The sequence below is a fragment of the Scleropages formosus genome, chromosome 17, assembly GCF_900964775.1.
Source record: "Scleropages formosus chromosome 17, fSclFor1.1, whole genome shotgun sequence".
Taxonomy (NCBI): Eukaryota; Metazoa; Chordata; class Actinopteri; order Osteoglossiformes; family Osteoglossidae; genus Scleropages; species Scleropages formosus.
The window spans coordinates 10,270,945-10,334,906 of NC_041822.1; the positions used below are offsets into that span (position 1 = coordinate 10,270,945).

The 63,962-nt window shown below is 40.2% G+C and overlaps 2 protein-coding genes and 1 non-coding gene across 5 annotated transcripts; all 3 read left to right on the plus strand.

Moving 5' to 3' along the window:
* Window positions 1–11,014: 11,014 nt before the first annotated feature.
* trnav-uac (transfer RNA valine (anticodon UAC)) lies at window positions 11,015–11,087 on the plus strand. Its single transcript has one exon. It is a non-coding gene; the product is annotated as a tRNA-Val (tRNA).
* Window positions 11,088–11,357: 270 nt separating this feature from the next.
* On the plus strand, window positions 11,358–29,887 carry qsox2 (quiescin Q6 sulfhydryl oxidase 2). The gene is made up of 12 exons (XM_018759484.2): window positions 11,358–11,675; window positions 17,414–17,514; window positions 17,763–17,811; window positions 18,493–18,598; window positions 18,762–18,852; window positions 19,012–19,157; window positions 20,351–20,491; window positions 23,134–23,263; window positions 24,312–24,434; window positions 24,762–24,912; window positions 25,813–26,001; window positions 28,906–29,887. Exons 1-12 carry the CDS (start codon window positions 11,405–11,407, stop codon window positions 29,409–29,411), a joined length of 2,004 nt encoding a protein of 667 aa, XP_018615000.1. The 5' UTR covers window positions 11,358–11,404; the 3' UTR covers window positions 29,412–29,887.
* A 4,364-nt stretch (window positions 29,888–34,251) lies between these two features.
* LOC108938506 (LIM/homeobox protein Lhx3-like) lies at window positions 34,252–45,522 on the plus strand. 3 transcript variants are annotated; one of them, XM_018759088.2, is made up of 7 exons: window positions 34,252–34,503; window positions 35,291–35,298; window positions 39,432–39,603; window positions 40,902–41,104; window positions 43,050–43,201; window positions 44,633–44,804; window positions 45,098–45,522. In XM_018759088.2, the coding sequence occupies exons 1-7, from the start codon at window positions 34,436–34,438 to the stop codon at window positions 45,520–45,522; spliced, it is 1,200 nt and encodes a 399-aa protein (XP_018614604.2). In that variant the 5' UTR covers window positions 34,252–34,435. The 3 variants fall into 3 exon arrangements, with proteins under 3 accessions (XP_018614604.2, XP_018614603.2, XP_018614605.2); XM_018759087.2 differs by lacking the exon at window positions 35,291–35,298 and having other exon boundaries at window positions 34,252–34,499; XM_018759089.2 differs by lacking the exons at window positions 34,252–34,503; window positions 35,291–35,298 and adding an exon at window positions 38,288–38,304.
* The last annotated feature ends 18,440 nt before the right edge of the window (window positions 45,523–63,962 follow it).

A 63,962-nucleotide genomic window follows, 5' to 3' on the forward strand; every position in this document is an offset into this window, starting at 1 on the left:
GCAGATGTTAAGGGAAAAATCTGGAATAAACAAACCAGAAGACTTTTCATCATGGAAAACCATTGTTTCTGAAGAGACACTCTCAGAGATCCTATCCCCAGTGGATGAGGTTCTATCATATGGTAGTGCTGAACTCCCACCATCTATAGCTGGGGCTACTGGGTCAAACACGAGCAATTATGTCTTTCTGCATCCGCCTCCTGCAAGTGAAATCATAACATGGACAAGCGAGGAAGACTTTCCTCCTCCTCCTGAAGACCTGAATGAATCTCAACCTGACAGAAGTCCAGTTGAAGACCCATCCATCAAAAGCGAGGACTTGCCATCACTCTCTGAGGATTTATGTATTCCAGTAAATAAAGACAAGTCGCATAGACAGGTACAGAGAGGGATGAGTTATGAGAGATTGAGAACAGACTTTCTAATGACAAATTGTCAGATATCCTCTTATGATGTCAATAAAGACAAGGGTTTTCAGGGCAAAAGTTTTGTTTCATTCCGTACACTTTCCAAAACAGATGAGAATGATGAGTTTTCAGATCCTCTGTCTTCGTTCAGGATAGGTGATAGAGTTCTTGTTTGTTGCTCAAAGCCTGGTGTATTGAAATTTAAAGGAACCACCTCCTTTGCATGTGGATATTGGGCAGGTGTGGCACTGGACAGTCCAACTGGAAACCACAATGGAACCTACCAAGGCGTACAATACTTCAAATGTGATAAGAACTATGGAGTTCTAGTCAAAGCGGAAGAAATTTCTCACGTAATTAATGAGGAAGATAGTGATTTGGAAACCAGGGTAGATGATGATCCCTTTTCAGATGAGGAACCACCCAACGGTGCCACACCAGACCAAGAAGGAATTGGAAAAGCCAAGTATTCTGGAAACAGACTAGAAAATGCAAGTCATGAGCCACCTGGAGATGATTGTTCATTTCCCAAAAATGCATGCACAAATGGAAGTTTACTTGAAGAAATGAACAACAATCCACTCCAGTCTGTTACATTTTCTCACGATGAAGTCCTAATCTTGGAGCCATTCTCTCTCTCCTCGTTGACACTATCCAAATCCATTTTTCATGATCACGTTCAGGATTCAACTAATGAAGCTGTTGTCTTCTCAGAAAAATGTTCATTACCTGATCTTGATGAAATTCTCAAACCCAAAAAAGACTGCCACAAAAAAAATGAACAGCCATGGAACACATCTGTACCTTCTAGTCTGTGTCTGAGAAGAAAGGAGGACGCAGAAGACCCCTGTGTTGACAAGAGAGGACGAGATCCTGTTTCACTTAAATTGCACACTGGCTGCATTTTACCAATTAAGACTCCAGTACAACATGATGATCCCATATTTTATATACCGGATGAAACATCAGTAGGATCCATCAGTAAGTGCCATCACGATCTTGATTCTTTTGTGGAAACATTAGCAGGAAATCTAATTAAGGAAGTAATAATGGAAACTGAAATGATTATGAAGAGACATCGAAGGATGAGAAGGTCCCTCCAAGATGAAAGCCATATTCTTGATCTTGTAAGTAATATACAGAAGTAGAAGTAGTAGTAGAAGTATTTCCTTGCTATTTTGAATTGCTCTTTTTTTAAAATTAGGTAATATGGACTAAACAAAAGATATAAACATATTTGATGTTTTAGTATAACTGCAAAAAAAACCTTTAAAAAATAATTTTCACCATTATAATGCTAACGTACAAAAAAGCTCTTAATTAGTAGTGAGTGCAAAAAAAATCACGTGTTGTGCTTTGATAGTTAAAAAAACCTTTCAAAAAGGTCCTAAAAATTCCAACACCAGCCCTTTGTAGATAAATAATAGGTTTAAGTGAACTTGCTCTTAATTCTTGCCCTGTTTTCATATTTTCACTTTGCAGAATTCGAAAAAGAGAGAAGGTAATCATTCCAGAGCAGAACAATTTGGATTCAATGATCAGTGGCACAGTGCTCTCCCTTCTACAGCAAAACTGAAAGTTAAAGTGCAGGCGCATGATCCTAGAATTGTACACCGGCTGGTTGGTGCTGCTGTCGAGACACTTTATGGTTGTCCACTGAGCTGTGCGCTTGATGTCACAGACGCACCCCACTACCTTGTGGATGAAGAAAGTTGCAAAACTTATCAAAAGGTTTGTACAAAGCTCTTTGCAACTGCAGTAATCAGCAATAATAATCAGAAAGACAGCAAAGTGAAAGTTCCTCTGTTTTAGGTCATATTTGATCTTACATCTGACGTCTTTCATGAGATTTTGGGAGACAATCTGGAAACCTCTGGTTTTCCCAAGAAAACAAACCTGCCATCCTCTCCATCAGTGCTTCAGCCAAGCAAAGCTACTTTCACAAACATTAAGGTAAAACAGGACAATTGTTGCATATTTCACTTAATAAGAAAGTTTCATGACAGGACAGAAGTTATGTATTTCTCAGTTTTTCTGTTTCCATAATAATGATATTTCTTTAGTGTCTCTGCTTCAGATCAAAGTTATTTATATCACATCGTTAAATTATCTTCCTAACTTTCCCTGAGAGTTTTCTAAAATTTTTAAAATTAATTTACAAAAATTTGTACCATTACTTATGACTTTGGAACTGTTGACTTTAAGGGCTTTCTGTGTTCTATATGTAATGTACAAGACAATACAGGATAGCATCATTCTCCCCGAATAAATTTAGTTTTCTAACACACCCAAAAGGAGCAACTCTTTAAGATTCCAGAAAACTTCAGAAGAATAATACAAAATTATTCACATCGGTGTCTTGTTTTAGGCCATGGTTCAAACCGAGGTGCGCCGAGTGCTCAACTTGGACAGGAATGACCTACAAATAAGAGAGATGTTACAAAAAATGTGCAAGTATGGCAAGGCACAGCGGGACAAGGTTGACTACATCCTGGTATGTGGTGAACTAAACCCTTCACAATGGGCACAGTTTTCGCAAGTAGGAACTTCAGCCTCCTGAGTTTTTCTCTTGGCTAAGGCACCTTCTCTGGTCACACATTTAATGCTGTACCCATGATCAGAATAGAAATTAGGGTTATGTCATTAGTTAACTGTAACCTTTCCTGCTGCAAAACATATATTCATTGGAGCAAAAATACTGTTAGATTTCTGTGTTGTGCTGTTGATATGATATGAAATTCCTTTTATAACACTCTGTTCTAACCTTTTTCGTGGGGTGTCTTATTATGTCTTTCTATTTTTTCAGTGGTTAAGGAAAAAGACCAAATGAATGCTACTGGTAATGAATTATGTTGTTGTCTGTGTGGATGTTTAGATTCAAGAGCTTCATAAGGAAGAACCTCAGTGGGTGGATTACAGTCATGACCATCTCGTCGTCAAAAGCAGACTCACCGAGGAGATATTTGAAATCCTTCTGCAAGACACCATCTCAGTTCTAAAACATATGAGCATTCCCGATATTAGTCTTCCAGCTTCTCCTTCAATACTTGGACCAATGGAATAAAATTCACCAGAAACAACTGGCATAATCGCTTTTGAAAACACATCCCTTTTCAGATGCACTTATTTTACTGTATGTTATTAGTCCTTTATCAAGTTTTTTCTTACCTAATATCTCTTATGGGAAAGACGGATTAAAAAGTTCACACTGGGATATTGTAATTCACATTTGTTCTTTCTTGATTAAACTGTGGCCTTGCTCTGTGATGTTATCTTAATCAGTTTTAAAGCCTAAATGTAGCCTAGTCTAGCAAATTGCTAATGCCTTGTTTTACAAATGAGTACGTTTTACAAAAAAAGTCCTTTAAAATTCAGGTTGTGTTTTGCACTGTCAATCATATATGATGCACTCCCATTTTGAGGGTAGGATGGTAACTATGTTTTGTAGTTTTTTGTTTCCTTGGTTTTTTTAACTTCCTTAAATGAATATTTTTGTAAAAAATAAATGTCAAAGTTTAATTTTAAACACTTGTACTTACCTACCTGTCACTTGCCACAAATTAGACCTAATAAAGTGTTTTACACTCTTACCAAAACTATCGTTTCTCACAATACTGTATCTCTGACACTCTGACACTCACATCTAAGGTATAACCTGGTCCTGTAGATTCATTCTGCATAATATCCACCAGACCCGCTTCTCTCTCACAAAATACTTTACACAACTTCTGGTCTAGGCCATGGTGATATTCTGCCTGGACTACTGTGATTCCCGCTGGTCTGGTCTTCTGACCCCGATCATCAACTTCTCCAGCTGATACAGAATGCTGCTGAATGAGTCTGACCTGCCAAAAGTGTTCCCATGTATCTCCGCTTCTCATGTCTTTCCATTGGTTTTTTGTAGCTGCCCACACCCCAACTAGATTCTTACGCTCCTCCAGCCGCTTGGTGGTAACATGGGCAAGAAGAGCTCAAAAATCAAAAGCACGGAGGTTCTTGGTTCTGGCTCCAATTCATATACAGCGGAACCTCGGAACTCGATCAATTCGGAACTCTAACAAGTTGTTTGAGAAAAAAATGTCTCGGAACTCGAACCCATGAACCTTCAAGTTTCAGGCTAAAACCTGTCGGACACATGACACATCTTTTTTTTCCTGTAAAACAAAGGGTGCGTATGAGGCGTATGACTCGATATGAGTCAGTCTTGTCTGAAAAGTCGCTGAGTTTATTTCATGTATTTATGGGTTTTACACTTTTTATTTATGGTTTTAGCATCAGGTATGTATGTATATACCGTAAAATCCCTATTTAACGCCCCTGGAGGCATTACATTTTCCAAAAGGGGGGCGTTTATTAGAGGTCATATGATATACGGTAGAGAAATCGATCATCATTTCTCTCCCTAAAAAGTTTATGCAAATACCACAAGCACATTGGCTATTACCCCCTAGCATCCTGAGTGAAAATGTGCTTGAGAATGTTGCCGGGAGTAGTACTGGCCTTGCTGGATGTGAAATTTTGGACTCTGAATCTGACCACTCACATGTGACAGACGCCGGGGAGGCGTCGGATTACGATAGTCCCGTACATTAAACAAGTGGATTATCTTTATCTTTGCTGTTTACAGTGTGTAAATGTGTTAATACAGTTGTCAATCAATGTCAATGTTTTTCATGGAAGTTTGACGTGTTCAGATAGTTATTAATGTGTTTGTGGATTGTTCCATGTTACAGACTACAGAAGAGAATGGGATATAAAACTTGGTACCGGTAAGTTTTTTTTCTCATTCTTTTCTGATTACTCAAAAAAAAATATACCAGGTTTTTTCAAAAATGGGTGGGAGTGTTAATTAGAATGGGGGCATTAAATAGGGATTTTACAGTATATTAATTTATACTCTATATACACACACATTTTCAGAACCGCTTGTCCCATATGGGGTCGCGGGGAACCGGAGCCTACCCGGTAACACAGGGCGTAGGGGGAGGGGACATACCCAGGACGAGATGCCAGTCCGTCGCAAGGCACCCCAAGCAGGATTTGAACCCCAGACGCGTCGGAGAGCAGGACTGTGGTCTAACCCATTGCGCCACTGCACCCCCTACTCTAAATATATATATATTTAAATTTAAAATTTTATATAAATTCCATTCATCCAATTTCAATAACGGCATGTCCTGAGCAGGTCTGTCTTCTGTTGCCAATTACAGGCCCCTTGTCAATGGAAGTCAATGGTTTTATGTATTTTAGACATCTATAGCAGAATCTAAAGCATTTAAAGAAAGCTGCCCTAGAAATATGATGACAGGAAATTTTAAGTTAATGGAAAATGTATTTGAGTTAACCTGTTTGATGGAATAAACAGTGTTCGGCATGTAGTCTTATTTGCTTACATATGATATGTTTTGGTTTGTATTTAAGGAGTCAGAGTCTGCTCCACATATTTTATCACCATTATATCCAGTGTTACTGGCCAAGTCGCATATTCGGTTATTAAAATATGTTTTGGGTCAGCAATTCTGTTGTGAAAAGTAGGGAGTGAAAAAGATTGTTTTTTTATACAGCAGGGCATGGCAAAACCACACTTGATTTGACTGGAATACCCTACTCATTAATTAGAGAACCTGGCTCCACTTAACCTCTTTTCAAAATGTTATCATCCAAGCGGTCGACATTCTTTTTTTGTCAATGTCCTTGTTTGTTTCAAACATTTGTTCAATAAAGATATGGCAATGTAAAATATTTTGTGTGTAGGTTGAAGTATACAGTCTATTATTATGATTTAGATGAAGGTTAGATTACTTTTAAATTACTTTTGGGTGCCGTTGATGCAGAAATATATATAATTCCAAAGGTTCACAAACTGTATATAAAAGCAAAAAAGAAAAGTTTATTCTGGAACATTTGGGTATTGACAAGCATGCCAAAGACTCTGATGAGCTCAAGGAAGCAATTGTTTCTGCTCATCAGCCTGCAAATGGTTGTAAAGTCATTTTTAAATAATTTGGAATCTATCTCGCTACAATGACAAAGATTTACAAATGGAGTACATTCAAGATAGCTACCAATTTGGTCAGAAGTGGGCAGCAAGTTCACACCAACATCGGACTGTAAGGTGCTCAGAGAAATTTCGAAGAACCTAAATGTTAGTTATAGGCTTCATGATAAATTAATGTTGAATTTCATGAAAGAATGAAAAAGTATGGCTTTTATGAAAAGAGTAGCTATGAGAAAACCCAATCTCACCACATAGACCATTGCAGTATGGCTTAGCAAAAATGCTCCTGAGTGAACCACAACCCTTCTGGGACACTGTCCTCTGGACAGATGAAACCAAAGTGAAGCTATTAAGCTGAAATGCAGACTCAAACACTGTATATTACCCCAAGAACCGTGAAGTACAGTGGTGGATATGATATCAAGCTGTCGCATCAAGCTTTTTTCCTTCAAATTGAATGCTTCAAGTATATTGAAGAACATTTATTTAGTGGAAAGGATAATTAGACTTAACCCAAATCCCATGCAGTCATACGTTAACCTGTGAACATGCAAATTTGTCTTTTTTCTTGTCCAACAATACACAGTTTTTTTGGTGACCTGAAAAAAATTTAGGGGCTAATTTATCTGAAACAAAGAGGTGTAGTCTACAGCCGGTTTTCGATAAATGGACTAACATGGACTCCATCATTGGAACGTCATTTCGTAGGACCCAGCACATAACTTTACCCCCCACTGAAGTCTCACCATGTCCCAGTTTCTGCCTCATCTCCTTTAATGTTTTCAAATTACATACTTTTTCTGACAAATCTTGACTACCAAAAGCATCTCTAGTACACACACATCAAGTGAAACTGCTTGTCCTAACCGGGGCTGCGGCAAGCCGGAGCCTAACCCAGCAACGTAGGGTGCAAGGCTGGAGGGGGAGGGGACACACCCAAGACAGGGTATCAGTCCATCGCAGGGCACCCCAAGCAGGATTCAAACCTAAGTTCCACCAGAAAGCAGGCACAGGCCAAACCCACCGCGCCACCATGCCCCTGCATCTCTAGTATCAAAACCAAATTGTACTTGGTAGCTTAAAAATTCAAGTCCCAGATGTGATAACTGTTTGCTTAAGTTTTGATACCTTATGCTCAGTTTATTCAAAATATCTGTCTTCAGTAAGGAAAAATCTGGAGACCTCTGTTTCTGTCAGCCTATGAGAAATATTTTTCCTGAAGAACTGTTTATCTGATAAAAGGGTTAAAATATCATACTACATCACTGTAAGTTCCATATGTGTTGTGAATCCCATCGTTTCTTACTGTTTTGCTGGACCGCTGTTAAGGTACACAATCTAGACGGATCAATCAACAAAGTTTTCACGTAGTGTAGGATTTTAGTCAAAACATCAGTCATTTTTTGTACTTAATGCAGAATGGGTTTTTGTGATATATATATCGACAAAGGTAACTGGTAAATAATTAGATAAATACATTTTCAAGGGAACCTAATAGGGGATTTTAGCATGTTCCAAGCCATTAAGAGGACATATGTTCTCTTGTTGATACACCTCCTAGAGCATGAGTAAAGTCTTACTTAATATGTTTGACACCTGCCATTTATTTTTACAGATGTTTTCCTGGAATTCACACATTGCTTTGATTTCTGCACTTACATATGCCTGTCCCAGCAATGACCTTGAGGTAAGCGCAGGTAAGGAAGAGAATCATGGACATTCACTATCATCGCCCGCACTTCTTTTTGAAACCATGACAAAACTTAACAAAGAAAAGTGAAATATTCACAGAATATTCATATAATTCAAAGAAATTGGCTGGTATATTTTTTTTGTGGCTAAATTTGGATCTTTTCTCTCCTTTTTGTCAAATAGTCATTCCTTCCGTCATTTCTTTCCTACCATCAAGCTCTTGGAACTGAAACATTAAACTTAAAAAAAAAACTGAAAACATACCTCACACCTAACAAACCCACAGTAACTGAGCCTTGATATCTGCATGAAAATTTTTTTGTCAAAAACACTTGACCCTTCCCTTGTACCATCTTAATTTCACCGTGCCTTTCCAGTTAAGACAATAAAAACTTAAAGAGCTAGAGTAGGTCCGGAGATGGCCGCTCTCAACGTCACACCAAATAGTCTGAGATAAGAGAATCTATCCCAAGGAAATACAAATAAAATAGGAATGCAACTAGAGCTATTGTACATGGAACAGCAAAAACTGCCTGTTAACGCTATCCAGGGCTTCATAACACCATGTGAAAGCAAACGAAGTGCAAAGTAGTAAGGCCAGCACATTTTTTGAAAAAGACAGCTTGCAGCATAGTGGTTAGTACTGCTGCCTTTAGACCTAAGGTTCCAAACTGAAATCATGCCTCTAGCAATGGTACCCTTGAGGAACATCTTTACCCCAAATTATGCCAGTAAAAATACTCAGCTGTAAGAATTAGTAAGTAATTGTAGGTGGAGTTACATCAGAAATGAATTTTGGAGAAAAGTTTCAGCTAAGTGAATGAATGTAAATATCATGCTGTCAGTCCCATCTGTCCTTAGTCAAGCTGGATACCTGATTTGAGGTCATAGAGAGAATAAAGTGAAAGAAAATATAGGCCAGCATAGATTTTGCACCTAAAATGGTTGGTTGATTGTTGGTGAAGCTTTAATCCAAGGGCCTCAAACTAATGGCCCATGGGCCAAAACTGGCCCACAAGATGTTGTAATACAGCTCTCATTATGTTGCACAGAGTAAATGCAATCCAGCCCACGAGTAAACTCATTTGCGTGAAACCACACAAAGACTGAAAAACGCACTTTGCTGTGTCTGCTTTGAGTGCCAGTTATTGTTATCATTATTATACGGTAGGTTTAAATAAGCAATCATTTGAGGATCTGAAATGGATTAATCCAATTTTTTTCTTTGTCCCATTTTACTAGTTGATGATGTAGCAGTTAACAGCATCTATTATGTTACTAATGATCTTTCTCAAAGTATTCTTCACCCTTGCTTGTTTGTAATACAGTAGCTTGACTTTGCTTTTAAGATATTGTAATGACCTGTGTTACTGAAAGTTTGAGCGGGAGAAGGCAATAATTGTAATCGGTTGAATTTGGGTGACGTACAGGGATTATAAGGGGGTGATTGCATCTGCCAGAGGAGAAGAAAAAGGAGAAAGCCTGGGGGGTGCTAAGCAGGCTGGCAAGGCTGGCTTGAGGCACAAGTCCTTGGACTGAGAGCATTATTACCCTGTGTGCCAGTGTTCCAATAAACATTTGCGATGAACACTGCCTGTGCGTCCCTCTTCGCCCCATCAGAACCCAGAGTGCTGTGCGCCACAATATCATTCTTGGCTTATGATTTCCATTTGCTAATGATAGTGTTTGATCCAGTCCTAGGTTCACTTGGTATTCGATGCCAACTGCACACACTGACACACTGAATCACACCACTTGCACCTGGCAACCTGTCTGACCACCACTGATTATAATTATTTAACAATATGCTACTATGACACCTCTATTTAAGCCCCTTCTGCCCACAATGAGAGGAGTTTTACGCGCTACACCTGGAGGAGGTGAGGAGGACCAGGGATCCCAGTTTGAGAGTTTGGATGTCCACGTACAGCTCTGAATCCCTTCTCCCCAATGCCTGACCCAGTCTAAAACAAAATCCAAACAGGATAGTATTACTTTATAGTAACTTTTGTCTATTTACCTGAAGTAAAATAGAAGAGACATGGTGGGACAGTGGGTAAACCTGATGTCTCACAGCTCTTGAGCTCTTTGCTGGGCCTGGGTTTCCATTTCTCTCATTGTGAGCACTGCCAAACCACTTCCATTCCTCCTTTGCGTAAAAGACCATGAGAATGGTTGCCGTCCGTTACATCTGACAAGCTAGCACTTCCATACATAGACTTCAGAAAGTATTTAGACTCCTCCTGGCTCTGATAAGAGGAGCCACTGAGGACTTTTTTTTCCCAAAAACCCAGTTTGGCTAGACTGCCAGCTCTATGAAGTGCCTTGGAGAATTTCTTCTGTTTCGCAATGATGGAGGCCACTGTTCTCTTGAGAATCTTCAAATTATTGCTGTTTTTGTGCCTTTTTCCAGATGTGGCAAAATCCTATTTTTAGAGGTCTACAGGTAGTTCCTTGGACTCCATGGCTTGGATTTTACTCTGTCGGGCACTGTAAACTTTGGTACCCTATAATAAAGACAGGTGTGTGCCATTCTGAACCATAACCAGTCATATGCATTTGCTAAATGTGGACTGCAATCAAGTTTTAGGGAATGTTCAAAAGAAACAGGGTGCATCTTAACTCAGTTTGTAGTGTCACAGTAAAGAGTAAAAAAAGGGTCTGCTTATAAGAGATTTTCAGATTTTGTAATAAATTTGCAAAAAAAATCTAAACATGTGTTTTTACTTTGTAATTGGGGTATTATGTCACTGAAGGTTAAAAAAAAAAAAAAAAAATCATTCCAGCTACAAATACGTCCTCAACAAAAGAAAGTGTGTAAAAAGTGCGGTTCGAATACTTTTTGAAGATATAGTTACAAGAAAAAAAAAGACAATAATATATAATTGCCAAGTTGCAGAACATATCTAAACATCCTGGTTCCATAGTGTAGTGGTTATCACGTCTGCTTTACACGCAGAAGGTCCTGGGTTCGAGCCCCAGTGGAACCAGTCAATTTTAGTGGGTACGTATAAGGGCTGTTCCATACAACATACAAGGATTCTCGGTTCGAATCCCTTTAACGATTCTGTACAGAATAATTACAGGGATATAAAGAATATCTCTAGTATTTTTTGTATTGAGAAAAGCCTAAATACTGACAATGGCAAAAACTCCGCTGCTGGAACATAAGCACTGGGCTGGACTATATAACACACGCACTTCCGCCCACTGGTACTTCCGCGCACTCGCAGTGTGTGCGTGATATTGCGCACGCGCAGCTTGACGGGCCACAACCGGGTCCGAGTCATCCCACCGCCGGGGCGATATGGCTGCGAGTGGACGCGTCGCTATTTGGCAGCCGGGCTTCCTCTGGCCCGCGCTGTTGCTTCTTCTTCTTCTCGTGATGCCGCTGCGAGGGGTTCGAGGTGCTCGGCTGTACTCCGAGGAGGACCCCCTGACGATCTTGACGAGTGACACACTGAAGGAAACGCTACGGAACTCGTCCACCGCCTGGTTGATTCAGTTCTACTCGTCGTGGTGCGGACACTGTATTCAGTACTCGCCGACGTGGAAGGCACTGGCCGGAGATGTGAAAGGTGCGAAGGTGGTGCTCTCGCTTCGTCCGGGTCCTGGGAGGGTTTCCCGCCTCTGCCTGGTTCCGAGTCTCGAGCTCTGCCGCAGAGACTGCATGTTTTGTCTGCTGTCCTGTTAGTAGAAGCGAGCCGGCTGACGTAAACGTGAATTTGAGTGACGAGTAGTTATGAAATATTAGTTCAGCTCCAAGTTTACATTCATTGTATATTTATTTTTTTAACGGAAGTGTAATTTCTTGTTGCTTAAGACTTAAGTTAACCTGTTGTTCACAACGTGTGATGGCTGGTCCTCCTCGAACTGCTGCTGCCAGTGCTGTGTGTGTGTGATGCTATTCTCTGTCTTTCTTTTGTTTTGTAAGTAACGACTAAGTACTGTGTGATGTTTAGCGAAACTTTTGCCTTTTTTTTTTTAAATTTTAAAAGAAAGTCAATGTGAAAACCATAAAACAACATGTACTAGTGCTCAGGTTCTTCCCTCAGTTGCCACTGTGGCCTGGTGGTCGCTGTGACTGACAGACTTTCTACACTGTGTGTTTGTTGTTGTTGTAAGCCTTTATTTAGTTCATTTAATCATTCCTTTGTTCAAGGCAACGTACAGTGTCAAACGAGCCACTTTAAATGGTCTACTTATTATGGTCAGTGGGGCTTTATATTTGCTTTGTTCACTTCAGTCTACTTTTGTTTTCTCATTATGTGAGATTTTTTTTCAGTTCTGGAGGCTTCCTGAAGTTAGTATGAATGTTGCTTTTAGTTTTACTGCAGTTTATAATTATAGTTAAAATTATGTTCTACATTGAGCGATGTTTGTGACTGTGGTTAACCCAGGCTCGCTGTGTGCTTGAGAATGGCATCCAAAGTATTTACAAGCTAAGCGTATCTGAGGACTTGTGTATGTAGTGCTGTACTCCCTGGATTGATACAACAATAAATCATTTTGCTGTTGATTTTTGACATCTTGTAGTTATTCTTAGATAATAGCAATGCAAAGTCTTTTCTTTCTCTAGCCAGCACTGGGCTGGAAATCTATACAGTCCTAGGAAAGTCTGTAGTGTGGCATGGCTTTCTGTTGTCATTTTTCATCTGGGCTTTCAATTCTGGGACTTGTGTGGTGGCCTGTGGTGTCTTGTCTTTAACCAGGACCATTTTTTAGACACCCCAATGCAGCACATAATTCCCTTAGCCAATATTTGTCATCATCCTTTGTTGAGGGTAACACTACTGTGTGTTGCATTGAACTAAATGCCATTATTTCAATGGGTTTGTTATGCTCAGTTTTATAGTAAGTACACTCTTACTATAGAAATTCTTCAATTATTGGGCTATACGAACTTAGCGGTTAAGGTTTTCACCTTTCAGTCTTCAGTTTGAGTTTGAATCCCACTCTTGCTGTAGTGCTCTTGTACCACTCTTGCTGAAGCTTTCTTTTTATTGGGTAAATTAAACCTTGAAGACGTAACCAGAATTTTAGGTCCTCGCTTTTGTTTTCTCTTAAATTCTCATCCAGCTGAACTCCTAGTCTAGTTGAAGATTTAGTCTGATGATACTTCTGAACATCCACTGCTTGAAGGAGCAGGGCTGTTGAGTGCATGTAATCTGCACCCTTGACTCCTGGGCATGCATTGAGATGTGCATGAAGGAAGCAGGCCTATACAGAGGTTTTGTAAGCCCATTTTACTGCTTTTGATATTTCTTTCTTGTGTCCTGCATCAAAGAGTGTGCTTTCAGCTGCCAAGTGGTGCATGACCTGTTGATGCCTCTGGCCACATCTGGGCAGAAATTAGGGTTTGTTTGTGCTTCTGAGACCACCACAGCAAAGCTTTTGCTGCTCTGGGGCACTTTTGGGTTCTTTTCCTTTACTGTGTTAGTCTCAGCAAGGAGCTGAGACAGTATCAGACAATGGAACAAAATAACAGGCATTGTGCTCTAGTATCTTTCACAGAAATAGCTGCGTTTTTGTCTTAGTAATTTATAACGGCTTTCAAATATAATGAAAGCTGAATTTTTAGGATGTTGTTAGTGGCACTCTTTAAATGCTATTGTGTGTATATGCTGTTATAGCTCTGTGTTGTTCAGAAATGGGTAATTTAATCTGTTACCTTAAAGGTTTCAATAAACCAAGAAATATTTGTCAGGTGATCTGATATTTCAGAAGTATACCAGTTTCTGTTTTCACCTACATTTTCTTTTATACTGTATTGTTTTGTAATACTCCTGTATATTGCTGAATGCAAGTTACCTGTGTTTCTTTGCCCAGCCAATAGCCGTGAGACACACTGACAGAATCGGAGTCTAGGACTGCCATAATTCGAAAACCATGTGTGAGTTGGTAATCAATAACAAGATGAGGAATGTTGCACATATGAAAGGGATTAATCAGCCAGAAACCACCATTGAGTAGTAATTTATGAGAAGAATGCATTTCTGTATTCAGTAATTTGAAATTAGACTTTGAAATTTGTTTTAATGTAGTTCAAAGTTTTAAAATTTTACTTTTTTAAACTTACTGTAGCTATAGCCAAGTTTTTACATAACTTTACCTGTTAGTAGATGAAGGGGAACCTGTATCGAGTTTATTATTGACTCCAGATATTAAAGCTAATTGAAAGTGGCCAGAAGTTAAACACTATGATATCAGCATCTGGCCTTTAATAGGAGGTTGTGGCGGGGGGTTGTATATATTTTTTTTTTTTCTTTACTTGTAGTTTTACTGTTTAATTCTAAGTCAGGGGTTTTTACAGAATCTCCCCTGTGAATAAATGGAGGGACATCTATTTTTTGATTGTGAACTACTAGTGAAAATGACTTGTTATAAGTTGTCATTGACTTGTTATACTTGTCATTTTACAAACACACTTCTACTTTTGATACACGTGAGGCATAGGGCCTGGATGTGTGTGTCTATCTAGAAAGTTTATTCAGAAAAGTGGAATCCTCTTCCACAGTAACCTTGTTCGTATGCAGATTTTTCTTTGTTTTTTCAACTGAGTTGTCTTTGAATGTTCCCCTCCCCCCTCCTCTAAGGAGCATTGTTTTTTCAAGCTAAAGAGGATTGAAATATTTTGTGTGATTGGGAGTGATGCTTATTGGGAGTTTACTAATAGTATACTTAATTCTGTACCCTCTTTCAGGCTCTACATCTTTGACAGTTTACCCATTTAAGCTTACATAGGAATATCTTATGTGTTTTGTATTTGAGGATGGTAAACATGCTGGCAACTGGATTTCCTCCAGGAGTAGTTTGACCAGCTCCCCATTCTTGACTGAGTTCCCCATATTAGTGAGGAAGGCTGTTCTTTCAGAGCATGGCGAAGAATGGGTCAAGGATTGAATGCCGGTGGTTTCAACTGTTTGACATTCCTATAGTTGAGTCAGTCCACAAGTTCAGTTGGCATTATACATGTGCATACTGGATTATTAGACAGTGTTTTTACAAAGATTTGCCCTCTCCTTTGTCACATTGACCACTTATGTCTAGCAGATTGGGTATTGATGCCAGGTTAATTGTTAGTTTTGTTTAATAATTTTTGATGGTACTGTAGGAATTGAAAGTTTTATTGCTCAATGGATTAAGAATGTCTGAGTTGGTTGGTGGTCGTCTTAGGGACTTGGGAAGCACAGCCACAACTTTTCTGAAGGCCTTTGTGAGCTCAAGCTGTTGTCTGGCTGGCTCGTGAGTGACCGCCCGCCAGCTGTTATTTCCTCAGTGGGGGTCAGCAGGCTCCTTTGTCCCACCATGACCCCAGCCTGCATTCCCCCACTGTGCCCGCAGTTCTTTTTTTAGTAGAGGGACAGGTGGAGAACAACAGCATGAGAGGACACCCAAAGCTAGAAGCCCCCCCACCTCCTCCTTTTCATTAAACTTGTATGTTTAGAAGGGGAAAAAACCTTTCTTTTCACATTCTTACTGTTGAAAAGCTGTCCATCTGCTGCTCTGCTTGGTTGTTTCGTTTGTTTTTGTGTGTGCCATGGCTGTCTAGTCAGGTAGAGGATTATTGGTCCTTCCAGAAAAGGAATGTTAATGTCATTTGGCGTAAATTCTATTTATATTGATTGCACACACTGATTTTCTTGTTGATGGCTTTTCAGTCCTGAGGACAAATGTTGTTTGGCAGTTGCGTTAGCTAACTAGCCAGTCTTTTTTTTTTTTTTTTTTTTTTTTTTTTTTGTTTAAAAAAAAAAAAAAAAAACCAAGTTTAGCATAACTTATGTTAACCTAACTCCTGTTCTGCTTTTAATATTAAAATTTCTGTCTACCTGTCATTGGAACCCTAATTTATTGTAAACAATTTAGTCTTTGGCTTCAATAAGGAGTTCATGAATCAGGCTAAGACTGACAGCATGGCAGTATAAGCTTTAAACTGAATGTATATTTTGACTAGAAAACGGTAAAGTAACAGATAAATCACAAATTGTGGAACAACTGCATGTACCACTGTATTTTAATATGGTTTTAGAAATACGTATGCACACATCTGATTTGTGGTGGAATAGTAATATCCAACTTGTAGTGGATAATACATAGATCTGTTTTTATGTAACCATTTGCTCTTATGGCACTTGACAATGTTGACAAATTTAACAAAAGAGAACATTAATTCTGCGATTATATCAATTATATCACTAACATGGGGGTAAAACAGAGTGGAATAAGTAGTTTGTGAAGTAATATATTTTGTATTCCAGGGTGTTTTTATTCTTCAATAAGTTTACCCTTATCACTTACTGAAAGTATAATTATGCTGTGCTCAAGGGATGTCTAAACTTTTTTTGGGCAAGGGCCAAAATCATAATTGTCAACAGGTTCGATGGCAATCTCTTTGAAAATTGCAAGAGACCTATTATATGAAAAAAGACATATATAATTGTCATTTATCTGATATATAGATGGATAGCTGATATTTCTCCAGTGATACATAATTCTTGTAAAAAAGTCCCACAAAGGTTGAAAGAGAAATTGACTGCAGTAACAGTAATATTACGTGAAATTTGACTCTTTTGTATTTAGTGTTCTCAACCCTTGTAGCTAACTCATCAATTCACTTTAACCAGTGATTCTGAAAGGGAGGATATGCTAGTAAAAAGAAATTGCTGTCCCAAAAGTTTATTTTTTTTAGTTTGGATACCTTGTCTTCTCAAAACTGGCCTTAAAATGTGTCACATGTAAATACACATTTCAGACTGGTTCTAACATATTTCTTAAGAACTGAAACCAGTTTACTGCATATCAGATTAGTCCTTTGCACTTGTCCTGCATTTGTCAAGTTTTCCTAATTCTCAAGCTGCCTGTGTTCATCCCTCGGATTCAGGTAAATATAAAAAGAGTAACTCATAATTAGAGTTGGAGTCTTTAAATCGCAACATAAGAGAGCCACCTAGGGAAAAACAAAAAAACAGTAGTGCCACTGAGGATGACTAAGCTGCCACTGAGTTTCTAAATGGGGATATTAGGTCCAACTGTGCGGTTTTGTCTCTTGCCACTACTGGCTGAGGCGGATTTTCTTAACTATAACGGCATTATCACAGTATTCAGAAGAATTTATGGTAGGTACAGTATATTAATCTACAAATGTTCTCACAGGCTATATTACATGAAATGGTGGGCCTGCAGGCTACAATTTGCACACCCCTGCATTATGGCCTTTTTTCAAAATGCCGGAAGACATACTGTACATGTAGAGAAAAACAAGGTTTACCGTTACTGAATATAGTGTTTTCTTAAATTTCTCTTTCATGTTTCTTAGACTGGGAACAAGCCATCAGGATAGGGGTGCTGGACTGTGCTCATGAGAAAAACTTTGAAATCTGTAAGGAATTTGGAATCCACTTCTATCCAACATTCCGGGTATGTATTACAGGTAGAGGGATTATTTATGCTGTGTGTGCATGTAAATTAATTCATCAGTATTTTTCAATCAGTTGCAGGAAGGTGAACTTACTATATGCCAGCCTATTATTGATTCTGAGGTTTAGAAATGCATGATTGACTTGTTTTGGGGAAACACTGCTACAGCAATGTAAAGATAATCTGCAGTTAACCTTTAGTAGACTCATGGACAACGTAGATTCTAAAATTATTTCTTTTTTAAACAGTATTTCAAAGCTCATAGCAGTTCATCCGACATTGGCAAAACATACAGAGGTGAGTCTTCTTTATAAATGACTATCTTGAAAATTCAAAATGGTAATATAGTAAATCTGTGGAAATACTGTAAGACAGTCACTCCACTGAATGGAAAATAATCTTCTTGACAGTTTAGTTTTTGCATATCTGTTTATTGTAAATAACAATAGTACCACATGACAGGTTGTTTAATGCTGTATTGTAGGTACGTTCAACTGGGTTTTTATTGTCATTCCTCTATATAGCTTGTATACAGTAGAACAAAATGTTGTTTCTCCGGGACCATGGTGCAACACAGAACAGTACGCAAGGCTACGTAAAATACAAATACACAACAGTGGGAGACAAATATAGGACAATATACAGAACAGAATAGTAGATACACATCACAATAAATTCACAGGACATGGGCTGTAAACTGTTCTTTAGTGTAGCAGCAATAAGTATTAAGTCGCAACAAAAAACAAGTATCTGATGCAGCTTTGTAAAGTGCAGGTGTACAGTGGTATTAAGTCATGCTGGGTTAACTGTATGACTTTGCCAGGTGAGCATTAGGAGGCAGCAGGGTGTTGAGTAAAAGCAAGTAAGTGTTCAACCTCAATGATGTTTATCCCAGAAGTATTAATTATAATAACTGTAAGTGTTGAATGCCATATTCTTCAATCATAGGGTTTTTTTTTTTTTCTCTCTCCCCCTCAGGAGCAGACCGAGAGCTGCAAACTGTGAGACAACTGATGGTGAACTTCCTCCAGAACCACACAAGAGATGACTGGCCTGCAGGATGCCCCCCACTGGAGCCAGCAAGGTACTTCATGCATGCGGTTATTTATTCAGTGTGTGTACAAATTAAATATCTGTCTTATTTTGTCACCAGATGACTAATTTATCCTGTCTACGGGAGTACGGTAGATGGACATAACATGTAACAGTTTCTAAAATGCAAACATGTAGTCTTCTGCTTAACACAGATCAGCTGATATTCTGTCTCTCATGGGGCTGAAGACAGACCACTACACTGCAGTCATTATTGAGGATGAAGATTCTTATGTCGGTCGAGAAGTATGGCTATTTTTATTTTACTGACATTTTGAATGATTGATAGCTGCTCCTATGATATCTGATGCACTTTGAATTAGCTCCATTATATTTTGTGAATTTGTTTTTGTTCATCTCAGGGGTGACAAAGCAGTTGTATTTTTTGCTTCCTTTCGCCCTTAGGTGATTCTGGACCTGATGGCATATGATGGTGTGATTGTGAGGAGAGTACTAAATACAGAGAGAACCTTCATGGAGAAGCTAGGGATCAGTTCTGTTCCTGCAGCCTACCTGTTCCGGCCTAACGGAACACACAAACTCATGGATGTGTATGTGAATAACACAAACCTAGAGAGTCTTGAAAATCTCACTTGAAAAGAGTTACACAAGTAGTGGGAGTATCACTGAATTGCGCTACCCTGTATTCTGAGATTTAACCACTTAAAAGGGTTTTCAGACAATTTTGTTAAGTATTTCACCGGAATATCCATGCTTAATGTCAGTTATGGCATTTTGGTTCTGGACTGGTAGCAGATGTATGGTGTATATGATAGACCATTAACAGCGTGTTTTATTTTAAAAGAAACTTTTTTTTTTTTTTTTTTTAAATGGTTGCAATACAAATTGTTCAGACTGCCAATTCAGGGAAAATATACTCTAAATCTATATGGGTGCTGTGCTTTTGAGAGTATGTTAAAGTTTCTTAGATTAATTTTTTGTGTACTTCAAAGTTTGTTCAGTCAGTGAGTAAATTAAACTGAAGCTGATAATTCTTTTACATGAAAACTGAAAGTTTACCTCATCTTAATGTTGAGGTGCTGAGAAGCTCAGTTTCTGTCAAAGTACTGTCAGTTGTAATAATAGTATAGTAACACCAGTATATTGGTAAACAGTTTTAACTTGTCTTTGAACACCCATACCTTGATCTCATTTGGTAACAGTATGGTTATGTATGTCTATACCGTGAGAATGAACACATGTTTCTCTGTCCATTTTGCAGCACAGCCTTGACTAGGGCAAGATTCCTGAAATTGCTCTAGGGAAATCTGTCATCCTATAAACACAAACCCTTTGATAATAGCTTTTTCTGCATGCATGCATGATAGATTTAGACCACTTTGCCTCTGTCATTAGAATTTAGGCAAAGGCATTATGATTTCTCATAGCTTGCTTTAGCTTTTTATGACCTCAGTTAAGAAATTAAAATTCTGCATCCACATTAGGCCTCATCAGGGTCTTTTCCGCAGATTCAGTGAAAACTGGGACTTCTAATATCTGGGTGCAGCTACTTTTTTCCATTAAGTCGTTTTTTATGTTTTGCAGAACCCCCCCCCCCTTTTTTTTTTTTTAAATCCACTTACCTGCTGCAAATGACTGAAATGTGGCACTCTCCCAAATGTGAACAGTATTTGTTCTTGTGATCTGGAGAAAGAATGCTTGGTCCTTTACTTTTTGCCTTACTGCTTGCCTGTACTCTTCCCTGGGAGACAGCTCTCCATTCTCTGCTTCTCATCATAAACAGGCAGAAGAGCTTGCGATTCTTCTTCTCGTCCTTCCTCAAGCTCCTGCCTGGGGTGCGCAGGAAGCAGGGCCCCTCTGCACTGGAGAATGCAGGTGGAAGCAGGGGGCAGGATTCGGTAGAGGTGTGGAAGGAGTTTGACAAGTGAGTTTCTGTCCTGTCTTAATTATCACTGCACCTTTCTTGTAATGCACATATTTGTTGTGCATTTCTTCAGTGGTCACAGGTATGCAGTAATCTGTCCTGATGCTTTAACATGTTAGAACAATATCATTGACCTTTGCTGTGGGCAAACCTTGGGACAGTCTTCAGCCCAAAACACTACATGACATGGCACATCCTTAGTCATTTAGCCACTTGATTTTTTTTTTTTTTTTTTATTTTTTATTTTTTATTTAATAATAAAAACTTAAGTTGTATACAGGCAGTCCCTGGATTACGAAAAACTTTCATGTCCTTAGCCTGTCTTTGTCGGATTTTGACGTAAGTTGGAACGGTTAGGTATGGTGGGTATCTAATGTCAGTTTGTCAAATGTTGGTCTTAGTATATTGTATGTCATGTGCCTTTATATTCATAAAAAACAAAGAAACACTTCTGAATACACTAAAATGTCTTTAACAATACAATGTAACGATAACTACAGTACTATAATGGAGAGAGAGACATAGAAAGAGATAATAAATGTTACTACTTTCATGATGAACAGAGGACACAGAGGAGGCTGGACCCAAGTGCAGGATTGTTTATTCAGAATCAAAGGACTAGACGTGTTCTTGTGGTCGGGGATGGGTGAATTGTTGGTTGATCGGCAAACTCACGGAGGCGAGGATCCGAAATCGTGGCCGAGGGACACAGCAGGCGCTCATTACCAAAGAGACATGGAGTGGAACTCAGGGATGATAAGGGGACGGGAAGGATTTGGAAGAGCAAAGTGAGGTGGGTTTGAGTACAAAGTGAGGAGTGACATTCTGCAACAGGGAAGAAGTTAAGAAGTGTCTTTTATAGTCGAGTGCTCCGGTTGAAACTGCTGGTTGAGGTGCGGGGCGTGGTCAAGACAACTGTAGTATTTAGAGAGTGTGTGTGCATGCGCTCACATGCAAAACATTAAAGAAACTTTTAATGTTCGCTTTTCCAACGTCCGTTGGGATTTCATCTTTTTCTGATAGCTTTATTATTTCCACTTTAGTTTCAGTCATGATTGTTTTCCTTTTCTTGAATGCATCATCATCACAGACGAGACAATTAACAGCAATGTGGTCCAACTGAAAAGAACGAAGTCTGTCCTACTTCGGGCTCACGTGCCCACGAGCGGACAAACAGCTGAAGACGCGCAATGTTTTGAAGCAGGTTGCAAAGTAGCGCCCGTTTATTTCAAACCATCCTATGTAACTCAGATTTTGAATATATTTTTAATTATGAAGTTAGGGGTGACAAATTAACTTCCAGTCAATAAGGGAGTGATTCGTTGCTACGGGTTCTACGTAAGTCGGACGTTCATAACCTGGGGACTGCCTGTACACATAATTACTGTTCACATTTTAGTGCTATCATACCAGGCATTACCTAATACATCTTCCTGTATTGGAAGCATGCGCTCTAAGATAGTCTGGCTGAAAGCAAAATAGTCAACTCTAGCATGACAGGAGTACATTTGTGTTATTGCTAGATTAGAAATTATCTTACTTTTTATCTCAGCCTTCTGCCACCACAGAGCCGTCCGGACACCAGAGACCAGTGTTCACTGGGAGGATTAGGACACAAGAACAAGCAGCGTGTTTTGTTCCAAATCCTCAAGTTTATTGTGTGTTCACATAGATTATATACTATTTTGCAGAACAAAGAAATAAGTTTTCATTGGTTTAAAAAGTGAGTCAGGGTCTAGGGACAGAACCACAAAAGGTAATGTTAAGCAACAGAACACTGTGATTGATTATACATATAGAGGATATATAATACTTCAGTCACATCCGTTGGCCCTTTTACCTTTAACAAAGAGAGAGAAGTTAAAACAAGAATTCCAACATGCACTCAACATTCTTGACAGGTCTGACACAAACCAGAAGAACAGGGAGGACAGAGAGGTCAAGGTAGAGAAGAGACAAGAGCTAGTTATTTCTCACAGTTATGAATTGATTATTTTCAAATGGAATTCAAGGAACTGGAGCAGGTTTCCTGCTTCATATTCTTGTTATTTTGAATTTAACAGATGTAGCAGTGGGGAATATGACTACAGATTTATCTTTTGGTTCAAGCTAATGTTACACCGTGGTTTTTGCACCATTTGTATAGCATAACATACTCAGATATTTCAGTGTGTAGTTATATTAGTGGCCAGCAGGGGACTCCCTTACAAATTTTCTTGAACAATTACTATTTTCACTTGCTGCACGTGTGAAACTGTATTTAAGCATCAGAATTAGTCACATCTATTGCAAAAACTGAAAATTAAGTCCATTAATATGAAAGACAAGATCTCATCTATCTGGTGTGTGCATATATAATATATATATATTATATATACACACACACACTAGTCATTTCTAATATTTTTCTAAATGGTTAATCTTATCCTATGTGTTTCAGTTGATGTTGTGGAATGGGAGTTATTGTATAAAGCAATTTTGATGACAAAACTCAAATTTTTATGCAAATGCATTGATGTTTCCATCAGTTCTGTTGAGTGGCTTTCAGTCTTCAGGACTCGCTTAGTTTTTCATTCATAGTTTTTCCCTGGGAAAGTTAGGGTGCTGTTTCTGTTCTTAAAATATGCATATTTGTGTTTCAGGTCCAAAGTGTACATGGCAGACATGGAGTCCGGTTTGCATTACCTGTTCAGAGTAGAGCTGGCCAGCCACCAGACCCTAGAGGGAGAGGAGCTGAAGACCTTCAAGGATTTTGTTACAGTTGTTGCCAAGGTATCTGTCACTTGTAGGCAGGGTTCCTCCTACAGCTATGATGACATCGGGACCTTTCAGAATCAAAACGGAAAAACTTGAGTTAATTTTGCTAACCAGTATGTTTTGTTGGAAGTGGGGCAGAAAAAATACAGCATGCATCAATTTTTTTCAAACATTTTAAGTAATTCACTAGTAACAAATTTTTTTTTTTTTTTTTAAAAGTGTAAAAGCACATCTTAAATCAGGATTGTTTTCACCAACAAGTGGCAGCCTTCATGGGGAAGTAAAGAATCTCATTGCAAATTAATGTAACAGGGTCTTATCCTTCCTTGGCCTCTTTTTATTTGAAGAAAGTATCCTGCCTAATCTGAGAGGTTGAGGCATTCGCCTGCAAAAGGGCTGCAGTTTTACTGGCCACATACCAAGTCTGTTAACCTCAGAGAAGTAGAACTGGGCTGGTTTGTATTGGGGACATGCCGAAACAACATGTTTTCTGGTAAAGCGGTATGATTCTTGGCCTACTTACAGAGGGCAAAACGAGGGCATTCCCTGTCTAGAGGCTAGGGGATTAAAGGTGCCCACTCCATTCCACTTGGGGATTTCACTCTGATACCAGACACTTAAGATTTGCCAAGGATTAAGATAAAGCCCAGAATGAAAGCAACTTGAATCTGTGTGGGTGGGGATGGTTATGCAATATTAATATAGCCTAGCCTATATAACTTTTCAGTTCCCAGTTCTGGCCTGATCATTCAGATTCAAGGCCCAAATTTTAATCCCACCTCCTTTGACCAAGATACTTTGAATTTCTCTAGTTAAAATTGCCCAGCTGCATAAATGGATAAGTCATTGTAAGCAGCTTAAAACTGAAGTCATTTTGGGGAAAAAAAAAATCAGCTAAATTAAATAAATGCAGCTGTAAATGTAAGACACCTCAGTCTAGTTTCTAATTTTATTTATTTATTTTTTTTAAACTTTTGTCTGCCATTTTGGAGAAGTTTGACATTTTGTTTGAATAGTGTGTTTTTTTGCTCCATATTAAGAGTTGTCTCCTCCCCCCCCACAGCTGTTTCCAGGTCGACAATCTGTAGTAAAGTTGCTAGAGACCCTGTTAGAGTGGCTGGTCAGTCTGCCCCTTGAAAGAATCCCATATGATGCAATCCTAGACCTTGTCAATAACAAGATGAGGGTAAGTTGTAGTTAGCAGGGGAGTGGTTTACTCATAGTTTTCTCTTGGTACTTCATGTATATCTTGTTTCGTATTGTTGTGTGGAAACAACTTTGCATAGCAACAGTTTGATCTTAACTTCCACTTGACATCGCCAGTTCCCAACATGCTAGTTCTGTTTTCAGAACCTGACTCTTAACTGTTTTGAACTAAAGTATGCTCCACAATGAATGAGCACTAATATCAGTGCTAACTGAAATGATTAAAATAGGCATATAAAAAAAATTAGACTTTGCATCTAAGGTATGGCCAGTAAGAAACGTATAATCATCTATTGTTGAATACCAGATATCTGGGATGTTCCTGAGTGAGAAGTTGCAATGGGTGGGCTGCCAGGGCAGCCGACCAGAGTTGAGAGGGTACCCCTGCTCGCTGTGGACTCTCTTTCACACACTTACTGTCCAGGCCTCCCTTCGACCAGATGCTTTAGCCAATACTGGTAAGAATCCTTCAGTCCAGCACCTTTTATCTCATACACCAAAGAGCAGAAAGAACTGTAAAATAATTTCGCTTTTTTTGCCTTTTATTGGATAATTTGTCAAATATCCAGAGCAAGAATGATCACAGAAGTAATGTCTACCAATAACTTTCATTTTTAAACAGAATCCATAGTATTGAATAAATTGTTTTTCAATTTGTAGAACAGAGGTCAACTGGGAAATGATGACAGATAATAGTGACAGTGATAAATGCAGGCTTTTAAACACTTGATCTCCCTGATCTTTGTGGCAGCTCATTTGCCTGCCATATTCTGACACAGAGATTGATTAATAAATAAATAAATAAAACAGTAATTTTGGAGTAGAGCAATAACATCCATCATTAAAATAGTTTGCCGCTTTATACGTGTTCTGTATCCATCTTTTGGCAGCTCAGCCTCTACAAGAACATTGGAACAAATGCCCCATCAATATTCTACTGCAAAATATGATGGGCCATTTATTTGAACAGTTTCGCCTAGTCATTCTGTTGAAGGGGCTGTAATTAATCTTTAAATTTTAGCAAGTTTTTTTTTTTTAAATGTACACCTTGTGAGAATTGCAATTCAGGTGCTTTGTGTTGTCAAATCAAGTAAAAAATCTTACAACTGCATAACTTTTTTCTAAGCTGTTTAGCTTCAGATATTTGATATGTATCTGTTTCCTTCTGTTGAAGGAAGCTCTTCATATGCAAGATGATTCTTTTATACAGAATTTTTAGAGTTCCTGGTATTCTTTTAATGTTGTGGTACTTAAGCATGCTGCATTTTTGCAACTATGGAAGTTTTTCCTGTACTGGTGGTGGTTTGAGGTTTGGTTTTAACTGCATGGAGATTTGACTGCCCACTTATCTCTGCCAGGGTTAGAAGAAGATCCTTTGGCGGTGTTGCAGACAATGCGTAGGTACATCAGAAGCTTCTTTGGCTGCCGGGAGTGTGGTCAGCACTTTGAGGCTATGGCCAAGGAGTCCCTTGAGCAGGTCAAGTCCTTGGATGAGGCAGTGTTATGGCTGTGGAGGAAACACAACCAGGTCAACAGCAGGCTGGCAGGTGAAGTGGTGCTCTGTTTTCTCACATAGCCTAAAAATGACTATCCAAACCCTTTTAAAGTACAACAGGACATACTGTTTTTCTGTTCAGAATCTGACGGTTCAGGATAACGAAAGTATTTGCAATGATTGCATAAGACAATATAGGTCAGCAGGTGTGAGCTATGAAGTTTCACTTTTTCAACTGAAACTGGTGAACTAGGGTGGACCTTAAATTAAGCTCCATGTGTCATGTAAATTAGTCAGAAATCCACTTTATTGTGTAATCTATAGGGATACTTAAAACACAAATGCAATGTTCAATAATAGGACGACTTTTGTTTTTGCAAACCTCTCGCATTCATGTTATAGTATTAGTGTAGAATAATATACATACTGTTGTAAGATATGTGGATGCTCTGTGGTATTTTTGTGTTGCACTATTACTTCCGCTTTCATTTCTAAATCAGGTTCTTTTTCTGCCCCACCAAAATACTCAAGTTTTTGCTTTCTAGAAGGAACTTGAATCACAAATTAACCATCTTGTAAATAAAACATTTTTGTAAATGCAGCTGTTGATACACACCGACCGCACCAGTATAACTATGGGTGCGTTGCTGTAGGGCCTCCAGGTGTTACCATACAGCAGGTGAAGAAGTTATGCTTAAATATTGTGATTAAATGTCAGGACTGGGAAATAATATTATAAGGTTGAGTAGTTAAGATCATGTTAAGTTGCCTGTATCATGAATCGGGGCTGGGGAGGAGTGAATTTTAAATGTAGTTCAGAAAAAACACATTCATTTGATGTAATCTGTTGTGACAGTGACCTTTTAACAAACATTTCACCTCGCTGAGGAAGCACTAGCATTCAGTCTCACCTTATGATTTGTACTCTGTTGGTAACTGTGGAAAGTGAGAGGAAACCAGTTTCAACACTTCCCTGCTGCTGTAGGGATGACCCTGTGCTCACTGGTGAAGCCTGGCAGTTGGAGGCCTTCAAACAATGAGAGCTGTTGCTCTGAGGCCAGACCCCATGGGCCTTCCCACGTGGGACTTACTTTGGTTTTATTTGAGCATTCAGTTCCAGGGCCTCATTACCAGGAACGATTTACATACATTTACATTTATTTACTTAGCAGACACTTTTCTCCAAAGCAACCTCAGATGAACTCTATGTAGTGTTGTCAGCGTATGCACCGTATTCACCAAGGTGACTTACACTGCTAGATACGCTGCTTACAATGGGTCACTCATCCATACATCAGTGGAACACACTCTCTCTGTTACTCACACACTATGGGGGAACCTGAACAGCATGTCTTTGGTCTGAGAGGAAACTGGGAGAACATGCAAACTCCACACAGACTTAAGTGGGGATCAAACCCATGTCCTCTCGCACCACCCAGGCGCTGCGAGACAGCAGTGCTAATCACTGTGCCGCCCCACTTGTGGGCAATTGCATATGCTATTTTAATTACTGGATGTATGTATTCACTTGACAAGTTGGTTGCATTTTGGGTGCTGTCAGGTACCATAGAACTTAAAGTTGCTACCTCTGAACTGGGAAGAACCCAGGTTTAAATTCCACCTCCTGTTGTAGTGCTCTAGGCTGTTATACTTGCCCTGAATTGCTCCAGTATAAATTATCCTGCTGTATAAATGGGTAATTAGGTGTTACTTCACATAGTAATTGACTTGGAGATGTGTGAACCAAATAAATAAAATTGTAGTGTCTTTCTGTTTTTGCTGAATCAGCTGACCAAAAGTTTTAGGAAATGTCACACAAATCCATTTTCGTTAATTTTCTTATTCTATCATAGAACCACTGCTAGAAATGTGAAACCCGATTTGAGCTGAGCGCTGTAGGTAATATTTATATTTTGGTAGCATTTTTTTTTAGTGTTAAAAGGAATTGAAGATGGTGTAATGTGAAGGAGGGTACAAATTATCCACCTCAGAAGTTTTATTGGTTGTGGCAGCTGCAGAATGGTCACATACAGACACTTAAAAGCACAGTACATGTAGTACAGCCTGATGCATATTGATATACAGTGGGTTTAAACTTTCTGCTGTCGTTATATCACCTTTTTGTGTATTATGTGAAACAAGCAAATTGCAATTTGTGGGCTTCAATCCAAATAGCTGTTCAGCTGCATCTGGAAAATTTAGTTTTTCTTCTAGGCATGCACATTTTTTCACCTTTAGTAGTGCATCATATATTAGCTAGTGGAAAGCCTTTGGGTATTGTTACATTTGCAGAATGAAAGAAGACTTTGCCAAAATCTTTTGTAAGCCTTCATTAATATGTATGGTGGAAGACTGTGACATTGTCTTTTTAGTAGCATTTGGTTGTGAATTGCTCTATCTCAAGTCACAGTAAGCCATAAATATTTGGCATGGCTTGGCATTCAATATTATCAAGCTGTAATATGTACTTCATTCATTTAAATAATGTATTTATATAATTGGATCTAATGAATGAACACAGTTCTTTCATGTTAATCAGGCTTTTGGAAATTAAGAACATATATTTTGAAGTAGGAAAAAATGCATGGTTTTATATAGTTGCACTAAATGAGTGTCGATAGTGAATTATTTGTATAATGAAATACTACCACTGTCCAATAGTTGTCTGTGTTAATGTGTGTTTTGTTCATATTGATTTCTGAAACAGTAAATGTGAGATTGTGTTCAACATTTTTACTGAAGTCCAAAAAGTCACCTAGACAATGTTCATCCCAAACTCTCCTAGATTAAACGGTTAATTTTTGGATTTCACTTTTCCATGGTTTTTCTTTTACATTAATATAGTATCTACAGAAGATGTGTGGATTCATATACAAATGAATTTAAAATGTAACATTGCCGCACTGAGTTTTGCCCTACCTATATCTCCAACCCCCACAACCTAAATCCTCTGTAGGTGCACTGAGCGAGGACCCCCACTTCCCAAAGACTCAGTGGCCAACCCCTGACCTGTGTCCAGCTTGCCATGAAGAGCAGGAGGGCCTTCATGTTTGGAATGAAAACAAAGTACTTGCTTTTCTAAAGCAACATTACAGTAGTGGCAACATTTCCCCCAAGTACACCAGCAGCAATAGCCCAGACATGCTGCCAATCCAGGACAAAAATGCAGGACTGTCATCAGATGAAAAACCCCAGGGTAACCAGGGTGGTTCTCTTGCCCCTGGTGGCTTCCCCACACGTGAGAGACAGCATGGTCTGGATGTACCCAGAGAAGCAAGTGTGAATGCCCGCAAGGAGCCTAAGCCCAGCATGACTTTCCTGGTTCTTGGATTTTCCAGCCTGGACATGAGTCTGTGTGTGCTCCTGTATGCATTCTCCTGTGTTTTCCTCATGCTCATGTTCTTCTTCTTTCGCATTCGGTCAAAGAGGTGGAAGGTTAGGTACAACCGTCTCTATGTATAGCAGTTTGACATCTGGCGATGCGGACTATGGAAAGGCTGAGAGACAGGAACTCCAGCTTTTTTGTGCAAAGCAAACACATTGAAGGAATCGTGATCTTTAATGTGGTGGTCGGACCTACACCAGATGAAGGATTTCTCGCAAGCTGTGGTAGGATGTGTCTTGCAGCCACAGACCTAGTTGTGATGTCAGGGACTTCTCAGTATGATTGTTTCTGAAAAATGACAGCAAAGAAAAGGTACACTTTTAGAATGAATGTTTTTCAAAAATCATAAGTAGAACTGGCATTAAATTACAGGCATTTTTTGAATCCCAGTGAAAAAAACAGTAGCAGAAACGTCCTTTATTTTTCACATTTGTCAGCAATCTTGATGTGCTCATCTTCCATTCAAGCTTCTACTTTTGATGCTTACAGATAGTGTTTCCATTCTCTAGTTAACCAAAACTGCTTTGGTCATGTAAGGTGTGTGTGTGTGTGTGTTTTTGTTTTTTAAAAAAAAACCTATTGATGTGATCTGTGGGGCTTCTTACATCTGTATCCTGCGAGTGAAATGGGTTGTCTTCTGTCTGGTTAATTGTTCTATAGTATAGTCCATTTTTGTTGCACAGTCAATTATGTGAAGTATAAATTGGCTCAAACCTAGCAGGACCAATTAAAGCTAAGCTGTACTGTAGAGGAGAGCCCCATAAGGCCGTTTGGTTTGGGGTAGACAGTCTGGATTAATCAAGTGTTTCACTTTACCTCTGATGTGCACATCAAAGTCATCTGAAAAGGTAATTTCAGCAACCGTTTGACTTGAAATTTGAAATGCATTTTTCATTAAGTGAGGAGTAGAAACATAATGAAATCATTGCTATTGTAATTTTTGTTATACCTGTTTATGATACAGTGAAGTTTACCAGTGATCTAGTTGCCTTATAAGTGTACTTTGAAGGGATTTAATTTTCAATTTATTTATGAATCATTCATAGAAATAGGAATGTTTTGAGGGGGAATCTTATTTCCCCCATGTCACTAGTGGATTAAAAATAGTTAATCAAAAATGATTGATTAGATGAAATGGAATTCATATATTGTCAGTCTTGGCTATATTACAGTTTTAAGGCCTCTACTGACTTGGTTGGATTAGGTTTGCTGAAAACCTTTATTCTGTTGTACATTTTGTTGGTAAACCACATCTGAATGCAGGCCTTGGCATGTGTGGTTACAGCAGGGATGTGTTAGGTTTATTTTAATGAACTTTATCAGGGTCATCAGTGCGAGTCTAATATTGTTTTGAATGGCACTGGTCTGTGTAGCACCTTATGTCCAGGGAGAGTGACCCCCCCCCCCCCCCACCCCTTTCCTAATATGCAGTTCTCTGAAAGTGCAACAACTGTGGGGTGAGTCAATCAGTCCAGAAGTACAGGTTTTAGTCTAGTTTGTGCTGCCATAATGCTACATGTTTCTGCTGGGTCATATTGAGCATCATCAGTTTGCACTCCAAATGTGAATTAACATGGCTGATTCTGACTTTGAACGAATGGAAAGATGTCCTGTCCTAGGCTAACTTCTTACTTGGAACATCACTGATAAACTCCATGTGCAAAGCCATAAATAAGGCCTTGCTTCGTTTTTCTTTAAGCAGGATGCATTTAGGGTTATGTGCATTTCTTTTAAGATTTGACTGAATAGCAAATGTGTTGTAACAGGGATGAGGCTTTGCATTGGATTTAATTTATTGATTACACATTAATTACTTGATGTAAAGCACAAAGGGCAAAATTCAGCTACACATCAGTCTTTTTCTTTAAGAAAAGTTTACTGTAACATGCAAAGTAATTCGTTCCTGACTTAATTTTGTCTTTGCTTTAGTCTAAAATGGTAGCTTTTGAGACATTTTGTGTACATTTACTATAGAAGTAATGTCACCTTGTGGTTTACGTCAACATCTTCCTAGTATTGCCGTCTTTAATTTTGAAGCATGTGGACCTTGATTTATTTGGATTAAGTTGTAAAGTAAGAAACACAGATCACTCCAGTGTTTCAGTTTTCTGAGAATATGTATTTGTTTCAAAAAAAAAAAAAAAAATCATAAAAAAATCACATTATGGTGGCCTTTTTGGAGCTGCTTCACCTTATCTCCTTTGGGGTAAGATGTTCCTATATTGTAACTTATTTTAAGTCAAGCATTGTGTGGGTGTGAATTTTTCTTTTGATGGAATTTTAACATTTTTGTATGAAATTGATGTGCAGTTACTGTAATCTGAAAATTGCGAATCACACTGCCTTTCTGAAACAATTTGTTGCTAGTTATTTTCCTACAGGTATTTATCCTCTCAATGTGTAATGAGCTATGATAGCAAAGCATCTGGGGAAAATGAAAATTTATTTTTGACACCATATAAATATGAACTTTCTTAAGGGAGTTGTGAAATTGTTTTATGTTCGTGCTCCAGATGATGCCCTGCCTTAATCCTTGAACTAGATGCCAAGTTACTCTAATGAAATGTCCAGCTAATGTATGTACATTGGTGAATATGTAAGTCACTTTGGTCGAAAGCATCATGTAAGCAATGAAATAACAAATCCCTCTTTATATTCCTACGGTTCATGTGTTACATTGTTCAGCTTAACATGCTGTTTCCAGTGGAAATGTTCCTATTAAGATCTACAATGAAGCTGGTCATTTTAAAATAAAGATGTGATTGCTCTGGAGAACGAGTTGTTGATGGGTTTTTTTTTTTTTTTTTACAAGTTCCTGTGCAATGCTAGTCTGTAAACAGTCATAATTAAAAATTCAGGGTGTACCTTCTGCCTGTATCACGAAATTGCTCTTAGTATTGTATATACTTAAGAGTAATTACAGAAGTCTCAGGCAAACTGAAGTTGTCTGAATATACTTTTTCATTTTTGCAAGTCCCTTTAGAGTGAAGCAATTGCCAAATAAATGATACACAACAGGTTGACAATCTAGTTTTACATAACCAGCCTTTCCAACATGTGGCTTTAGTGCCCCTTAGCCCCAGTTCCTTTTTTGTTATTTTTAAAGTTGCCAAGTAGGCATGGCCTAAACTGAGAACTAATAGTGTAGATGAGGAGCTTGAAATGACAGTGTAATAAAATGTTGGCACCTGTTCTACACACCAGTTCAGTGAAATTCTACTTGGCCTTTTATATATATTCTTTTTGTCAGCCCATTGTAACTTTGATCTTTGTGAATTAGTGACCCCATGTTAAACACCTGTTTTATTTACCACCTGGTACACCATGTTTGTAATTATTGAAATGCCTGGAGGAATTGTTTTTATCTCTATTAGAGAAGATGTTCAACTATCTGTTTTAAAATATTGAAGTTGTAGTATAAGATGCTAGAATTCCAGGTATTAACTATATGGTGAAATACTTTTTTTTTTTTTTTTTTTTTTTTTTTTTTTTTTTTTTTTTTTAAAAGCTGGGTCATCCTTTTTACTCACTGTGTAGACATTTGCTGAATCAATTCATTTAAAAAGAGTAACAAATGGCAATGCCTGAAAAGTTTCATGGATGAACAAAAAAAAAATATATATATATATATATATATATATATATATATATATATATATATATATATATAGGCCTTCATTACAATCCATTCTAAGCTTGTTTATTAAAAGCATACAATCCATGAGTTACAATAATGTATTGATATCGTTAATACAAAGACCCTTAAATATGGATGGCATACATACTGTCTTAAATACCAGGTCAATGCTACATATACAGTAAATGTAGTAATAAAACTAACATCTGAAACTGTAGTGTATGGTACTCATTGTCTGTAATCAGTCAACTGTCTAGCAGCATTGAGGGTTTTACTAGTAAATGCCCTAATTGATGTTACACTATGTATGCAGTAACATTTCTTTTCACCTGCACTGCTTTTGGCACCTGTGTCCAGGCCTCCATTAAGCCTTGGGTGTTTTATTTGGACCTTCTGCAATCTTGAATAAATGATCTCAACATTGTTCTTATAAATGTCAAGGTACTGTAATTGAAAAATGCACCTTGGCCTGCTGGTAAAGTTTAAAAAAAAAAAAAAAAAAAAACGGATGATCTGAGGCCAACGCTGCATTTTGGTGCAACAGCTCACATATGAGGCCCATTAAATTATTTACAACCTTTAGGTAACAGCTAGTAAAGAGACTTCAATAGGCACAATGCTTTAGCTGTTCTGCTGTGCCCTGTTCTGTTGACCAGTGTTTTAAGGGAAAATGTGATTCCTTCACTGGTCTCATTTTCATGTCCTGTATTCTAGAGGCCAGTCTACGGTTAATGCAAAAACTGCTCCTACCGTGTTCATAATAAGTCATATTTTAACTATGTGTGCACCTCTTCTTAAAAATGTGCCTTGTCCATATGCTTTTGATTTATAATCATCTCAACCACATATTAATTCGACTCTTTCCAATTACTAAAATTTACATAACCATTGTTTTACTGACCCAGTTTCTTTCCCATTTACAAAAAAAATACATGTATAATGTGGGTTCTGCAGTGATACTGTGAATTCTGAGTCTTCCGTGAACGTGTATTAAATAATATAGTGAGGAAAAGGGAAAATTGTCTCTGAAATGAGAAACTGGCGAAGCACCGTGTGCGTGTGTGTAATTGGGAGGACCTGTGAGAGCACAGCACACCCACACACACGCGCGCGCTCCTGCGCAAGGTCACGTGCCGCTCTTCAGCACCGTGGACAGCGCAGACGAACCCCAGTCGGGTTCAGAGAAGCGCCGCCCACATCCGGGTCACTGTCCGAGGACCCCTGGAGTGAGTGAGACATCAGTGCGGTTCACGGTTCTTCACATGCGCGAAGAGCCGCCAGGTGGACGATCTGGAGTCGGACCCGGATCGCCAGTATTTCCCTGCTTGTAGGCGATGTGCACGACCTACATAGATAAACGGGTTGTTACTGGACGCAGAATATAGTCAGTAACTCGCAAAATTACTTTCGTAGGAGATTCGTATAATATAGTTATAGTTGAAGTGAAGCACACACTTGTTCAGAATGTTGCTGGATCCTCCAGGATCAAATTGCCAAAACCATGGAAATTTTCCTAGATACGCTCAAGGTAAGTTGTTTTTTTTTTAAGTGTGTATATAAATTTAAATTATTTACATAAATTCTTTTAGTTTGTTTTTTTTTTGGCACAACGGTAAAGCGAGAAACGCTGTATTCTTGACATAATTTATACATGAATGGTACAGTGGCTACAGTTTGACAAGTTAAAAAACGAAAAGCGCTACCCACCTGGTAGCTAATTCTAAATTCCCATGGAAGAAAACTTCTCAGTGTGACAATGGAGAACACTAAAGTTCATAAGAATTCTACTTTATTTTGAAATGCTCTTATTAATCATGCAGCTACATTTTTGAGGTCGTTTGGAGAGGGAAAAGATCTCGACGAAGGGGATTATTTTTTTCGCTGCGTGTTCTGCGTGCGAGAAACGTTATGAATATATAATGACTGCATTGTTGGTAAATCGCGTGAACAGGTGTTGAGCGCGCGCCGCCCTGTCGCACCACCATCGCTCGGCGCTGTCGGCCCTGGTCGCGCGGAGCCCAGCGGTGCTGCTGCTGCTGCTGCGGCGGCGGCGACTGTGACGGCAGCCTTTGTACCTGCGGGCGGCGCGCGGGCCTCGCGCTCACCTGTTGCCGAGAGCGCGGGGTGTCCAGTTGCACACAGCCCAGGTGACAGCTGAGCAGGGAAAGCGGACACGAAAGCGTGACCGTCCGTGAAAGCCCAGTCCACAGCTGCGACTTCTGACTCCAAAAACAATTGCTTGCGTGTATTTTCCACGTTCCTGTGTTGCTTTTCCAGCTGATTCACACCGATGATTCATTATACGTTTCAGAAACTGAGAAGTGCGCGTGTTTGTACTTTTATTCTCTATTTATTCTCGCTGAGTTTAAGCAAAGAGATCTTCCTCGGGCAGCAAGAAGCTTAGGGGTTGGAGCCCTTACAGTCTGAAGGTTGCTATTTCGAATCCCTCTCCTCGGAAAGAACTCTGACTTACCATGAACTGACGCGGTACCCTGCAGCGTAAATGGTAAATCATTGTAAAGTTGGATTTCTGACACTTTTAAGCCGACGTGAACAAACAAAGATGTCAGACAAGTAAATGTTAATAAAAGTACCATGAGAGCAGGTTAAAATGTAGCAAATGATACGCAATTAGTTTTATCCTTCTGCTGAACGAAATTGATTTGGTGCGGCTTCACTATGTTTGCTGGAATTTATTTTTTTTTCCTATTTCTATACATATTCATTATGGGGGGGAGAAAAAAATGGCGTATTATAAATTAGTTTCTGAAACCTTCTGTTGTATATAGAAGCAAAAACAGCAGTTTCTGCCATTTACTCTGAGAAAGTGACTCAAGTCGCCTCCCTCATTTGCACATTCCTCGTCCTCGGATCATAAGCATCCCTCATTTTATTCCATTAATGTCACCCGACCCCTTCAGATGTGTGCGATCAATACGACATAAAAATATCATTAGGGCTGCAATATAAGGAGGAACATTGAAGTGTCGCGCACCTCTCACCGAAAAGCCTTTCGTGTACTGTGGAAACGCAGACAAATGTGGCATTGATTTTGATTTCTAAATTCATGAGAGGGCTGGTCAGTGACTGGTCAGTAGATGGTCTGGTTCCTGAGTGACTGGTCAGTGACTGGTCAGTAGATGATGAGTGGCTCCGCTTAGTCTGATTTCCCTGGACGATCTTTGGAGAAATAAATGACCCTAAATATCAACGACAATAAAAGTTGTGCCCTGTTGCCTCTGAACGTTGTATAATTGAGCGTCCAGTGTTTCCCACAAAAAAAAAAAAAAAAAAAAAAAAATGTCAGCTGGAAATAAAACTGCACGGTTTATTTCGCGCCGTGCTAAAGGAAACTATTGAAAATGTATAATCTATCATCATTTAGTAATTATTATCAGTAATTCATTGTAGTGACAAGGAGAGCTAGTATGTGAATAACTTTGAACTTTCGGAAGTGAGAAATTTGACCCTATAGTTTCCGAAAGAAATTGCGCAATACATGTGCGGCATATTTTTAAAAGTTTCTACAAATGTACACCTAAATTATTGTCGTCAAATGTTAAAGTCGTGAAATTAGGGCATTACTCGTTACGGCAAAAAGATGCTTAGAATAACCTATTCTTACACATAATTTTAATTTGATATCTATTTTTCACCTGCATTGGATGACTCATATAAAAAGTACACACACGTATAGTATATTTATGTAGTATTTATAAGTTATAAAAAACCGTAATATACATTATATATATATATATATATATATATATATATATATATATATATAATTATATAGAGAGAGAGAGTTAGTAGGGTGGGATATAGAGTTGTTATATATATTGTTGGTTAAAATTACAATAGTAGTTTTATACATTTATGTATGTGATACTTTGGTGTTTGAATAAAATGTTTTGACGGTATACAATTATTTTCACACTAAATGTCATCTGTTCATTCGTATTTAGCTCAAACGTTTAGTCAGGCGAGTTACAGTGTAGAATAGTCAACTTTACAGTGATTTACCCATTTATACAGCAGCCTACGCTTACCCAGTCGGTTGAGTTTAAGTAGCTTCAAGGTCTTACAGTGCGAGTGGGATGCGAACGAGGATAATATCGTGTTCTAAGGCAACAGCCCTGGTCACTACAGCACCTACTGGCCTTAGGTGTAGATCGCAGGGTGTTGAACCACAGGGAGGATGTAGCGCGCAGCTTCTCCGTCTCTTTCACTGCGGAGAGTCCAGAGCCAAAGGCCTGTGCGCCTTCAATACAGGCACATATAATTAATATATTGCGCGCGTCTTAGTTTAGTTGTTTCTTCTTCCTTCTCAACGCATGTCCAGTTTTATTTCATCATTTTTTGCTTTTCAGCTGGAAACAATCCCTAGTACGTTCTGTTTTACTTTCATTTATTTCAGTAAAATGTACTAAACACAACAGACAGCACAGGCGTACACACGTAACGTAAGGAGGAGCATACAGCACTATATATATATATATATATATATATATATATATATACAAACAAATATAGCATATATTATTCGTTTCTTTATATATACATATATAAACATACTAAATGATTAGCTTCTTGTTATCGATTTACGCTGTTTCAGTTGTACGTATTTCTTGAGAAGTCCGTAACTCTATTTAAAATGGGAGTATAAGTTTAAAAAGCAATAATGAAATGTATGTCATTAAATATACCAATACATTTCCGTTAAGAATCAGTAACATCAAAAAGTTTGTATTAAGAAATTTCCCCGTATTCTGGAAAATAAAGCATCGCGTTATTTATTTATTTATTTATTTTCTTCCGTGCCACTGGGGAAAACACTCTCCCGAGTCCCGTTCATACTTTTTTAGGGTCAAGATTGTCACATTTAGGTCAGACCAACAGGGACCGTCGTGATCATATTAAGTTTTGTTCTTTAGTTAACAAACATAATAAGCGTGATTTCTATCCAGATAAAATGGCAAATCACCACCTGACCCCACAAACGACACGACCTGCTTTTTAAATTCGATTTTCTTTTTAAACGCACTTTTGCCTGTTCTCTCTACCCCGTCGATGCTCGGTGATGCGATGGTGAGCTGATCTCCGGCGCTGATTGGCTCCTCACTGCGGTCATCATTCGCCCCCCGTGCCGCGGAGTGGGGGGTCGGGTCTTTGGACTGGACGCGTGTGTGGATACGGAGCGTTGTTTTTCTCAACGCCTTTCGCCCCGTTCCCTGTGGGCTCCCACGAGCCGGGACTCGACCCGCAGAAGACAAACGCGCCTAGTGGATTCGAACCTGTCGGGCTCGGTGCAGCGCTCCCGGCCACCATGCAAAGTAAGAGCGCTTCGAACCGGGCGGGAATCGTACCGGTATTCGATTCGACTCGTAGCGCCGGGATTCAGCGGCGCGCTTCCGTCCGACAGGCGTGGGGAAGGAGGGATGGAGGGTCAAACGGGGTCACTCCCTTCTCGGACGTGGATGTCGAATCCAGCAGATATGTTATAGAGATGAAACCTTCATTTCTCGAACCATGGGCTACACGTGTGCAGCAGCGTTCGGCGGCTTCGGGTGTCCTCTCCTACTTACTAGTTGTCCCTCTTCGCAGTTTTACAGCAAGGCCTCGCGGTGATTATTTTGAACTGAGTTTTACCCTCCGAGCTGCCTGTCACCGGTACTTTTTTTGCGGTATTCAGTATTTTCTGAATTCCTGTCTTCATTACTGTAGTCTAATGTCCACATCATATGCCGCTGCGTGTAAGTGCACTTCCACATGTCAGTTGTTACATTAATTGTGCTTTGCCATTTTAGGGCATTTAAAAATAAATCATGTGCTCATGGAAATTTCTGTTAAGGTATTTTAGGATCATCCTAAAACCGGGGAACAATTCAACAATTGCGTTTCATTCAGAATTAATCGGTGCACAAAACCACGTCATGATTTTCCTGCATGTTTACAGTATGTCGGAGTATTTATACATATCGCATCGCTCATAAATGTCAACTGAATTTTCATTTTTGCGGAGTTCCTACATATTATTGCAGTGTAATGGCAAAAAGGACAAGCAGCCAACTGTTGTCACACACGAGTGTGTCAGTTATTTCCAAGGTAATTGTAAGCAAGAATTTTGTGGTTTTTTTAAGTGACAAGACTCGACTTAACCAATTTCCTCTTGTAGCAATTATATCAGACAAAGATCAAATGCTCTACAGAGTAACTGTTTTAAAAACAATTTATCGTTTTTACCAGCACAAACAAATATTTTTCCACAAAGGAGATTTCAATTTTATTTATTTTTCATTTCTACTTTATTTGTAAACAACTATAGAGCTATAACTAGCTACCGGTGAACTATTATATAAATGGATTATGGAATATGGACATGTATGTTGAGCCCCATGGCCATTGTGGTATAGCACAGAATAAATGTAAATGTGTGTGTGTGTGTGTCCTTCTCTGGCAGAGATCCCGCTGTGTGCAGGCTGCAATCAGCACATAGTGGACCGGTTCATCCTCAAGGTGCTGGACCGACACTGGCACAGCAAGTGCCTCAAATGCATCGACTGCCAGACTCAGCTGGCTGACAAGTGCTTCAGCCGGGGAGACAGTGTGTACTGCAAGGAGGACTTCTTCAAGTGAGTGCTTTTCTTCTCCATTACACCATTACCTCTTTTGCCGTTTTTTGTAAGCAGATTTTGTTTAAAGCTGCCCTTTCGTTTCAAAGTAATACCAATTAGAGCGGCACGGTGGCGCAGCGGGTGGCGCAGGTGCTTGGCAGCGCAGGAGTCGTGCGTTTGGACATAAATTCTGTCTCTGCTCAGTCTGTGTGAAGTTTGCATGTTCTCCCCATCGCCATCTGGGTATGCTCTCACAGCCTGAAGACGTGTTTCCAGTGGACTGGCGACTAACCTCCGTGTGTTTGTGTGTATGGGACTCCCCTCCCATGACCTGGCGTCCTGACTACAGTGTAGGGTACCTGACCTAGTGGCCTGTGCCTCCAGGAGAGGCTCCTCTTAACACTCCGCCATACAGTGTTAAGCGAGAGGTTATGCATACTAGTGATGGGAAACTTTCAGTGGAAATCTATTAACTCACTTTTTCGTGTTAAAAATTATTCGGCACATGTTGCATAGTTCATATGCATGACAATATTGTTCTGTCCTTGCGCGACAAGAGCCACGTACAAAGTGTAGAGACGTATAACAAGACCCAGAACGACAAATTTGGACTTTGGATCCAGAAACAAAAGCCCAGCGGTTCTCGTTTCAATCATTGTGTTCGGAATGAACTCCGACTCTTCCTCAGAACTGCTGAATCCCTTTAACAGTCTAGAACGAGGCGTCTCAAAGCCCGTCCCTTTCTGTCCCGCTTCTCCCCGCATCTCCGGACAGCTCCATGCATTTGCATCGCACCATCTGTCACGATCGCGTTTGTCGGCTCTTTCCGATCAGTTCCACACGCAGCTACTGGTGCGGTGAGCGCCGGCACACACTCTACCCGCTGTCCTTTGCAGCGGTGCGTGTGCATCTCTTCGCCTGTTGGTGAAATACACTTCAGTAGACTCTTAGTACGTCACTTTGGAGAAGAGCGTCTGCTAGATGAATGATGGTAAATGTAACAACAGTAATGATAATCATACTCATAATAATAACAAATCAGAAGGGTATTAGGTGGTGTTAGTGTATGAGTTGTACTACAGTACATGTAATATTTTGTTTCAAATGTAAAAATGTAACTTTATACACTGGTAATTCTGTTTTGCTTTTAGAGATGTAATATTAAAGGCAGGTGGACATGGGTGAGAAGTGTACGTGCAGTGGCCTGTTTCAGCGCTTGTGTTCCAGCCGGATTCATCATGTACCATAGTGCAAGAGTGAACGCCTTTGCTTTGTCATCAGTGCGCGATTCATTTCCAAACTTGTGCTTTCCAAAGGAGATTCGGAACTAAATGCGCCGCGTGCCAGCAAGGTATTCCGCCGTCGCAGGTGGTGAGAAGAGCGCAGGACTTCGTGTACCACCTGCACTGCTTCGCCTGCATCGTGTGCAAGAGGCAGCTGGCCACTGGGGACGAGTTCTACCTCATGGAGGACAGCAGGCTCGTGTGCAAGGCCGACTACGACACCGCGAAGCAGAGAGGTGACGTCACGCCCACGTGAACGCGCGCGCCCGGCCCGTTCGCCCGACCTGTTCCCCTTGCGTAGGGACGCTATGTGGCGTGGTGGTTGGGGCTGCAGTACCGTGCGCGTTCCCGCTGTAGAAACCTGAACCGGAACTCCTCCAGTAGGGTACAACGAGTAAATCAGTGTAAAATTGATTATGTAAAAATATTTAAGTCTCTTAGGGGCAAAGGAGTAGCATAATAATAATAATAATAGTAATGATAATAGTCTTGTGTGTGACTGCAGTGCTGTGTGTTACAGGAATGCTAAAATGATACGGCATTTAACACAAAGTGGGATTTTTAAAGTAACGTGTACATAATATTGATTAACACATTGGTAACGGGTCCTAATCACGTGTTCCCAGAAGAGAACGCTTTTGTTTGTTTGGGTAACAGGGACAGCGCTCGCGAAGCGCTTCACCGCGGCGCATTCGTTCACGCTTATAGCGCCGCGCGGCAAAGGCGTTTCGCTCATTTCATAAACATTACATTTAAAAGTGTAATTGCGGTGCTGCGGCAGGGAAAGGCACACGACGGGACTTGGCCTTGTGCTCATGGAACTCTTCCGAACTCTACGAGGAGGAGCCGAGGGATTGCGCGGAGCTCGTGTGAACCGCTGTCAGCTGGGAGCTTCATCGGCGGCGCCGGCGGCTCCTCCATAAACATCTTGACCCGGCGCGCGCTAATAACGCCGAGGAGCAGCCCGCAGATCGATAGTCCGCATCCTCTGTTGATCGCAAATCCGAGTGCAGCCCTGCAGAAAAATGATCCCCCCCCCCCCCCCACCTGAGAGTCAGCACATTCCACACGGTGATTAAAGTGTGCGCGCACTTCACCGAGCGGCTCCAGAGCAGACGCGGGTTACGCAACATTCCCACTTTTTACACTGTATTGTGCCAGCGGGTGGCGCAGTCGTTAGGGCTCGTGCCTCGCAATCTCGAGGTGGCCGGTTCGTTTCACTGCGCGATCAAGGTTCTTATGCTGAACTAATAGTTAGAGCATCCTGCAGCAAGGGGGTAAATTCTTGCAACGTTAGTCTCTTTTGACAGAGGAGTCAGATAAATATACAGTAAGTTCAGAATCTTTATTTACCAAGTGTGCTGACGCACACAAAGAATTTGCTTTGGTGCTTCCAGTATTACAGACAATAATAACAGTATTCACTGGAATTATTGAATAAGGAAATCACCGAAATAAACGTGAAATGTGTGATCCAGCGAAAAAAAAAAGCATAAATCCTGATTTCACAGTTTAGAAAGGGTGCCAGACGGGAAAAAAAAGCCTTTCGGTAGAATTTAAGTAAGCAACAAATATGATTTAGTACAATTAACATTCCAAATGTAGCCTACTTACAGTCTGTATTTATGACACTTAAATATATTTACACGAAGGCAAAACGAAAAAGGAAAAGATATACATAATAAAATATAATGTATATATAGATATCAATACATATATAGATAACATATTTGACGAGTAATAAATCTGCCTGGTACGAAGAATATTGCACTTTATTAAATTATATACTGCATTTTTGTAGCATTTTCAAGAATTTTAAAGGTTTTCTTTCGCACAAGTGAAATCTGAAATATTTTATTTTTCCTTTGAGAGAGCAACATCAATAATTACTCCATGCAAGTACTACATGATTTGTGAAACAATTAATTTTGCTGTTAACTGGAGCATTTAAGAATATTTAATCGTATCAAAATATACGTACTGATACAGCTTGTTCTGAGTCTTCTGCAAATTTCTTTTGTAGGATCATTACACTTTTTTATTTGCACTATTAAAAATACTCATGGGAAGATACAGTCCGAACGCCGATTAATCGGTTGAGTCCGCAGATTTGCAGAGGTTGCTCGTTTAATTTGTACTCAGCTTAAGATGAGAAATGTGGGCTTTTGCTTTGCGCTGCAGAGTCGGATTCAACGGCAAAGAGACCCCGAACAACCATCACCGCGAAACAGCTGGAGACCCTCAAAACGGCGTACAACAACTCACCGAAACCGGCCAGACACGTGAGAGAACAGCTGTCCTCGGAGACCGGCCTGGACATGAGGGTCGTACAGGTAACAAGCAATGAGCGGCAGGTGGCGCAGTGGCTAGTGCTCTACAGGCCTACTCCCCTTGTACACTCTCAATCAAGCTACTATTCTTAGTACCGTTAACCATATATATATATATATACTGGTTTGTGGTTATGTATATGGTTACCCTGCTGTATAGATAAATCACTGCAAAGTTTATTATCTAACACTGGAAGTCGTATTGGACAAAATAGTCAGATAAATAAATGAAGAGAGCATCTTTTGCTGGTTAAAGAAAAAGCAATGCGATATATTCCCTCCAGGAAGCAGGGGCTGGAGTTTAATGTTTTGAATTTACGGCGAGCTGCAGTCCGATGAAGTTCTCAGCTCGGAGTGTTTGGCTGTTAAGAAGAACGGCGCTCGGAGACGCTCGTTAAGCGAAATACCAGGAAGCGCGTCCGCGTTCGGGTGTCCGGGCGCCGCGCGCTCGTATATAATGTTTTATGTACCTGTGTTTGCAAGGACACCGGCGATCGCCCAGACTACACGTGCTTTTAGCAACACACGCGTTGTCTGCTGTTCTGCGTCGTGCAGCCGCTCTACGCACACACGGTCCTCCTTTTTTTTTCTTTCTGTTCGGGAAAGAGAAGAGCGCGCAGAAACTTGTGGCTGTGTGGTTGCAGGTGCAGGACACGGTTAACACATTTTAACACACACCTCCTAATAAAGTGGCTACTACTGCCATGTTCACGAAATGCGTTGGAAATCCCGTGCAGAGAGTGCGCACACTTTCCCCGTTCATTTTAACTGTCCATAATAATGTCATCGCGATCATCGCTGTACGCAACATCTGCTTTATGTGACTACATAGGCAGCGCTGCGGGTCGCTATGCGCATGCGCTCAGCACCAGGCAGGTTAAGGACAACTAGTTGTGTCCGGCGAGCTAATGACGTGTGAGATAAATCCGGCGGTGGACAAGGGCGCAGGGACTCTTACATTAATGTTCTGTCCCGCCGCTTTAGTTTCCCGCTTCGGATAAAGCAGGCTGTGCCCTTTCGATGTAAATCATCGCTCAGTAATGATATACTTTTAGAATAATTTGAAGTGCACGCGCACTGTAAATAAATGTTGGCGATTTCCAGAAGAGTCAATGAATGAGCCGCACACACACACAGTGTGCATCATGTGAGGAGCAACAATTACTGTAAATTAAATATTAAATATCCCCCCAGATACTCGGTATAATAACTAGAAATGCAAAATTAGTGTTAATATTATGACTAATAAAATATGAGGCATAAGAGAACCCATGTGATGCTCCATGGCTTATTATTATTATTATTATTAAACTGTTTTCTGGTAGTTTATGGCATGCACTGAAAATAATAATAGTTAATATTTCTTCAGTATTGTTCATTTTTGTTAAATTGTTTTCATTAACAAAATATATTTTATATTTTTCTGGATTACAGGTGTGGTTCCAGAACAGACGTGCCAAGGAGAAGAGACTGAAGAAGGATGCAGGTCGCCAGAGGTGGGGCCAGTACTTCCGCACCATGAAGCGCTCTCGGGGAAACTCCAGGTCCGATAAGGACAGCATCCAGGAGGAGGGGCTGGACAGTGATGCCGAGGTCTCCTTTACAGGTACGGCAGTTCAGCGGCGAGGGACGGGGCAGAGAATCAGGGTGCCGCTTAACTCCTCACTCATGTTTAAGACCTTCAGAGCAGCAACACAGCTCACTAATGTGGGCCATTGTCGCCAAGAAAGGCCGTCACCACTGAGCATTCTTAAGGGCGAGGTGCTGTTAAATCAAACCATAATAATAAACATTTAAACCAAATGTATTAGCTTGAATTTGTTTTACAAAAGGGCTCAGAGCCCAGAAGTCGTGGCGATGATGTCAAATCATGTGTCTTTGTTTGTTTTGCATGCTCAGATGAGCCATCCATGCCAGAGGTCAGCCACCCCAACGGAATATATAGTGGAATAAGTGAGACGTCTCCTGCCGTCGGTCGACAGGGAGGAAGCCATGGCCCTTTCCCCCTGGAGCACGGGGTAATCCAGACGCAGGATCAGTACCGCGATGTCCGCGCCAGCAGCCCCTACGGTCTGCCCCAGTCCCCGGGTTCCATGCAGGCTTTGCCAGGACACCAGCCGCTTATCTCCAGTATAGCGTACCCTGAATCAGGGGCCTCCATTGTAACCCAAGGAGGGGCGCCCCCGCTACCCCCTGGCATCCGAGTCATTGGCGGTGGAAATGGCCCCAGTTCAGACCTGTCCACTGGCAGCAGTGGAGGCTATCCAGACTTCCCTGCTAGTCCAGCCTCTTGGCTTGATGAAGTGGAACACAATCAGTTCTGATCACACTGCGTGCGGACAGTATTTTCAGTGCAAAGGTCAGCAGTTTGTGTTCTTTCTGACTAGTTACTGGTTTAATGAGGAGCACAGCAACATGAACTGGTTTCTCGCTTGAGAGAAGATGTCAGGGCTTTTGGCACAGCGGGTAAAGCTAATGTCACACAGCTCCTCAGCTGCTTGATGGGTGTTGGGGTTTGCATGTTTGTCCCCATGTTTGGACACGCCAGTCATGCACGGAAGAAGGCACTGGCAAACTGCTTCTGTTCTTTGCTGGCCTTGGAAACCATTCAGGTGGTCGCTACGAGGAGGAGTCAGTCTTGCCTCCATGACTCATCCTTCAGGATATCAGCGTGCTCTTTGAGACACTTTCTACTGTGTTTGCGTCCTGCTTCTGCAGTGGACTTTCTGTCCACAGCCCAGTAAGAAAATACACTGGAACAACATGAACCTTTGATAACTGTTTTTTATGAACAACTAAAACGTGATGCCCTACTCCAGCAGTCCATCGCTCCTGGTGTCTGCTTGTTTTTGGCTGTCCATCAAAGGCATCTGAGAAACGTTCTGTTTACTGACATTAGATGTTTGAGAAACGTCAGGAAATGGACCAAGAAGTAATCGACATACGTGAAACCTCTGGATAAATAACTTTTTCAAATGGTCTTATTTTCTTATTCAGGAACAATGAATTTATTACCTCATCCTAGATGTTCTCCAAGTCTAGAAAATGTAGTAAAAAGTACTATGGGATCTTCTCAGTTATGTAAAATAAAGAATTGTTTTTTAATTCTAGCAGAAAATGTTGATCTTTTTATAGCTGTGTCACTTTACTCGGCCTAGTGTCTTTAATCTGATGTTTGGCATGGCTGTGCTGGGACTTCAGCGGTTTCATCATGAGCAGGAAAAGAACCTGCTGGTCTTCACTGATCTCAAGTCATAACTCTTCTTGTGTCTCTATATGTTTTGCTGAAATACAGTGCTACTTGGAATATGTCTCACAGCGGCTGACTGTTGCCAAAAGTCTGTTTATTGGAGTTTTTGCTCTGCTTTGTTTTCCAACTCTATGGACTTTCAGCTGAAAGTAGATATATGGACTGCAAAGTGCGATGAAGAAAAGGTGTAGCCTGGTTGTACGCATATTATCCCACATAATGAATAGTACGTTCCTGCATCTCTGTGTCCTCCAGTATGTCTTGTTTGTTTCATTACACTGAAGCTATCTGGGACTGGAAGGCCCAGTTTACTGTTGTTGTTTGTTTTGTGGAAGTTGTTCTAAGGCTTTTATTCTCAAGGAAATAGATATTTAATAAATCTGTCAGCAATATCCAAACATCACTGCTTATGAGTGTCTTGTTTAGTCTTTTATCGTAACTTCCTGAATCTTTTAGTGTTATTTGTAAACCGCATGCATTTTTAAAATTTTGAAACTCGGTACAAAATTATCTTTAACACAACCATCGCTGTGTTAATGTTAATGTGGGCAGCGTAGTTGGGAAAGCTGCTGCTTTACATTCAGAAATCCCCCATTGGAATCCTGCCTCCTGCTCTAGTACTCTTGAGGAAAAAACACTTAAGTGACACAACAAACGTGCCCAGCTCACTAATCATGAAAGTTCGTATAATAACGAAAGTCATACCATATAATGTACGTCATGTATTGAAGAATATTTCAAACCTCTCTTTTACCCTGTGGAAAAGCCCTCTGTCTCACTGCACAAGCCCAGGGTTAACAAGTGTCTCTAGCCTTTGCTTCTCACGACGTATTGCAGCTGTAACCCGCTCTTGTGGTCATATCCTCTTCAACATTTATTGAATCCACCAGTGCATCACACCGCAGCTTGTACAACTCCTGGTCGAGGGCTCTGCCGAAATCTCACTTGGACTCCAGAAATTCCCTCCTGTCCGGTCTTTTGTCAACTGCCGTTAAGCCTCTTTAACTGTTACTACAGCTCGAGTTGCGTTCGACCTGCCAGTGCGTTCCCGTGTGCCTTCCGCTTTGTATCTCTGCACTGGCTTCCTGTAGCTGCTCATATCAAGTTCAAAACTCAGGTTAGGGTCTAAGGAACAGTAGAAGAACTACCATCCCAATGAACAGAGTCGGATCCATTCCTAAACTCCAGCAAGAACACTTGTTTTCCTCCACCTTTGGCCACTTGTTCCTCAGCCTCACAAAGGGGTCATCTAAATCCCATCAGTTCTCATTCTTTGCCACTGTGTGGTGGATTTAACTCCCTCTTTTCCCCAGAGCTGCTGAATCCTTTCCAATATTCAAGGAAGGTTTCAAAGCTCTTCCCTTTTTAACCCATTTCCCTCCCAAGCTCCTGACATGTTCATTTACTAGTCCTTCAACACCTGCTACTTTTATCAACATATTTTCCTATTCATATGTCAGTTCTATAAATAGCTACTGGAATATGCAGGCTATAAAAATGTCAGCATCGAACAAACACACTATGCTTCAGTTATCGTGTGTGTACTTAAGCATTCTTTCTGTTGTGGGATGCAATTTTGTTTACTCTGAGTTTTATGTTGCTTTGGAGAAACAGAAAGTATCTGCCAAATGCATACATTCAAAAATGAATGTAAAATATCTCACCACCCTCCAATGATAAAACTGTTGGGATGCATATTTTGTATTTATCAGTTTAAAAATATTCTCATGCCAAATGTAAAAATTATTTAGAATGAACTGTCAGCACTTCAGGAGTGGTGTTGTGGTTTGGAGCGGTTGCCTTTGGCTCTGGAGGTTGCTGCTTCAGTCCCTGCCTCCAGCTATGGTGCCCTTGAGCAAGGTACTTGCCCTGCAATTGCTCTAGTACCTTCGCCTGGCTGTGTGCCTGGGTACCTAGCTGTGGCCTGCGATGGAGTGTTGTCCTGTCCAGGGTGTGCCCGATGTCTCCAGGATAGGCTCTGGCTCACCACCACCCACTTGGGACAAGCAGTTATTGGAATTGGTTGGCTGGTTCAGATTGATAATATGTCAGTGTGTAATAAAGAGGCAGTGTATCATTTGAAAAGTAAATTCTGGATTTTGTGAAACTGAACAATTTAAATTACGGTGTAAATAACTTCACACACCTCTTTACCATTTAAACATTAAAGTGTGCAAATACTCCCTCCGCCAGTGTTCAGTCTGCACGTCTATCCAGTTCTTTTTTTATTTTGCTTGCCCTTTATTTTAGTTTGGCGCTCTGCTTTTTGTAGTTTGCAATGCTTCCGTTTTTACTTTGCAAGGGTTGCACAGGCAGGATGTCTAGACCAGTTTTTCTTCATTCGCTGAATCATGAAAAATCGTCTGAATCTTCTGTTGTCCAATTTGGTTGTGGTTATCAGTTTGCTGTACTCATCTGAACTGTTACGGCTATAACATAGATGACCATAGATTCTGCCTTTTTAAAGTGAAAATTTGAATTGAATTTACTGAATCAAACTGAAAAAAAAAAAATCCATTTTATTGGTTTTATTTGGGCCATGCTGTAGCATAGTGGGCAGTGCTAGATCACAGCCCATGAGGCAGAAACTGCAGGGCGAATTGTTGTCACGTCCAGGGTGTAACATGTCTTGCATCCTATGATTCTGGGATAGGCTCTGGACCAGTGAAACCCATCCCTGGACAGGCAGTTATTGACAACGGATAGATGGAGGGATGTGTTTTCCTGTAGCATCCTTATAATGCTGGAGAACCTGACCCTGTATGAGTGTCACGATGCAGACCGATTTGCTGTAGGATTTGCAGCAAAACTACCTAAAATCAGACTTGTTCACACATGATCTAACTCTAGTATTACTCACAGTATTAGATAGCAAGGAACATTACTTTGCAAATTAGATTAGGGAAGATAATTAGATTTCATATGTTCTTTGAGGTGATAATGAATATTTTCAAACTGTGAGAAGACTTGACGGTGTTGCTCATGGCAGGGGTGTTAAAGGAGATTGTTACTTCCCAGGTCCCTCTCCCTGCCTCCCTGCCTCCCTGCCCCTCCATCCCACCTCAGTGTCACTGCTGGCTGGAGTAAATCAAGTGTGACAGCTACACCTCCCCTGGGCACCACATGTTACAGCAACAATTCAGGGGTAATGGAGCAGCAAACAGCCCTTGTCTTTTTCTCGGGCCTTGAAGTGGATGGCTATCTCAGAGGAAACAAGTTGTAATCTTGGGAAGGGGAACCAAATGATTAAGAAACACTCAGTTAACAATGCCTGTACCAGGGCTGAGGTATAGCATTTTTCACTTTGTTGTTTTGCAGATAACACTTAATGCTTAATAACTAACTGAGCGTCCTGGGAAACGAGTGGTCCTATTTGGCAAATGTTGTGCTGGAGGGAATAACTGCGTGGCTTGGGGGAAAGAGATGCATTGTGTGAGTTCAATGAAATTAAATAATTTTGTTAGTTCTATTAATTCTAGGGAAGCGATTCCTTTATCACTTCCTCGGCTAACGGTCTCACAGTGAGCCCTTCGTGGAAAATGAATACACAACCTATTGGCCGCAAGTCCAGTTATTTAACAGTTAATGTCATTTCATTTATCTGTAAAGATTTTTTGTTTTCTGAAATAAAATGTCAAATACACACCGTTGTAATTTTCTCATCGGAACTGCTTTTTTGATGCAAAATATCTTCCCTGTATGCCCCGCTAGGTTTATGTTTGCATGTAGATGGGTTTCCCATCGTTTAAACACACACCCACACATTTCTGAGAAGGTTACAGCAGGTTAATGTTCACAGCATCATTAGTTCAACTAATCAAAATGCATATAATTATGAGTATGTTTTAAGTGAAGGCCTTAATTATGTCCATTATAGGTTTCGCCGGTAATTATTTCCTTTCAGTTGAGTCATCACTTCATTTAATCCGTGGATTATGATGCAACATGTAAAAGTGAAATGTCTGCATCATAAAAATATTCTCGCATATTTTTGGGGATTAAGACCTTAAACACCTACAGGTCACAAAACCAGATATTTGCAAATCAGATATTTCCTTAAATTGCTTTTTGAATTTTAGCGGGAATAACTCTACAGTGCAACCTTTAAATTAAACAAGCATACTTTCTTCTTTACATATAAGACAAATATGCAGGAGCAGTTCAATACGAAACACCTTTCCGCATATGCCTTTCTTAAAATCTCGGGTGAAACGGTGAGCTTTAAATGTTAAATGAAAGATCCGCATTGACAAAATGCAACAACTGCATTCCCCTCCCCATCCAACCCTCTTCTCATCCTCTTTCATTTGAATCAAGTTTTAAGAGCTCCCGTGGGACCCCCGTCTGCCCCTTGTGTGTCCCTACAGCTCACAGCCCCAGATGGCCCCCAGTGGCTGCCACACTTTCCAATTAGGATGGCAAGAATGGCCATCCTTCACTGACGAAAAAGTGACAGAGAGAGAGAGAGAACAACACATTCATACACCCACATCTGCATATGGCTGTTTCATTTTCCGCAACCTTAACACATCCTGCTGTCTGACTTTCCTTGCGTCGTTCACCGTCTGCAGTCATATGGTTTACTACAGCGGACACAAAGGAAAATAATGCAGATGTGTGCTCCTCCAGCCTTTCTCTTGAGTACAATGCATTTGGGTATGATTTTTTTTTTGTGTGTTTTTTTTGTGATGACTGTGTTACTTTGCAGGTCATTGTTACCGTAATTACCTTGCTGTGACATTACTTAAGATTCAGCGTTGTCAGACGATTAACCCTTGTGATGCAGCTCGTTAAAGATGAGGTATTGCTGTGTCATGCTGGTGAATAACATGTCTAGACTGGGTGTTCAGCCGGCCGCAGGGGCAGGGGGCTGTTCTCATTTTGGCTTCACAGAAATATCAGACGGAGAGCGGTAATAAATCAACGCAGCAGTGATTGTTGTTGGTGCGGCAACACCACCTCGCGCACCCCCAACCCTGTTGCTGGATCCGCAGGCGGAGCAGGAGGTTTCGACTGAGGGCACCAGCTCAGCTGATACTCCCCACCATGTGTTATTATAAGAATTTCATTTAAATTTCAGTTTATGGGACTCCAGGGTGTTTTTAAGCCCTAAAGCAAATTTATTTGCCATGCTTGTGACTTATAGGGAAGTTGTTTGCAAGTGGAAGGTGAATGAAGTAACTCTTGATTAAATGCAGCGTATATGTAGGGATGTGTGGAGCAGCAATGACAAAAACACGTGAAAATGACTTGGATTCATATGCATTGGACGTACTACATTTATCTAGATATATTTCTAAATATAATCATGTTTCTGTGATGGAAGTTATTGTTTCTTTGGTTGAAAATAAACTAATACATTAGGCCTTGTCCCTGTATTATTTTCGCATTAGGAAAGTGTATCAGTTGAACAGATGTGCTCTTGTTTTAGAAATGGAGCTGGAGGCAATATTTAACAATTCCTGTTCCAGGGGATGAAGGAAGACCTCAGAAGATCACGAAACCAGTCAATACTTTGTGATGCACAGTAATACTGAATAATGCCATCACTTATCATTTTGTCATGATGTGAGCATCATCTTAAAATACAGATGGATGTCCCTGCATTCAGTGAGATTGTATTTGTTGGACGAGCAAATTTAAATGTAATATATTTCTACTCTTTTTTAAATGTTTGTCAAATTCTGTTAGAATGATTGTCATGAAAGACCCCAATTTCTTCATTTTGATAGAAGTCTCTTCCTTTCACTATGAGTTTGCTATGAAAATACTAATTTTGCTACATTTCTGGTTATCTATGTATGCAAAACTGAATAAATTTTATAGTAAAATTAAAAGCTACTATATACTGATGTCGACTGTTATGTCACTTAGACTCCGATCATCTGTGTTTTCCATTTCAGTGCTCGAACCATTTGGAACTAAATCATGTAATAGTGAAGGAACTTGTTTTAGTCAACAGCTTCAACTGTTTCACTTTTCTGCGGACAGGCTGCTTATTTTAATTTGTTTCATGTACACTGTCACTGACAGCAAATCAATTCGAGGTCTTACTGCCAAAGAGCAGTGTGGTTTCCGTTTGATTTCGTTTGCCCGGACGGGGCAAGAAGGACATCATTACTGTCCCGTGCTGGATGGGGGCACTGGCGCAAAGATCTGAATAAGCTACTGGGTGCAGGAGAACCTCAGTAAGAAACAGAATTAACATTTTATGTAAAACAGCATTTCACCTGTGAGAATTAATGCAATTTTTAAAATGTATGACGTGCCAGTTATAATCCTAGCTTTTGCTGTAAATAAGCCAGTATTTATTGTTTTCCTGCCAGTATAGATTTCTGCAGATGCTTTTGAAATAACCGGAAGCTAGCTGCAGAAATCAGTAACATCTTGAGCTATTTTTTTAATCTGCTTTTCAGTAATAAATATCCTACAGATTGTACTGTTGCCCTAATTCCTCATGCAACATATAACACCGACTTATTTACTGCATAGACTGTTAACTAAAACCTGAATATTCTTACACGTCTTCAGAAAATATCATTGAATATTTTCTTGAATTACACATTACTTCAGTACGGATTTGGGATTTCATTTATTAAATGCTGGACAGGTCGTTAAGGTACGGTTTGACTGCATTTCATCCATTCCAATTTGTTTAGAAACTGGGCAATGTTACTGCTTCCTTAAGACTCCTGAAAACATTTTTCTTAGGAAGGAGAAAAAAAGGCTGTCTTTTGCTCTGGCATCTACTAACTTTAAAGCCATGACTGGAGCAGACAGTTGAGCCAAAGGACACCGCTCTTACAAAGAAATCCAGGTCTGAACATTTGCTCTCCAAATCCATTGTGTTATCATAATTCATGTGAGCAAGATCGCCTTATCTTTAGCATAGGATGGAACAAGCATGTTGTTAATCCCCCAGGCAAGCTGTATTTATTGAAGATTATTAATATAGCTGCAATCATACACTCTGTGATTCTGGAAATTTCCCCAGGACGAACAGACGTGTAGAGGGAAGGAAAGCTGTGAGAACTTTACAAAGAAAAAGGACAGATTATAAAAATTTAAAGAAGTTTAATTGGGGTGTTAGGCTACCTTGGGATCCATCACAAGAAAGTATGTCATATTTTGTTTACCTTGAGAGGGCAGAATACACTGACAGCAATATGTGATTGTATTATGTGCTTTGTTTGGTGACAGTTACCTGAAGGAAACGTTTTGTGCATACAAATCCCAGCAGCCCATCAGATCCTTCATTCTCAGGCCTCTGACACAATTGATTCCTGAAGTTTAATAGGATGACATTCAGTTCACTACATGCAATGTTTGCATGTAATATATGGGAGAACATACAAAAGGAGAAGAAACTGAATATTCTTGCTTGACCTTTCTTGATATTAATATACTGCATATTTATAGGGCCAATGTCCATCTCATTGTTCTAATGGAAACAACCCATCTACATTTTCCATAAATGCAGAAGAACATAAAATTAGAAAGGTGCGTTTCTAAGAGGATAACAGTTCAAAGTGCAAAGTTCAGTGTGGATCTAAATTATTTATGTCCATAATAAGTAAGTGGATTGAATATATTGGGCATTCGTGACCTTGGTGTCCATTGAAGAATCATCACTATATCAGACAGGAAGGCAGCAATGCAGCGTTGCTCAATGTAACAGCAACAATTTTGCCCCAAGATCAGTAAAGGTTGAGGGCAGTTAGGAAAGGGGAGGTTTCTTGTTTGCATTCGGTATGTAAATAAGATGAAACCAAGGGTGCATGAAGGACACTCTGAGCAAGTGGCAGATGTGACAGCACTGCCCTCAGAGCAGTGGCAATGATAATAGGCAAGTGGATTTTTGGATTTAGATTTAATAACCACAACAGAAAAAGTTTTAATGGTAGTTGTTTTCCATTTATTTTCATAAGTTTAGAAAATTCATTCATGAATGGTGTGAAATGGCTTCTTGACAAAGATGAACTTTTCTATCTTTTATTTCTATCTATTCTATTTCCTATCTTTTATTTTTATTATCTTTTATTTCTATTTTCTATCTATTATTTATAAAATATACAGCTTTCCCTCATTGCTTGTAAGGTACATTAGCATGGACTTTCCAAAAGAGAGCAGAAATAGATACTGTGTGGAACTTACAACGGCATAATTCATAGGACGTATTGTGTGTATAGCAGTGGTATTGATTATACAGACCAGCGCTGCTTTAGTGACCTGATCTCTGAACCTTAAATGGCAAATGAATCTCAATCCAATAGACTGAAGTGTCTCCCACTTCTCACCAGTGCTGGACCCCCCGTGAAGGTCTCAACCCTTTGCTTGATCGATACCCAGGATCTCACACTGAGGATTAGAACCGAAGGCAGTATTATGATTAGACCTGGTTTGTGTTTGGGTACATGGTGTATTTCCTGCCTTCTTAGGAGGATAAAGATTGATCATACTGCATAAACCCAGTTAAAGGGTTACAAATTAAAAAAAAAAAAACACACAGACGATATCTTTGTTTAACTTTTATAGGAATGGCATTTCAGGGTGTCTCGTAGGCTGGAGAGCATGGCTTCCAGAGCATGGTTGGAGAGCATGGTTTGCTACAAATGCCAGATTGCACTGTTATAAGACCAGAATCAGTTGTAGATCCTTCTTCCAAGGATAAAGTTGCATGATCTCAGCAGCCACTTTCAGGGTTTAGATTCAATCCAGATGAGCACCTTGAAGTTTGAAAAAAACCACACTTCACAAGACACTTGCTTCTTGACTGCATCGGACGGGAGCGCGGTGTCTCCAGCTTGGAAGAGCAACAGCACCGAAACCTCTCTAGTCTCGTGAGATGGTACCTTTGTGTTCTTTAAACACTGACCAGCTACCCTCCGAATATTTCAGCCTTCATCTCTTGAGCTGCTCGTGGGATGAGGAACACTTTCTGAACATGTCCGTGCAGTTACTACACTGCAAGAGAAAAGTAATAATATTAAATCTGATTCTAGTACTAATGGCAGTGCAGGAAGCTTGGCAACTGAAGGGTGGGCAAACAGACAGCTGCCATAACTTTGGCGGAAAATGGGTGATAATAATAATTAGAAACTGGCGTGTGCCCACTGAAGTAATCTGTGGGGTCACTAACATGTTTTTGGTATATTCTCTCACCCTGCGTTGTCCCGGATGGCACGTGGCACAAAGTTTTTGTATCATTAACCCTAAAACAGGCATGAGTGGAAAATGAGTTGTAAAAAATAATTTAATGTTACTGCTTAGCTCATTTGCTCTGCAAACATATTTTTAAAATAATTTCTATATTTTGGATTTTATGAGCTGTATCTCCTAGAGATTCAACTCATAAAATCCAAAATACACACACACTGGCTGAAACTGCTTGTCCCAAGTGGGGTCACGGTGAGTCAGAGTCTAACCGGGCAACACAGGGCATAAAGCTGGAGCGGGAGGGGACACACTCAGGATGGGACACCAGTCCATCACAAGGCACCCCAAGCGGGACTTGAACTCCACACCCACCAGAGAGCAGGACCTGGTCAAACCCACTGTGCTACCACACCCCCACCAAGGGAATAGCAACCACATAAACAAAAGGACATTGCAATTCTGTTTATCAGCTCATTCAGAAAGGACAAGGCACATAACAATGAACAGTCACAATCTCTCTCACTTTCTCGCTTCATTTTTTTTCTAGAATTTTTGGAAGCAGTTGCATGGGCTTTCCCCAGTGACGATGCACAAACAGCACATTTTTGACAGGAGATAGTTTTCTGTCCATCTGAGTAGAACCTGCACCTTCCCTTCTCAATAAAAACTGAGATATGATCCATTTGGTCGGACATCATGTACGGATCTTGGGGTTGTTGGTTTTTGGATGCGTCTGGTGGGCACATCCTCCTCCCTTCCCTTGGAGGGCCTTCTCTTCTTCTTTCCACCATGGATAAGTGCATCTGCAGCCTCCAGCCTGAATGTCTTGAGCCTTTTCTGCTTTTGCACACTAAGGCTTTTGGCATCTCGGTGATACAGCAGCCATCCATCGTTGATGGCTATATCAGCCATTTTCCAAAAGAGGCAAGGGATCATCATGTTGTCTATTTAGAAGCGGTTCTCGCTATCAGCTTCCAGACACTTCTTTCTTATGTGTTCCAGCACTGGTGTGACATACTAGCCAGGCAAAGTCAGGCAATCAGATTAGTGTTACAGACTTGCGGTATGAATATCTCAAATTCTGTACGAGTGCATACATTAGAAATAATCAATTTTATCTGCAGAATGTATTTGCAATGATGTAAACACTTTCTTGTTTTCAGAGATGTGAAATTAAGGTGAATGAGGTAATACAACCCTGACTTTTGTTTTGCTTAATGCACTGGTCATCTGGTACCCTTTTCCAGTTTCTTAAAATATTGTAATTACTGAAATGGTCTTTTTTAATTTAGTAGCATTTAAGGTAGTATTCAAAGTGCTCCCTTGAATAATTTGAATGTGCCAGATCTCGTGGATGAGATCTCCATTCTCATCTGGATTATTTCAATGTCTCTGAAAGCTTCTCCAAAAGAACGACGTCTGATTTTACCATTATTTAATGAGTTAATCCTGTTTTGCATTAGTGTTGAACTTAATGCTCCTCAACCTCCTACCCTATAAGAGACACACTTAGGCATTTATATACATATATACTGTATGTAATCATATGCATGGCATACAACTTCCCTCCCCCCACCCCCTTAACAAAGTAGCAACCTTTTTATGTAATGAAATCACAAGAAGTCATGTGTTCCATGGTATCTCAGAGTTATGGGTGCATTTTACATAAAATTTGTACAGAAGCCTCTGCCCAGACTGCATGTGTGCATACACATTTACATCTCAAGAGGTATAAAAGAAATGAGCAGGTATCAGTGAAAAAGGCTAAATAAATAAATAAATAAATGTAGAAAAAATAAATGACTAAATAAATATTGTGTTTCCAGTCTGATTATTTCAGATCCTGGCAGCAGTAAATTATATCCAGCTTTGTCAGATGGGTTTATAGACCTTGTTGGTATCTCTGAAGAGGGGAGCTTCTGTGGAAGAAGCAGAGATATAGTATTTTCTTTAGAGCAAACACTGAAAAAACTAAACATATATATATAGACTACATATATATATATATATATATATATATATATATATATATATATGCAGTACTATATGTACTGTACATACAGTATATCAGTAGCTTTTTTCCTGTTTCAGATGGGAGGCTGTTCCAAACTGTTTTCCGTGTTTTTTATTGTACATAAGATGGCAAGTCAAATATTAAGATGAAAAATCTGTTTTTCTCTTTCTGAAAGTTATTTACTTGTATTTTCTCTTAAAATTGAAATGAAAATGTAAATAAGACCTAAGATGAGACAACACAGGACAGTAAAGGACAGAAGCTTTGTGACAAATGGTAAAGCAATGGCGGGGTGCAGTGGTGCCGTGGGTTGGACCAGATTCTGCTTTCCGGTTGGTCTGGGGTTCAAGCCCCACTTGGGGTGCCTTGCAATGGGCTGGCGTCCTGTTCTGGGTGTGTCCTCTCCCCCTCCAGCATTTTGCCCTGTGTTTCTGGGTTAGGCTCTGGCTCCCCGTGACCCCATATGGGACAAGTGGTTTCAGATGGTGTGTGTGTGGGTAAAGTGATGGAAAGTTAACCTTACACTTCTTTGCACATGGCAGCTGAAGAACGTTTTTCAGGTTTTGGTTGAACATTCATGTCTAGAATTATGCTTCTTATTCCATCTTGTCTAACATCACTGTTTCACGTTTACTTGTTTAGCTGATGATCCTCTCCAAAGCAACTAACTGTACGATGTTAAACTGCTTAACATCGACTTACCTCTTTATACAGCAGGGGTTTTTTTTCACGGAGTAATTTTAGGGTCAGTACCTTGCTCGAGGGCACTAAAGCAGTAGAGGATTCAAACCAGCAACCTTCAGATCCACAGGCAGTAGCTCTAACTACTATGCTGTCTGCTGCCCAGTTTTGCTTTTTCAGATGCTTTGTGCAGTCAGACTAATTATATTTAGAAGTTATAGAACAACAGCTACGGCTGATACCTGGTATTTCTCAGATTTGTGCATCTTGATGCATTATTTTTATTGAGCATCCAGCTGGTTTCTCCATCCAGCTGTTTCTACGCTTCTGGGCTGGAGAAAGCAGCTTCTTGTGGGAGTGGAGCAGGACTTACCCCTCAGCCCCTTGCGCAGTCCATGTAATCCAGCATGCGCTCCGGATTTCAACTATTTAATCTCATATTTTAAACACAGGATTACACATTTTTATTACAAGTGGGAAAGAGGAGGGGGCGCGTGGTGACGGTGAAGGGATTACATCGAAAAGCTAGGACTCGTATTTAACAATTGGAATTAAAAAAAAAAAAAAGAAGATATTAAAAAATATTAAGAACCTAAAAATACAGAAGCTGTGGGTCTGTCTGTGTGCTGCTCTTCACTGTCCATGTGGATGACCCATATCTGTCATGTGATGTAGAAACTCAAACTGTGGACAGGCATTCACACCTGTAACACTGGATCCCAAATACCATGCAGAAAAAAGATGTGAGGAAGTAATGATAACGTTTTCCATAATTTAAAATGACTGTAACGTGTACAGTCCATGCCTTCAGACCATATATCGGATTCAGGACGTTCTATGCAGTACAGCTGGTACGGTTCAAGTCAGTGGCGCATGTTGCACAGCACCGTCACAGTCTTAGAACTTATTGACTGCGCCGTGTATACATATTGAAAGGTGGGTTAAATGGTTTCTTTAGGGTTTTCATGCAATGACCACTGAATGTGTTGCCCGCAATTTTTTTTTATCATTGCAGTGATCAGATGCTTTATATTCATCCTTCTCTTTATCATCTTTCCAAGAAAGCGTTTATCTATCAGTTTCTGTGCATTACTATAGGTTTATGTATCTTAAATATGATTTAAACTCTGCACTGCCCTCTTATGGAAGTATGGCAACAGTACAAATCTCCACGCCTCGATCAGTCGAGATTTTTTCATTTAGCTGACACTTTTCTCCAGAGCAACTTACAGTGTTACACTACCGACAACTATTTACCCATTTGTACAGCTGGGTAATTGTACTGGGGCAATAGGGTAAGTACTTTGCTCAACAGGGTGCAAAGGCAGCAACTCTAACCACTACACTACCAGCTGTCCCAGACTGTACGCTTGATGATGTTTGATGGAGTGCTCGGAGACTGAGGTCATGATTCCAGTCCCAAACCTAAGACCAGGCTGCTGGTTTGCGCCCTTTATATCAAGTGCAACGTGAGGGTGATCAGTACTGGAATCCGACACTTAGTCTTCTGGGCTCGTTCTTACACTGGTCTCTAATCCACCCTGATGACGATTCTCACATTACAGTCTACAAGAGTCTCATTTGCACTGTGGATTTCACTTCTGGGCAGGAACCTAGAAACTAGGTTCCTAGAAATGAGGCGGCACGGGGGGGACAGCGAGTAGTGCTGCTGTCTCACAGCCCCTGGGTGGTACGAAAAGATGTGAGTTCGATCCCTGCTCGGTCTGTGTGGAGTTTACATGTTCTCCCTGTGTCTGTGTGGGTTTCCTCTGGGTGCTCTGGTTTCCTCCCACAGTCCAAAGACATGCTGTTCAGGTTCCCCCATAGTGTGTGAGTGACAGAAAGAGTGTGTTCCACTGATGTATGGATGAGTGACCCATTGTAAGTAGTGTATCTAGCAGTGTAAGTCACCGTGGTGAATAAGGTGTGTGGGCTCATAACACTACATATAGTTCATTGGAAGTTGCTTTGGAGAAAAGCGTCTGCTACATGAATTAATGTAAACTAATACTTTGTTTTCAAGTAAAGAATAATAATCAATAACTGTGTATGTTGTGTGTGTAATGTATATGTACCACACTGGCTCCTTGTGTCACAAATGCTTGACTTACAAATTTTTGGTAATGTAAACATTTTCCAGTTTATTCATTTATTTTTAATTGTGTTTTGTTTGCCATTCTTTTTCCCAAAAATGTCGAGGAGTAAAAGTGTACTGTGTTTCCATGTCAGACCCGCAACTATCAGTTAATTTAATTTTAATGTTAAGTAATTTTAAACCAGAACAATTCTGTATTATCAATTCTTCATTGACTGATAATAAAGAAAGCAGTAAAACCCCAGTGACCCTGCACTGGAAAAGTGGCTGTTCGTAATGAATAGAAGTATGATTTTTAAAACATTTTATTATAGCTTTATCTGATGTTTTTAAATAACCCCTGAATAAGTTAAGGGACATGTGTATTTTGTTGATTTTGCTGATTGGGACTGCATGGTAAAAATGACTTTGGAGTCAAAAACAGATCAATGGACTGACTTCTAGTCCCTCTTGTTCTTGTAGCCTGAGGAGCCAGTATATATAGAAAAATATTTGTGTCTATATTTAAAAATCTTTTTTAAACCATTCTGTTTTTGTCACCAAGTATATTAATTGTCTGTTTTTTCCTCTCGGTTTCCTCCATATTCCAGACACCCCACCATCTGCCTTTCTTCACCTTTCCTGTCTCTCATCACGCTCTGCATGCAGTGTAAACCTTGACAACCTTCCCTGCCTCTTTATTTTAGACTAAGGATGTTAGGTCAAGACTTATCGATCAGTCCATAAATTACCCATGAGCCCCCCTCCTCATTTACCTCCTAATAAGACCAAGGCAAGGAAGAAGACATCCATAGAGTTTAGATTCTGCTTGCAAATAAGCCATTTCCATCTGTCAGTGTGTGAAGCAAATGCAGACTGCAGGCCAGAGAGAAGTAGGAACCAAAAGAGTGTGTGTGTGTGTGTGTGTGTGTGTGTGTGTGTGTGTGTGTGTGTGTGTGTGTGTGTGTGAGAGAGAGAGAGAGAGAGAGAGAGAGAGAGAGAGAGAGAGAAGGCTGGGGATGGAACATGCATGTATGTGTATGTGGAGGAGTGATGTCGGCCATGAACGTCTTCTTGATGTCATACATGTGAAAAAGTAAACAAAAATTTAATTTCTGTTTTAAAGCCGACATGACTTGTGTTAGAAGCTTCACAGCCTTCAGGTGAATCGTTTACTGACCTTTAGAAATATGACGGTGTTTGAGAATGCTCATATTAAATCTTCCCCCCGCTAAGAGGGGTTCATTTATAAAAGATGATGCAGAAACCATGATCACTGCCATAATATCTTTTAAAGAATAATAAAAAAATGCCCAAGGGAAAAATCATCTCTTTCCCCATCATATTTCTCCCAGCCTGCTAGACAGCGTCACTCTACAGGAGCACCCATTACCAAGAGGAATGGGATTCTCAGCCCGGTGGGGCTATTTCCCAGGGGCTATGGCATTATGGGTAAGGTCTCATTGTGGGGAACAAGCTTGGGGCTGAAACGCTGGCAGAGCAAAGATCAACAGCACATCATGGGGAGATGAATTTCTCAGGGCTGCTCAGCTGCCTTTCCACCCCCCACCCCGCATATGAACAGCCTGGTATAGCTGCTCATAGGAAGCTTCCAGATCTATAAATCCATAAAATGAAGTGAGACTTTTGCAGGTGGGTCCACACCTCTGTCTTTCCCTCTGATCCGAGCGTGTGGTCTTCACAGTCATTTGTCAGCCAAACCTACTACTGTTGCTCGATGCACAATCTGCAGGTGTTTCTGACGGTCGCGTGGAGACTGGAGTGAAGATGCTTTGTTTGGAAGCAGATGTTCATGCTGAGGATAACTCAGAATTTAAGTGAAGGACACGCCAAGCAGGAACCCATATGGCATGACATAAACTCCTCACAATTTCAAGCGCTTTAACTTTGAAGAGCACAAAACTAACAGAAATGCCCCGTGCCACGGGGTATTTTTCATTTTTATGAATTCCACTCTCTTGATTTACACCCATAATTGCCTGTGCAGTTTGCTACAGCAAATCATCTCCTTAATTATCTTAAACGCGAATGCCTAAACAGACGGGCCAACACACTATAAATCCATATGGATGAAAAAACAAGGAACCCAACCCTCGTCTATAAATCTGCAAACAGCTAAAAGTGTGGGTTACCAACATTTTTTATTATAATTAATGTGATGTGTTCTTTTCTAAACTGTGATTGTGAAATATATACTGAAATCTGAAGTGTTGTTTTCAAAGGGAAGTTTCTAGAAAACGTATTAGGGCTAGTGGTAGCACGTGGGATAGATGGTGTAGGGAAGGCCTCGAAAGGCGACCAGAAGCATAGCATTTCAGTTCCAAGGAAACTGGAACCTTGTTTTAATACTAAGAAGCGAAGAAATTTTCCTAAGTTGCTGCACTAAATGTCTGTGTGAATCATATTTCTGTGTAAGGAAGTAAAATGTCTCCAGTAAAACAGAGATATACATCAAAAATAAACACATTCATTAAAAATAGTGCACACTTTTATTTTCTAAGATGACTAAAAGGTATAAAATAATTTTTGTATTTGTCTTCATAAAGCAAATAGGGATAGGGAAAGAGGGAGACCAGCAACCCGATGAATGGACACATGGTCACATCAGCAACGGACACACAATTTCAACCCTAAGGACACAATCGGAGGACAGAACATTCAGGAAGTGCTGTTTTACAACACTGATTAAACAGCAAAAAATACACATACACACACACACACACACACAGCTGGAGGGGGAGGGGACACACCCAGGACAGGACACCAGTCCATCACAAGGCACCGCAAGTGGGACTCAAACCTCAGACCCACCAGAGAGTAGGCCCCGGTCAAACCCGCTGCACCACCGTGCCCCCCTCAGCAAAAAAAAATGTTAAATAAATAAATAAGCAGGTTTATATTGTTATATTTAGTGATTTCCAGAAGATTGATTTGTTTCAACAACAAATTAACTGATGGGTTGCTTCGGATGCCCTGGAGGAACGTGATGGTTTTTAAGGAGCATATTTACCCTTAGTTACCCCGTGATGTAAGATACAGTGAAGGGTTTGGAGAAGGGAAAATAAACACACTGATCTCCTTGATCGCTAAGCCCATGAGCTCAAAGAAGAATTCAGCATCTGTCTCAACTCTGAGAAGGCCTGCTGTCCAGATGTCAGTGAGGGATTGGTCTTATGTGAGACAAGACCAAGGCTTGCCACCTGCCGCATGGCCTGGTTGGGGCCCGGTCTGGATTGCGGTGCGACTGAACTCAAGTGTGCGGGTTTTCCTGATCGTGATGAAGCTGCAGCTTCGCTTAAGCCATAGCGACATACCGGAAGTCTGAATGTACCCCTCCAGATTGCTTCTTCAATGTCTTCATTCAGACAGTAAATCCCACGGTGAGGGGTCTACACATGCAGACTTGACTGAAGGTCGCCGGTTGGAGTCCTGTGAGGGGTCTTACTGCAGTTGCACCTTAACCCTTAGTGATCCGGTGAAACATCCAGCTGTACAAATATAAAACCATTAAAATACAAACCATTCACATGAGCTAAGCAACAAAACAATTTTGATATTACCAACTTTA

What these genes read in the sequence shown, in the direction of transcription:
- qsox2 (XM_018759484.2), top strand. Translation starts at nt 11,405, where the DNA reads ATGGCTGCGAGTGGACGCGTCGCTATTTGGCAGCCGGGCTTCCTCTGG. An exon ending in CCCCCACTGGAGCCAGCAAG is followed by an intron (nt 18,599 to 18,761) that starts GTACTTCATGCA and finishes TGCTTAACACAG; the next exon opens with ATCAGCTGATATTCTGTCTC. An exon ending in TTGTTACAGTTGTTGCCAAG is followed by an intron (nt 23,264 to 24,311) that starts GTATCTGTCACT and finishes CCCCCCCCACAG; the next exon opens with CTGTTTCCAGGTCGACAATC.
- LOC108938506 (XM_018759088.2), top strand. Translation starts at nt 34,436, where the DNA reads ATGTTGCTGGATCCTCCAGGATCAAATTGCCAAAACCATGGAAATTTT. An exon ending in TGGACATGAGGGTCGTACAG is followed by an intron (nt 43,202 to 44,632) that starts GTAACAAGCAAT and finishes TCTGGATTACAG; the next exon opens with GTGTGGTTCCAGAACAGACG. An exon ending in TGCCGAGGTCTCCTTTACAG is followed by an intron (nt 44,805 to 45,097) that starts GTACGGCAGTTC and finishes TTGCATGCTCAG; the next exon opens with ATGAGCCATCCATGCCAGAG.